Raw genomic sequence first — 72,089 nt, forward strand, 5'->3', positions numbered from 1 at the left:
CTCACCGGTGGAGGAGGAAGTCACCACCTCAAGTCAATAAGGGAGAGTTCCCAATATGCGCGATTTATGGGACCCCGGAGCAGCGCGATGAAGGCCTAAGTGGCCCATAGATGCATTTATTTGTCTCTGGGTTTCGTCCGTTGACGAAAACCAGAGATACGGAAATTCGAAACTGAACATACCCGAGTATGCTTCGCGACGGCATAATGGTTCGCACAGCAAATGCGGCAGAGGATTTACGACCCCTTGGCCGCCGCTTGTAGTTGGCCACAAGGCCCGCTGTGTCCGAATCCGGGACCCTCAAGTACCTCGCGGACGGTATACGGAGTGAGGGCCGCACGGATTGACTTATGGCCACTTTTCCAATGCCATCAGCTCGAACCCTCGAGTGCCCCGCGTGCGGCAACCCGAGAATTAGCATTCTTCGTGATTAGTCGAAGGACGGACAAAAATCGGAAAAAGGCTTTCGTTACGCATGTGTTTTTAGGGCGAAAGAGCATGCTCCGTGCAGCTGTAACATCCTCGCTTGCGTTACAGGCGGAAATGCGAGGACTCACAGTACTTATGTCTGCGAGGGATCGAACATGCTCCCCCCGTTGAATGGCACTGTCATTCAATAGCGAAACTATGCGCGATTCCAAATTATAATTGCAGAAACGGAATTGCCTGGTAAAAATAAGCGCGAAATAATCGAAACGTAATATACTAGGACTATATATGTAAAGGAAGGAACACACACAAAAACGTAACGAAGTATATGAAAAGACAGAAAAACGCAATAGAAGTCAACGCGAATATAACTATATCGATAGTAACAACAAATATAACTTACGCAAATTAACTATATAAAGAGTAGAACGCGATAATGTGACATAATTAGGTCTCGATGGGAAGAGGCGCGAGTTTCTTAACATTACGTTTGTACAGCCGTTTACTGTCTTAACGGTAACTGCGCGAATGATGTCGTCTTGGCCCGGATGAACCTCCACGATGCGTCCGAGACTCCAATGGGATGGTGGAAGGTGATCGTCCTTCAAGATGACGATGGTTCCCTTGTTCATCTCGTGGGATCCTTTGGTCCATTTTGCGCGTACATTCAGGTGGTTTATGTATTCCTTGGACCACCTGATCCAGAAGTCGTGTTTCACCTTCTGGATGTGTTGCCATTTGGACAACCGATTGCTGGAGGTCTCGGTGAAACCGACCTCGGGTAAGCTTGTCATCGCGGAACGAATCAAAAAATAGCCGGGGGTGAGAGCTTGTGGATCGTTGGGATCGGACGAGAGTGGAGTCAACGGGCGGGAATTAAGGATTGCCTCGATTTCCGTTACAAATGTTGCGAATTGCTCGTAGGTGAAAAGTTTATCACCGACCACGCGTTTCAGATGATGTTTGAATGACTTGACCGCAGCCTCCCAGAGCCCGCCGAAATGTGGCGACAAAGCCGGCATGAAGTGCCACGAGATCTCTTTGTCCTCAAGAAATCGACGAACTCTTTTATCCTCGTGCAGGACTCTGGGGAGCTCGGTCAAGTCATTATTGGCACCGACGAAATTGGTGCCATTGTCGGAATATATGTTTTTGCATATTCCGCGGCGCGCGATAAAACGTTTCAATGCAGCGAGGAAAGCTTCGGTGGTCATATCGCTAACCACCTCAAGGTGTATGGCCTTAGTGGAGAAACAAATAAAAACGGCAACGTAGACCTTTATTTTAGCGCGATTACGGAATTTGCGTTCCTTAATAAAAAATGGGCCGCAATAATCCACCCCGATGTTGGTGAATGGTCGAGTTTCGGTGCCTCTGTCTGCTGGTAAATTACTCATTGTGTACCTTGTCGTAGGTGGATTAACGCGGAAACACTTCACGCAATTTCGCAATATTTTGCGTGTTGTGTTTTTTCCATCGATCGGCCAATATTGTTGTCTGACATTGTACAATGTGGATGTCAGACTCGAATGATGATATTCGATGTGTGCGTTATGAATAATGAGATTAATGACGCTATTGTTTTTCGGCAAGAGTATCTGATGTTTTGTCTGGTATGAAAATTCGGAATTTTGGAGACGACCTCCAACGCATAGTATTTCTTTCTTATCGAGAAAAGGACTCAAACAAAGCAATTTGCTTTTGGATGGTAATTCGCTTCCAGTTTTCAGTGCGTGTATTTCCTCCGAAAATGAATGTTGTTGAATTAACGTGAGAATTCTTTCTGTTAGGAATAATCGTGGAAACTTTACCGGAGGAATTATTAATGTTTGACTGAGGTTTTGTAAACGTATATATATATACGTATATCAATGAGAACACTTTTACAGAAAGCTATGTAATACCTTTTTGTTTCGCAGTATATCACGAGAGAGAGAGAGAGAGAGAGAGAGAGAGAGCCCGAGGGTCTCTTACACGCTTTAAATACACCGCACAGATGTCGTTGTCATCTGTGAGCCTCGACTCGTAAAACGCGCGCATTAAAATTTGTATAATACATAGTATAACTTCAACACTCCCTCCTTAATGTGTGCGTTTTCAAAGTATTACATCTAATTACAAGTTTGATTTCTTTAGACCTAATCCTAACATACATGAATTATGCTTAATTCTATTCAGTCCTTTCGTTAACACATCAGCAAGCATTTTATCAGTCGGAACATATTCTAGTGTAAGCCTGTTTTCTCTCAATGCTTCGCGAACGAAATGATATCTTATGTCGATGTGTTTAGATCGACTGTGATAGATCGCGTTATTCGCAAGTAAGTTTGCGCCTTGATTGTCGCTGAATAATAATACTTCACATACAAATCCTAATTCTTGTAGGTACCTGCCGAGGTACATGGCCTCCTTCGTAGCTTCAGCTATTGCCATATACTCTGCTTCGGTTGATGACAATGCTACCGTCTTCTGCTTCTGTGACTTCCACCTTATGACGGTTCCACTCATGATAAACGCGTACCCCGTGTACGATTTTCTGTCAATTATGCATGAGCCCCAGTCTGCATCGGTGTAGCCCATCAACGATAGACTGTCCTTCTCGTATGTCAGCTCTACATTACATCCTCCCCTCAGGTACCTTAGGACCCGCTTCGCAGCTACCCAGTGGAATCGCTTGTGACAATTTGAGAATTGAGACAGACCTGCTACCGTTCTCATTATATCGGGTCTAGTCGCGACCGCCAAGTATATTAATGCTCCAACCAGTTCCCGATAAGGCTCATTTCTGGGCATGCCATCCTCATCATCGTCATCGTTATTTTGAAGCTTGACATTTACATCTATTGGAGTGTCAATCGTTTTGGCATTCTCCATGCCAAATCGTTTCAGAATCTCTTCTGTATACTTCCTCTGCGACAGAGTAAGGGTCTCTGTATACTTGCCGGAGCCGGCGTTAGTATGAATACTACCGCGTTTTCCTGCTTCATATTAGCCGGGACCGTCGCTGGCAACCTGAGAAGGCGCTCGAGATGCTCGCAACAAAAGCTAAGACCCGCACACAGCGGGGGTTCGCTACCTAACTCTCGAACAGTTTACTCCCCTCTACACCCCGGGGATGCCTATGCATCCGCTGAGAGCTGGGCAAGCCGTTGGGCATCCGTTTTCGGCCGCCCGACACGGGTCGCCGGCACCGGCGGCCGCCAACTGGCAGAGGCCGCGTGGCATCGGCCGCCGGTGCCACCACAGCATCCGCCTCACAATCCATGTTCGAAGTAGAGAAAAGAATATTGTTCATCTGAGTTGTAATGTTAAGAAGTAATGGTTCAAACTATAATCTAATTTAACGATGGAACGATGAAAATCAGCTTCACAAATCAATTTTAGCATAGTTAAATTATATCTTATATCTTATAAGTGATTATATAAGTCAAAACTCCGGAGAACAAGTTTAAAATGATTTGGTTTGCAAGGTGTGTTCGAAAGCTGGTGGAAATAGTGGAAAATTGGAAAAGTGGAAATATACGTATAACATTTGGTTCGCAAGCATCTACGGTTGTAAATCTTAGTACGCTAACGGTGTACAAGGTTCCGCATGTGCTGCATTCGGCTGGCTTAAAAATTACGAAAGTGCTGGGTACAATCGGAAGGATTTTTGATTTATGACGTCCATGGTCGGTAGGTCGTCGACAGGGATTTTCATACCTGGCCTTGGTCGCGTGCTTGTCGCGTCGTACGTAAGGTCTTACGACGCAACCCAAAAAAAACCATTTTAATGTCGCCATTCTTTCAGTGCCACCATTTTTGGGGAGTCTATCGTTAGATCTGCCTATGCTCATCTCCGCCGCGCCCACAGACCCAGTAGCTTGGCTTCGACGTCACACGCTACATAGTATATGTGACCGCTGTAGCCAATATCTCGACTATAGCCGAAAGTACGTGTGAAACGAGGCCTGTCCCTTGCACTCTGATCCAATCGGCCGCGCATTCGTACCTATGCTCTGACCAACGAGACCGAGGCAATGAAGCACCCAGCGTGCGTCCTTTGCTAATTGTCTTGCAAGGGTAACTTCAACTCTGTCGCACTCGAGCGCCTATGTTAACGTCTACTGTCTCGTCTCATTGGACAAGATATAGATACGCCATCGCATTCCTGCCCGGGAACCTTGCATCTAATCATCTGTAGGTCATTATGGACAACAATTCAGAAGTTTTCCATATACATTTTTTCGTGTCGTAAGACAAAACGATGCAATTTATGTGGAATTAATTCTTCTTATTCTACAAATTATCATGTGATTGAGTCCTGAGGATTTCTTCCACTTTCACTTGGACCACAACATATTTCAATGTCATCAAAATTCGAGACATAGTCCCCCAAAAATGATCGAATTCACAAGGCATGATCCCCTTCCTAACGTGGATACTTCCTTAAAAAAAAACAACTATTCTCGTTTTTACAATATATGTACAATTTAGGTTAATATATAAGGATGTGTGATGCTGTTTCACGAAGAGGCAGGTACGGTTCCTATTTCCATAATGTTGTAGAGGAGGGATACCGATAGTTTACCTAAGGAGCTGTAGAGCCCCGAGAAACCTTTTTTTTTTTTTTGTGCCACGCACAGCAGGGAACTGTCAACGCGGTCTCGAAAGGCCATCTGGTAATGATCAGCCGCTTGCTCGGCCGACGGGCAACGGCGGCCGGTGGGATCGCTCTAACGCCGGGACGGCGGCGCCCGTTTTACGACAGATAATCGGTAACACGGCATTTGGACCTATAGTCCCCACGTAAAACCCTCCGGTCCCGGCAAGTATACAGAGACCCTAAGGGTCTCTGTATACTTGCCGGAGCCGGCGTTAGTATGAATACTACCGCGTTTTCCTGCTTCATGTTAGCCGGGACCGTCGCTGGCAACCTGAGAAGGCGCTCGAGATGCTCGCAACAAAAGCTAAGACCCGCACACAGCGGGGGTTCGCTACCTAACTCCCGAACAGTTTACTCCCCTCTACACCCCGGGGATGCCTATGCATCCGCTGAGAGCTGGGCAAGCCGTTGGGCATCCGTTTTCGGCCGCCCGACACGGGTCGCCGGCACCGGCGGCCGCCAACTGGCAGAGGCCGCGTGGCATCGGCCGCCGGTGCCACCACAGCATCCGCCTCACAATCCATGTTCGAAGTAGAGAAAAGAATATTGTTCATCTGAGTTGTAATGTTAAGAAGTAATGGTTCAAACTATAATCTAATTTAACGATGGAACGATGAAAATCAGCTTCACAAATCAATTTTAGCATAGTTAAATTATATCTTATATCTTATAAGTGATTATATAAGTCAAAACTCCGGAGAACAAGTTTAAAATGATTAGAATTCATTGGTTTGCAAGGTGTGTTCGAAAGCTGGTGGAAATAGTGGAAAATTGGAAAAGTGGAAATATACGTATAACATTTGGTTCGCAAGCATCCACGGTTGTAAATCTTAGTACGCTAACGGTGTACAAGGTTCCGCATGTGCTGCATTCGGCTGGCTTAAAAATTACGAAAGTGCTGGGTACAATCGGAAGGATTTTTGATTTATGACGTCCATGGTCGGTAGGTCGTCGACAGGGATTTTCATACCTGGCCTTGGTCGCGTGCTTGTCGCGTCGTACGTAAGGTCTTACGACGCAACCCAAAAAAAACCATTTTAATGTCGCCATTCTTTCAGTGCCACCATTTTTGGGGAGTCTATCGTTAGATCTGCCTATGCTCATCTCCGCCGCGCCCGCAGACCCAGTAGCTTGGCTTCGACGTCACACGCTACATAGTATATGTGACCGCTGTAGCCAATATCTCGACTATAGCCGAAAGTACGTGTGAAACGAGGCCTGTCCCTTGCACTCTGATCCAATCGGCCGCGCATTCGTACCTATGCTCTGACCAACGAGACCGAGGCAATGAAGCACCCAGCGTGCGTCCTTTGCTAATTGTCTTGCAAGGGTAACTTCAACTCTGTCGCACTCGAGCGCCTATGTTAACGTCTACTGTCTCGTCTCATTGGACAAGATATAGATACGCCATCGCATTCCTGCCCGGGAACCTTGCATCTAATCATCTTTAAGTCATTATGGACAAGAATTCAGAAGTTTTCCATGTACATTTGTTCGTGTCGTAAGACAAAACGATGCAATTTATGTGGAATTAATTCTTCTTATTCTACAAATTATCATGTGATTGAGTCCTGAGGATTTCTTCCACTTTCACTTGGACCACAACATATTTCAATGTCATCAAAATTCGAGACATAGTCCCCCAAAAATGATCGAATTCACAAGGCATGATCCCCTTCCTAACGTGGATACTTCCTTAAAAGAAAACAACTATTCTCGTTTTTACAATATATGTACAATTTAGGTTAATATATAAGGATGTGTGATGCTGTTTCACGAAGAGGCAGGTACGGTTCCTATTTCCATAATGTTGTAGAGGAGGGATACCGATAGTTTACCTAAGGAGCTGTAGAGCCCCGAGAAACCTTTTTTTTTTGTGCCACGCACAGCAGGGAACTGTCAACGCGGTCTCGAAAGGCCATCTGGTAATGATCAGCCGCTTGCTCGGCCGACGGGCAACGGCGGCCGGTGGGATCGCTCTAACGCCGGGACGGCGGCGCCCGTTTTACGACAGATAATCGGTAACACGGCATTTGGACCTATAGTCCCTACGTAAAACCCTCCGGTCCCGGCAAGTATACAGAGACCCTAACTCGTCCATTTTTCTGTGCAATTTCTATCCCCAGGCAATACCTTGCTTTACCTAAATCTCTAACTTCAAATATATTCATTAAATACAGTTTAAACATATTTATAGATTCTTTACTATTTGACGCAATTAGAATATCATCGACATATATCAAAACAATTATCGAGGATTCTGCAATTCTTTTAAAATAGACACACGGATCGCTAGCTATTGGTTTCAATCCAAAATCTTTTAACTTACGGTCTAATTTAATGTTCCATTGCCTTCCAACTGGTTTCAACCCGTATATTGCCCGATTTAATCGGCACACCTTGTTCCCTTTGTTTATTTCTTGGAACATATTTTTTGCTAACTTACCAAAATGCTCTCTTTCTCCCTCCTGGAGTACAATTCTTTCAAGAAATTTATTTACATACTCTGGAACCTCCATGAACACCTCCTCCTCTAAATCTCCGTTTAAGAAGGCTGCAGTTACATCCAATTGGTGTATCTCCATCTCGTATCGAGCAGATAAAGCAGAAATTATTCTCACGGAGTCGAGTCTGGCAACGGGTACGAAGGTTTGCTTATAGTCAATGCCTACACGTTGGCTGTAACCTTTCGCTACTAGTCGAGCTTTCCTTCTCTTCAAGCTTCCGTCCGCATTTGTTTTATTGGTCAATACAATTTTGCATCCGACAACATTCTTATTTTCCGGTCGATCGACAATGCGCCATGTTCTGTTCTTTATTAATTGTTTAAATTCCAGTGTTATGGCATCTTCCCATTCAGCTTTTTTTTTTGCAATTTATGGCTTCCTCCAGGTTGACTTCAATGAATCCTGCAGCGTCTTGGAATACCTCATCTTCAAATTCCATACTCTCCAAATCCCGCTCTACACTGTTTTTCATTATTATTCTGTGCGTTTGAGTTTAATGTCCGATACGACTTCCTTGGCCGTCCAGGTTTACCAGACCTGATTGTTTTCGGTCTATCGGGTAATCGCTTGTCAGTAGCATTCCCTTCTTTTTCGGCATTTATGTTACTTTCATCTCCATTTTCTTCTTCATTTTCTGTTCGATAATTTCCGATCACAGTTTCTTGCTTCTCATGTATTTGTAAGTCATTACCATCTTGTTTCTCTGAATAGACATCTCCTACTTCCTGCTTATCACCTTTCTCATCAATGAATTTTACATCTCTTGAGATGACTACCTTTTGGTCTTTGATTAACCAGATTCGATATCCTTTGACTTCGTCTGAGTATCCTATGAACACTCCTTCCTTTGATCTTTCCTCAAACTTTCCTTTGTTTGTGGTTTTGTCTAATGCATATGTCTTTGTTCCGAATACTCGCATATATCTTAAATTCGGCATCCTTCCCATCCAGATTTCAAATGGAATTCTTCCTTTAAGTGCCTTCGTTGGACATAAAGGAAGAATTCCATTTGAAATCTGGATGGGAAGGATGCCGAATCTGGATGGGAAGTGCCTTCGTTGGACATCTATTTTTTATGTGATTTGCTGTCATCACTGCTTCTCCCCAAAATGACAATGGTAATCCCGACTGTATGAGCATGCATCTGGCTGCTTCGACTACTGTTCGATTTCTCCTTTCAGCTACACCATTTTGCTCAGGTGTATACAGGGTGGCCCACATAACTCTGAACAGCTCAATAACTCGAAAACTATGCCATCGATTTTAAAGTTCTTAGTCTTAAATTGCATGGAACTGAAGGGCCTTTCTGACTACATAAACGTGAAGTGGCCTCCCTTCCTCTTTAACGGGGGAGGGGAGGTACCTTTGTAATTTTAAATGGAACCCCCTATAAAATGTTACATATTTAGATTCTACCGGAAAAAACAAGTCAATTTTGTCTGAAACATTTTTTTGTCAGATACTTCCATGATGAGATATAACAGTTTGAAGTTTCGAGTTGTAGGTACTTGAAGCGCTCGGAAATAGCGTTATGGAATTATACGCGCTTGAGTCCTTTGCTTATTCGTGAAGAAATAAAATGTACTTTAAATGAAATGTTCAAAATGTCCACCACGGGCTTGTAAACATTTATTTACTCGAAACATCAAAGTTGTTCTAACATTTTTTAACATTTCGGGAGTCACTGAAGCGCAAGCGTCACGTATTCTTTGTTTCATATCCTCTTTTGTCGTCGGTGGTTCAAACATAACTTTGTCCTTTACATATCCCCGCTTGTAACCGTTCTTTCCTACCGTTGCTTCCTATTCGCATACGCTGTTACTCGTATCTCTACTTCGCGTCTCGAGACTATCCCTAACCGTCTCGCAGGGCCGGTTACTACCCTAATTTCTCGAAGCCTGCACGTTCGCGAGCAGGAATGGATTCGTGCCTCCAGGCACTGGAAAGCGGCGAGGTATGGACGAGTTAAATGAGATATTCGTAGACCAGATAAGGTAACAAAAGATGATATATTCTCGTAAGAACCGTTGTGTGTGTTTGGATACAGTTAATTCCAGGTACCGTGTGGAACAATAGGTCGGCCTCCCGTGCCGACGGCTCGCGACACATAAACAAAGTATTATGAACGCGTGAAAACCGCTCGCAGTACGCTCGCTCGACTCTACGCCCGGTTTTCGGAATCGGTTTAGAAAATCACTCAGCACGGATCGCGCCCCGCGACAAGCAGTTCGTGACCCGTCTGACCGTCCCTACACTCGGCCTGATAATCGTACGAGTGATCGGGATGGAGACACACACGAAATCGCCGTCACTCCACGCTTCCAATGATTCTGCTCTTCGGCACGTAATCGTGGCCTTTAAGCAGTCTCGGGCGAGGCGGCGGCAGAGTGTCCGTGACCGTGCAAAGTCCGATCGCTCCTATCTGACCCGAAATCCGCGATCGAACGACGTCGTACCCGTCAGACCATCCAGGCACCTGGACGATGTTCGGACAAGTGGCCTGGGTGGAGACGCACACTAAACCTTGGTCACTCCACGGAACGCATGAGTCTACCCTTTGGCATGATACATGGCCTCGGAGTATTCTCGGATATTGGTCACGGCAGAGTGTCCACGATCGTGCAAGGCCCGATCGTCTCGATTCAGTAGAGACGTGCACTAAACCTCGATCATTCCACGGGACCTATAAGTTCACCCTTTGGCACGATACGTGGCCTCGGAGTGATCTCGGACAAAGGTCACGACAGAATACTCGGGATCGTGCGATGCTCTTTCGTACCGATTCGGGGGAGACTCGCACTAAACCTCGGTCGCTCGACGGGACCCAGGAGTCTACCCTTCGGCACGATACGTGGCCTCGGAGCAAGCTCTGATAAGGTCACGACAGAGTAGCCGCGATCGTACGAAGTATCGCCTCGAATCTGGTCGAGACCCACACCAAACCTCGGTAATTCCACGGGACCCAGAAGAGTACCCTCTGGCACGGTGCGTGGCCTCGGAGTACCCTCGATTAAGGTCACGGCAGAAGAACCCTGATTGTGCGAAGTGAAATCGTCTCGATCCAGACGAGACTCACAGAAAACCTCGGCAGTCCCTCGGAACCCAGGAGTTTACCCTTTGGTACGTTTCGTAGCCTCAGAGTACGCTCTGTTGAGGTTTCGGAAGAACCACCGCGATCATGCGATGATTGACTGTCTCGCTTCGACCCGTATAGTACGTACCGTATCTTTGAAACGATACTTATACGTACCCTATACTAATATTTATATTTGAAGGACGAAGTGAATCTACTGTGTCTGTTCGACGCGATAATCGCACGCTTCACGACGCGTTTCTATCTCTGCGCGACGCAGTTCTCTAAATTTTATAAAATCGTGTCGTACCGACACACGGCGCCTTCCACTCGCCGTCGCTCCTAAATCGTACTCGCGACTTGCTCGCTGCAAGTGATCTACACTGACACTAGTAATGCTTCACTTCGGAATTGATAATTAAACATCTCTCGATTAATCTTTAGGCGAGTGAAAACTATATAATTTCGTTTGACTACTACGCGGTCACGTCCGAGAGTCACGGAGCTTTATATAAAATGTTTCGACAGTGCCACGGCGCGGTTTGCGCTCGTGACTCCTCGGTTTGAGGCGCGTACGCGTTGAGAGCAGGAAGGACGGTTTGCCTTGCTCTGCCGAGTCGGTTTGACTCCTCGAACGGGTACCGTGTTTCGTCGAACAGACACAATTCTTGAACGCGTGTTTCTCGGACCGCTTCCAGACGTAGAGTGCTCGATCGCTGGCTCGCATCGACCTCCTTCGATCATTATCGAGTGGGGATCGATGCGTGCGCAACTCGACAAGGATCGCGATATCTCGCGATCCCTCACTATCTCCGGACTCGCGAACAACGTAGTATGGTACGGTGGTGGGGTCGTATCACCGACCGATACGTGCGGTATATGTGTATGTAACCGACACGGTTACATATTACCCCCACCTCCACTTTCGAGATTACCCGTGCAACACGCAGTATCGATGCATGGTAATCTCGAACACTACCGAATCGAGTACGGAGAAAAAACAAACGAAAACGTTAAACTAAATGCAGTCTTTTCGTTAACTTAAACGCAGTCCTTTTTCAAAATTAAACGCATGTTAAACTAAAACGCAGTAACGAGAAGAAGAAGAAAAAAAAAAATATATAAAATCAGTCTTTTATCACTTGACGGAAATCATAACGCAGAAAAACAAAAATTTTTGCACTTAACGCAGTAATACTATAACGAGAACAAGAAAAAAATAAAATCAGTCTTTTTGTATTATATAACGGAAATAAACGTTTGTTTGTTTTTATGTTAATCGTTAACGCAGTAACGACCACAAAACAAAAAAATATATATAGTACTTCTTCTTTTATAAAATAAACACTTGTTTAATTGTTTGACAAAATTAACCGCACGCCATAGATGAGAGAGAAGAAAAAAAAAATTTCGCACTGAGTCGCATTTTTATAACGCAAATAATGAGAAGAATCAAATAATTAATCACTTGTTTGAACCGAACGTAATCTTTCGTCTTAACTCGAGTGCCACCTTTTGTGTTATGACGTGAACACACTAAATTAACCAACAAGGGAAACCATTTGGACACTTTTTTTTTTTTTTGTTGAGCACGTTACTTGTGGCCCTTCGGCGACTCCAGGAGCTCCTCGATGAGGCTCTCCGTCATCCCCAGGAGACCTAATGGGTCCCGTTGATTCACGTGCGGCACCGGGAGCCGCGGGTCCGGGTCGAGGTCGCATGAGTCCCAGGAGAGGTCCGGGCTCTCGGCTTCCTGCTGCTGTGGCTGCCGCCGTACCTCTGTGTCCTGTGGGATGACCTCCCAGGACATTTCTAACTCGGCTGGTGTCGGGGCCCTCGTCGGCGGTTCACCTGGTCGTGTTTCACCGGCTGGCTGCGTTTTCTCCGAGTGTCTTGCCCCTGGTACGTCGGGCTGTGTGGTTTTGGGTGCCGACATGTCTTCGGCTTGTGTAGTGCCTCGTCCGAGGCCTCCCCAGCTCCTGCGAGCCCGCTCAGGTCCCCCTTTCGGTGTCTGAGTCTGAGCTATGGCCCGGTTGACCCTGGCTTCAGTTGCAACGCCGTGGGCGTAGCGTCGCTTCCGCCAGCGTCCGGTCTTCCACGTCCCTGGGGTTATCGTGGTTAGCACGTGAGGTGGTGGTTGGTGGTATATGATATCCACCCCAGTCTGGGTGGGTCGGCTAACCATCGCCCATGCCGCGTAGGCTTGGTTGCCGGCGTCGGAGCTTGGACGTCTCGTTTCTGCTGTCTTCATGTCGCTTACAGACTTGCGAATGGACTACTCGCCGGCGTTGTCCGTCAGGTTTATATTGGGCTGGTTTCGGGGGTTTCCTGGAATTCCCCACTCGGCTCGACCCTGATGAGATGTACGACGGATCTTTTGTTGACATCTCGGTCCTCGTCCGGTGGCTGTCCTTGTTGATGGTAGTGTCGTAAACACGAAGCGTGTTAGGGGTTTCCAGCATGTACGTCGAAGGTCCCTTTTTTCGTACTATCTTGTACGGACCTTCGTACAAATGGAAGAACTTGGCTATCTCTCGGTCGGCGGCATTTGATACCGGGTTGGTCTTTACCAATACCTGGTCACCCAGTTCGTATTCTATGTGTGTTTTTCCGGTGTTAGCTCGCTCGCACCGCTTCCGTGCTTTGTTTGTCATGTGCCGGAACGCGAGCTGTAGCTTGGCGTGATACGGCTCGTCACCTGTCGTTTCAGGCTCGGTGGAGTGCTGGACCCACCGTGCCCATGGTCGCATCGGTTTTTTATTCAGCAGGAGTTCGGTTGGCGTGAACCCTGTGCCGTCGTGCACCACTTCGTTGCAGCAGGTTTCGATGACGTCTACCCACTTGGCCCAGGAGGCGTGTGCATGGGCTGCCACCGTGCGGATGATCCGTCCGATCTCGCGGTTAACCCTTTCTACCGGGTTGCTCTGGGGGTGTCGGATGGAGGAGAGCACGTGGTGGATGCCTTCCCTCTGGAGAGCCTCCGTCCACTTCCTTGAGGTGAATTGCGTCCCGTGGTCGGTAATGATCTTCTTGGGTTTCCCGTACGTTGGGATGTACCGCGTAAAAATTCGCGCGAGCGTTACGCAGGTAGTCGCGTTTCGCATGGGATACAGTTTAACAAATTTTGTGAACAGTTCCTCCACTACGAGAATATACCTGACTCCCCCCCTTGAAATCGGCAACGGGCCGTAGAAATCGATAGACAACACGTCGAGCGGACACTTCGGTATGATACTCTGCATATCGGCATGGGTCGCGTGTGTAGGAATTTTGACTCGTTGGCATGTATCGCACGTGGATACCAGTTTTTGCACATGTCGATGTAGTTTCTGTACGTAAAAGGATTCAGATATGAGTCTTACGGTTTTATCTCCACCAACGTGTGCGTAAACTTCGTGTATCTCACGTATGAGATTGTCGCGTAAAGCTGCGGGGATGACCGCTCGTTCCCCACCACTTTTGTTCACGTGATACAACGTGCTATTATAGAGACGATACCTAGATTTTTCGTTAGTGCCTTGTTTTACGCACTCTTCACGAATGTGACGCAATTTATCGTCCTTCTGCTGCCATTCAGGTAGCCGTTTCAGGGCCGTCGCTAGGGACGGTGATATTGCTCGGGCAAGTGCTGTCATAATTGGTATACAAGTCTGTCGATCTGCCCTCTCTCCACTGGGCATGTTATGCAATCGACTCATGGTATCTGCCGGGATGTTTTCTTTCCCTGGGCGGAACTGTATTTCTAGATGGTAGTCTTGTATCGACAATATCCACCGAGTAAGGCGTTGGTTTAACAGCTTGCTATTCATGAGGAACGTAATGGCTTTGTGATCGGTGAAAAGTACGATCGTAGCCCCGTACAAGTACGTCCTAAGCTTCCCTAGCGCCCATACTATTGCCAGGAGCTCTTTCTCGGTGGTAAAATATGCCAATTCCGGCCCTTTTAGTGTTCGGCTCGCGAAGGTGATTGGTCTTAGTTCGCCGTTCGCGTTATCTTGCTCAATTACTGCTCCGATTGCTGACGAACTCGCATCCGTGGATAGGAAGAACGGTTTACGCGTATCCGCGTATTGTAATCCCACCTCGGTACAAAAAGTGTTCTTTATTTTGTCGAACGTCGCTTGCAACGTGTCGTTCCATGTCCAGCGTTGTCCCTTTCTCAGCAGGGCGAGCAGCGGTGCCGTGGTCTCGGCATGCTTATCGGTGAATTTGCTATAATAGTTCACAAGCCCGAGGAAACCTAGTAGGATTTCTGGGTAAGAATCTGCTTATTTCTGCTTCTAAATAATTTGAAAATCGAATAGGCCTGATAGGTTTGTTCTTTAATACCAGTGTTCCATGTGTTTCGGCATGCACGAGACTTCGAGCTGCCTGAGGCCGGGACCGCTCAGAATTGAACGCTGAGGAAGGTGGTGTAGACAGGAGGCGATAAACGGGAACTCCGATTGTTGTTTCAACACACTTTATTTGGCACACGAGGCCAAACCGTCGAAAATGTATAAAGAGCTGGACATTATGCAATGAACGCGATATAAAATAAGCGACGACGCCGCGAGGAAACACTATGAGTTTCGAGTATGTGACGAAGTCACGAGATAGACAACTAATAATTTGATATTAAGTGAAGAGAGAAAGCAAGCGAGCGCTGCGAAGTTAGAACGACGTCTGATCGTGCGTTCGCGCACGGTAACGCACGAGACGTCGGGAGAACCGTTGATTGTAGGGTTTTCCATAGGTGAATTCGGTTCACCTTTGATCGTGAGGTGAAATTCAAACAAAGGTGTTTGTCGCCGGTGACACGGCTGTTTACGCGACCGAGACAACGGCTGCTCGGTTTCGCGCTCACAACACGAAAACAAGTACGAACCGGCCACCAACGGTCGAAACCCCCTTCGTTTGAATCTCACAATTTTAGGCTAATCCTGAACATACCGCCCGCCTTGAAACGATAGTTTCGAAACGCACGCACACTGCTCTGTGGACGGAAGATGCCGAATCGGAAGACGCGAGAATCTCGAGCCGCCCGCCATGATGAGACGGGGGAATGAATTTAACGCAAGCACACGCAACCTTAATTTTAAACAAGAGAAAGCTTAGTCTAACGATCGCATAATTAATCTAACGCACGCAACTTACATCTAGGGAGCGCGACTTCCATCTATAACGCACGGAGGAAGTACCTTATTATTCCGCTGGGTTTTGACAAGAAACCGGCAGCGGGCACAGTTTAACGATGGGCCGCTTGAGCTCGGCGGTGCTTGTTTTAACGGTCACCACGCGCGTAGATCCGTCTTCGCCCGGATGTAGTTGCGTTACTCGACCGAGCTCCCACTTACAGGGAGGAAGATTCGGAAGGCGCAGAAGGACGAGCTGCCCGATCGCTAGTGAAGGTCGTTCGCGACGCCATTTACTGCGCTGCTGGAGAGTGTTGACGTAATCGTCTCTCCAGAGTTTCCAGAATCGCTCGGTCATGTGCCGAATAAGTTGCCAGCGCGAGAGGCGATTTTCGGCAAGGGTTAGCGTCGATGGCTGAGGGGGCACCGTGAGCGCCGAACCGATTAAAAGGTGGCCGGGAGTCAATGACTCGAAATCATCGTAGGAGTCGGATAGCGGAGATATCGGACGAGAATTGAGACAGGCTTCGATTGCACAGAGAAGGGTGGTAAACTCTTCAAATGTGAGAGTGCGATCTTTTAAAACACGACGCATATGATGCTTCATGCTTTTCACGCCGGCCTCCCATAGGCCTCCGAAGTGCGGGGCCGAAGGGGGTATGAAGTGCCATGAAACACCGTCGGTGGCAGTTTTATTTAAAAACTCGGGATCGTTAAGAGTTGCGCGATGCGCGAGATGGAGTTCGCGATTAGCTCCGATGAACGTGGTACCGTTATCTGAATACATTGCTTCTGGAATTCCTCGGCGAGAGCAAAATCGACAGTAGGCGTTGAGAAACGCGGGTGTTGAATAATCCGCAACCAGCTCGAGATGGATCGCCTTGGTTGCTAGGCATATGAACAACGCGATGTAAGCTTTGCGAGAGGTGATGCCCCGACCTGCGGATGCTCGAATCTGGACGGGGCCAGCGTAATCAAGACCGCAGTGAGCAAAGCATTTCGCGGGAGGAGAGACCCGAGGTTCCGGAAGCTGGCCCATGATTTGTGCGGGAATTGCAGCTCGCTCTCGAACGCAGGTGACGCAGGTGTGAATCACCGATTTCGCAAGAGTTCGCGCTCGTAAAATCCAGAAATTCTGGCGGAGGGTGCTCAGGGTGAGCTGGAGCCCACCGTGCAGCGAACGAAGATGCGCGTGTTCGATGATTAGTCGAACGAGGGGATGCGACGCGAGAATGATCGGATGTTTCGAATGATACGGTAAGGGAGCACGGTGTAGCCGACCTCCCACGCGTAGGATCCCTTGGTTATCGAGGAAAGGATTAAGAGCACTCAGAGGGTTCTTCGACGGCAGCGGTTGGTTCTGTAGGAGAGTCTTGCGTTCCGACGTAAATAGAGTGGATTGGATCCGGCGGATCCACCAGAACTTCGCGTTACTGCATTCGTCAGCCGAAAGCGCGAGACCATAACCGCGAGACGGAGCTCGACCTGTCTCCGGGTTACGGCGTCGACACGCGTACACGAAACGGAAGAGGTACGCTGTGACGCGAATGAGTTTTGGCCATGAAGAGAACCTTGTTTCCAGTTCCCAAGGTTGAGATAGGACGGCGGAATGAGCCGGTATGACCTTTGCCTCTAACGGATTGGTGTCGTCGATCCGAATCTGAAGCGGTGGCCATTCGGAGCGATCGCGGGTCAACCAGGCGGGACCTTGCCACCAGAGGGATGACCGAAGAAGGTCGTCGCTTAGGAGACCGCGAGAGGCGCAATCGGCAGGATTGTCTTCTGTACAGACGTGTCGCCATTCCGCGAGCGGGAGCCGGGCTTGAATCTTGGAAACCCGGTTGGCCACAAACGTCTTCCAGCGCGAGGGATGCTGTTGGACCCAATTCAGGACCACGGTCGAATCGGTCCAGCACACGCAGGAGAGATTTCGCGTGCCGAGGGTCGACTGGACAAATTCCATGAGACGCGAGAGAAGAAGGGCCCCTTGCAATTCCAGTCGAGGAATTGTCAAGGGATTCAGAGGTGCTACTTTCGATTTTCCAGCGAGGAGAGAAATCGTGACCTCGCCGGAGGGCGAGGTGCATTTGGCATACACGACGGCGGCGTAAGCGACTGTCGAGGCATCGGCGAAGCCGTGAAGTTCGATGCTAGGAGACCGTATAGAGGAGCCGATCCACCTAGGAAGGGTGACCGAGTCGAGGAGAGATAGGCGCTCGCAGATCGGTCGCCATTTGTCGAGAAGTGCCTCCGGTAGTTTTCCGTCCCAACTAATGCGGATTCGCCAGAGATCCTGAAGGAAGATCTTCGCAAGCACGGTTGCTGGAGTGACCCAGCCTAACGGGTCGTAGAGTTTGGCTATCGTGGAAAGAATCGACCTCTTCGTCGACGGCAATGGGTCAGCCACGATGGTTCGAAGTTGAAAGGCGTCAAGGGTTGGACTCCAGCTGACTCCAAGGACCTTGAGCTGGTCGTCAGGGGCGAGAAGCTTCGTGTACGCGAGACCGTGATCCGCTGGATCGAGATCGGTCAGCAACTCGGACGAATTGCTTGCCCACTTCCGGAGCCTAAAGTTCCCGCAGTCGAGGAGCGCGGTCAGCTGGTTACGAGACTGGCGAAGGGATTCGAGGTCATCGTCCCCGAACAATACGTCGTCCACATAGATGTGGTTTTGAAGAATGTGCTGCGCGAGAGGGAAACGATGCCCGTCGTCCTCATTAAGCCGTTGAAGGACGCGAAGGGCAAGATATGGAGCGCACGTCATCCCGTATGTGACGGTGAGAAGCTGATATTCTCGGCACGAGGCGGAAAGTGCTGGCTGCCACAGAATTCTCTGGTAATCGACGTCCCGTTCGTCAATGAGAATTTGGCGATACATTTTCGCGATATCGGCTGTATAGACGAACCGGAATTTTCGCCATCGGAGAATAACTGCGGCGAGATCATTTTGCAGTTTCGGACCGGCGAAAAGGTGGTCGTTTAAGGAAGAGCCGTTGGTTGTGAGGCTGGAGGCGTTGAACACGACGCGAAGGTGGGTCGTAGCGCTGTCAGCTCGAAAGACAGGATGATGCGGGATGAAAACGCATTGCCGAGACGATGCAGTCGAATTTTGAGCTAGCCGCATGTGACCTAGACGCTCGTATTCGTCCAGAAACTCGCTATACTCTTTTGAGATCGCGGAACTCGTCTTTAGACGGCGCGATAGAGAGTGCATCATTTTCTCTGCGACCCGACGCGATTGCCCGATCTCTATGGGGGGTCCTGATCGGAACGGCAGACGAACGATGTACCGTCCGTCGGGAGCGCGAGACGTGTTGTCGCAGAAGTGACGCTCGCACGCTTCTTCGTCCGGTGTAAGGAGAGACTGGAGAGGGATTTCTTCTACTTCCCAAAATCGTTGCATTTCTGAAGTCAACTGTTGGTCAGCGAGACAGTGATGCGTGACAACGAAAGTCGACGGATCGCTCGGGCGCGACGAATTCGCGACCACGGGGCCCGAGATTATCCATCCGAAAATGGAATTTTGGGCAATAGGTTTCCCCGGCTCGCCCCTTCGTATTCCGTCAAGGATTATATGCGGATAGATGTCTGCTCCTAGAATCATTTGAATTGAGTCGGGACTCGAAGGATCCGCGTCAGCCCAGTTCAAATCCGAGAGATGCTCGAAATTACATGAATCCGTTACGCGCCGCGGTGTGTACGTGGACAGAGACGGTAACACGAGCGCGGTTGTTGTGACCGTTGGAGAGCGAGAAGAGCGCGGGGAGAGACGCAAACGTATCGCATGCCGAGCGGTGCCTGTGCGTACCCCACCAACTCCCGAAATCGTCGTCGCGACACGTTGACGCTTCGCCTGTAACAGCTGAGCAACAGCCTCGGTTACGAAGCTTGTTTCCGATCCTTGGTCGATTAACGCACGAACTGTTATGTTGCGGCCGGATTCGACGCTTGCATGCACCCATGCAGTGGCTAGTAAAATTGTCTTAGACGAGGTAGATATCGCGGACGCGAGATGCGACTGTACTTCGGCGGTCGGGCACGTGCTATCGATTGATTCGGCCGAAGTTGTCGAATCGGGAGCGTGTCTCTCGTCATGCAACAACGTATGATGCCGCTGATGGCATACGCGACACGAATATTTACTCGTGCAATCTTGAGCGGCGTGCGATTGGCTCAAGCAATTTGAGCACCGAGATAATCGCTTAACGATTTCGCTACGACGGGCAGCGCTTTTCGCTAGAAACGATGGGCACGCGTTCATATAGTGACGCGAGCGACAGATCGGACACGCTACCGGAGATGACCCTTTTACCGCCGCGGTATGAACACGAGTGGACTCGTGTTGGAATTTACTCGCCGGAATTCCGCCTTTGAGACGTGCGGGAGATTTCGGACGCGAAACGGGAGGACTCGCACAACCTCCCTTGAAGTCCTCGAGAGCTCGTACACGGGAATCGATAAACGCTCGCAAAGTATCGAACGACGGCGGCGTCACGTCATCGCTGGTTTTTATGTTCCACGCTTTCCTCGTGGTGGAATCGAGCTTCTGCGATATTAAATGAACGAGAATATCGTTCCAGAGTTCGTCGGAACTTCGACCCAGGTTTTTGAGCGACGAAACGGCCATGCATACCCGATCGCGTAGGTCCTGCAGGTCCGACGCAGACTCGCGATTTAGTGCGGGCAACTGTAGTAACGCTGAGAGATGAACGGTCAGGAGGCGGCGCGGATTATCGTAACGTGCCTTAAGCGCATCCCACGCAATTTTGAAATTCGCCGCGGTGACCGGGATATTGCTCACACAATCAAGAGCGCGGCCTTTTAGCGATGAGACTAAATAATGCATGCGCGCAACATCCGTGAGGGACCGGTTGGAAATTATGAGCGCGTTGAATCGGTCGCGAAACGCCTCCCAGGTCTCGCAATGACCTTCGAATTGTGGGAGGTTGATTCGCGGGAGCTGCGCGGGTGGTTCCATCGAGAGATGGGAATCGGCCGAAACGGAATTAGCAGCACTTACATCCTCCTGTTTCTGCTGCTCGAGGACGTCCGTCATGAAGGCGAGGCTGTCCAAGTAAACCTCCTCCGTGGCTGCAAACTGGTCCTCGGTGAAGTACGGGTGGTTCATCTGCTCCTTCGATGAAAGGGCAGCTGCGACCTTTCCATGACCAGCCTCGCACTTCCTCCACTGATCCTTGATGTGGACGATCCGGGTCTGGACCACGCTCTTCGTCCACTTCTCCTTTCCCAGTTTTTTAAAATTCGATACAGCTCGTTCGATGGCCCGTTGTAGATTGAGCTGGTGCTCCAGATGTTCGGCCATGGTCGTATGTTGAACCGTGAAAGTCTACTTCCTCAGATCCGGCTCGAAGGACCAAAATGTTTCGGCATGCACGAGACTTCGAGCTGCCTGAGGCCGGGACCGCTCAGAATTGAACGCTGAGGAAGGTGGTGTAGACAGGAGGCGATAAACGGGAACTCCGATTGTTGTTTCAACACACTTTATTTGGCACACGAGGCCAAACCGTCGAAAATGTATAAAGAGCTGGACATTATGCAATGAACGCGATATAAAATAAGCGACGACGCCGCGAGGAAACACTATGAGTTTCGAGTATGTGACGAAGTCACGAGATAGACAACTAATAATTTGATATTAAGTGAAGAGAGAAAGCAAGCGAGCGCTGCGAAGTTAGAACGACGTCTGATCGTGCGTTCGCGCACGGTAACGCACGAGACGTCGGGAGAACCGTTGATTGTAGGGTTTTCCATAGGTGAATTCGGTTCACCTTTGATCGTGAGGTGAAATTCAAACAAAGGTGTTTGTCGCCGGTGACACGGCTGTTTACGCGACCGAGACAACGGCTGCTCGGTTTCGCGCTCACAACACGAAAACAAGTACGAACCGGCCACCAACGGTCGAAACCCCCTTCGTTTGAATCTCACAATTTTAGGCTAATCCTGAACACCATGGTAATAGGAAATCTCAGCCTGTTCTTGTTTTAGGAATGGGCTTCCGATTAGTCCATCTGCTTCTATGGCAAGGTGTTTTACTACGTAAAATATTGCTGGGGCTTCATGGATATGAAGAATTGTCGTCCCTACGGTGAAAATCGGGGTTGTGGTGAGTCCAGTTATTTCGATTTCCTCTCGAGAAATCTCTGCTGTTCTTTCTAGAGCATCGAGGACTACCAAATTTACGGACGCTCCACCGTCAATTAAAAATTCTCCCGTTCCTGATTCCAGTTCTGGGATCGTAATTTTTATCCGTGGTGCAGGTGCTTCCTTGATGAGGGTTTCTCTTCGAAGCGGACGGATCTTGGGCGATCTTCTTTCTTTTCGCTCATCGTGTCGCCTGTACGGTGAGCGCGATCGTAGTTTAAAAATTTCTTTGAATCCACGGACGAATCTCGCGAATCTCGCGAATCTCGTCGGAATCGCGGGCTACGGGGACGATTCCTGCAGAATTTCCCGTCGTTACCGGAAGTTCCGCAATGCCAACAATACATGTTTGACATGCGATTTTTATCGGTACCCTTTAGAATCGTATACCGTTTTTCTCCGTCATCTCCCATTGATGACTCAGAGCGATTAGAGGGGGAGTGTGAGGGGCTCCTGTGACGCAAGGTCCAGGCAGAAGCGCGTTCTTCTCTTTCCTCCTCAAAACCAGATGGTCTCGTGCGTCGATCTCTGTGTCGATCATATCTGCTCGGAGATAGAGGATACGACACTTCACGTTCGCGATAACGAGGATCTTGGTCAAAAGAATCTCGGCGGGACCACCTTGATGGTGATTCATTCCGAGGCGATTGTCTTCGATTTCTTAGTTTTTTATCTATTTGCAGCACAGCGTCGTAAGCTTCCTCCAGATTTTCTGTATCTTTTAGGAGAGCCGACACCTTCAAGGCAATACGATCCGGTAATCGTCCTTCTCCATTTCCTTGATGAATTCTTCAGCGTGGACCTCGTATTTTTCCTTAATGGCTCCGCGCGTACAATAGACTAGGTGGCTTGTCCTATCGATGTATTGTCGTAGGCTCTCACCTTCGCGGATGCGTAACTTCGCGATTTCCACTTGGAAATATGACAAACTTTTGCCAGGCGCGAATCTTTTCTTTAAGTGCTGAATTAATGCTTTTGCGGTCGTAAACTTGTGCTCTAATGTGCTTCTACGTGCTGGCCCGACGAGTTTAGTAAGAACAATTGCTAGATACTCGGTTTCCGTACCCTCAGGAATCAACGTTAACCCGTCCTCTATAGTCTGCGCGAAACGAGACAAGGGTGGGTCTTCCCCATTAAAAGTCGGAATTGTCGAAGTAACGTTTTGTAAACATGTCCTTTGCGTCAACAGCGACATAGAATTTGCAAGTGACACCGTCAAGTTCATTATGTCAGCGTTAGAAGTATTTGCTATTCCGTTCAGCATTTTTTAAAACGTAACTAGCGAAAACTAGTATATAATTTTTTAATAAAAGCGTAACTAGCGAAAACTAGTATATTGCTTATAATATTACGACGTGACTAGCGAAAACTAGTATATTGTCGATACTCAGTTACGAGTAATTTAACTTGTAAAAAACCAAAAATTAAAGCGATCCTAAAATAATTGAATGTATCCCACCGCTGTCACCAGTTTTGTTACGAGCCAGGGCTGCGAGCAACGCGAGAGGCCGGCGAGGGGTTGTTACCCCAGGAATATGGTTTCAATTTGTGACGGGTATCCGTCGGTGTGGAGGGAGTGCCGACTCAGCCGGCTGCCAGGGGTCGGTAGCGCCTCGAGGAGGAATAACTGGTAGAGTCGTCTTCGGGTAAAATATTCGTTTATTGTCCGTCTGTTCTCTATTTACAGTGGCTCGATTGCGGCGGTATCGTGGTGTTATCGCGACGGATCGGTAGCGCGGCGGATCGGTAGCGCGGCGGATCGGTAGCGCGGCGGCGCGGTATCGCCTCGGCGTCGGGGAATCGGTCAGGGGTTTGTAGGACGGTCCCGCGGGCTTGCGCCCCTCGGGGGAGGGATTCCGGCCCGTTTGCACGGTGCCGGCTCGGACGAGTTTCCCGTAGGCTTGCGCCCCTCGGGGGAGGGATTCCGGCCCGTTTGCACGGTGCCGGCTCGGATGAAGTTCCCGTAGGCTTGCGCCCCTCGGGGGAGGGATTCCGGCCCGTTTGCACGGTGCCGGCTCGGATGAATTTCCCGCAGGCTTGCGCCCCTCGGGGGAGGGATTCCTGCCCGTTTGCACGGTGCAGGCTCGGATACGGGAACGAGGGTGTTCGGCGGAAACGGTGGTTACGGCAGGAACGGGGTACGGTCGGGTTGGAGGTACAGCGGAGGGCTTACTCGGCGGTCGCTTTCGGTCTCGCATGCCTGGCCTCAACTGCCCCGATTCCTACTTCTCGCGGCCTACTTATCCTTCCCACCGCTCACTTCCACTCGCGAGCAGCCGGCTCGTCGCGGCGGCCACCTCGCGGCCGCGACGGGAGGCTGTGCTCGGCCGCGGTCTCGGCGCTCTCGCTGGGAGTGGGGCGGTGGGAGGCGCGGTGTTAGGCGGGGAAGTCGCGGGCCTTCTATATACCCGTTACATCCCCCTCCTACTTCGGGGCGCGAGACTTCCTCGCCGGTACTATTTACATTTTTATTTCTCTTTTTTTTTCGGTTTCCAAGCTAACGGTTATTGGCTTATATACTAACGGCTTATATCCTAACGGTTGTCGGCTTACATACTAACGGCTTATATCCTAACGGTTGTCGGCTTACATACTAACGGTTGTCGGTTTACCTACTAACGGCTTATATCCTACTGCTTATATTCTAATTGTACAACTTATCTCTACGGTTACAACTTATACCTATCGCTATGTACAACCTATACTCTACAACTTATACCTATCGCTATGTACAACCTATACTCTACAACTTATACCTATCGCTATGTACAACCTATACTCTACAACTTATACCTATCGCTATGTACGCTCTACGACTTATACCTACGGTTCCCGGTCTACGTGCGACCTATGGGGTGGGTCCGGGAGGCTGGTTGGCTGGCCATTTGAAGGTCATATTCAATATCCCTCCGCGGGATAGACGGAGGTAGACCCACCCTCCTGGGATCGGCAGGCGGTGACGCTCTCCCGGCGGTAGCTGGTCCAGGCGGATATTAAAACTATTTGGCCGGCCCGCGTCCTCCATGACCGAGGCTGGCAGTCGTCGGCCCTCTGGTCGGTCGCCTTCGGTTGGCCGCACTCCTTGTATTCCCTGCTGGGCCGTCGTTCCCCACTGCTCGGCTGGTGGTCTGCCTGGCTGTTCTCTTACTGGCCCGGCCGGTGGGGCTGTTGTCCCCGTGGTGACTGGTGGGGCCTACTGCCTGGCCCACCGCTGGTGGTGGCCCTCCGGGCGTTGTGGCCGTTGTTTCTTTCGGCCCGGGTCGGCTGCTCCCTGGGGCCGCCTCGGAGGTACTGGTTGTCTGGTGTCCCGGGTCCGTTCTTTTTTCGGCTATGGCCATCACCTCGCCCGGTGTTCTTGGCGGCGGCCTCATCCGCGGCGGTGGTCCTCGCCGTACCGGTGGCCCTGCAGCTGGTGTTCGTCGGTTTGACGGGTTCGGCCATGTTACCGTCCCGTCTCTCAACCTTTGCCGGATTCGGGCTTCCGTTGGCCGGCTTCGTAAATCGCTTCGTTTTTTCTTAGCGCGTATATCCACCCGGTCGGTTGGCTCATCTGCCTTTTCCTCTACTCGGTCCTTCCTCGAGGTTCCTCCTTATCTCGACTGTTCGGGCGCCATTTGTGACGGGTATCCGTCGGTGTGGAGGGAGTGCCGACTCAGCCGGCTGCCAGGGGTCGGTAGCGCCTCGAGGAGGAATAACTGGTAGAGTCGTCTTCGGGTAAAATATTCGTTTATTGTCCGTCTGTTCTCTATTTACAGTGGCTCGATTGCGGCGGTATCGTGGTGTTATCGCGACGGATCGGTAGCGCGGCGGATCGGTAGCGCGGCGGATCGGTAGCGCGGCGGCGCGGTATCGCCTCGGCGCGGTATCGCCTCGGCGTCGGGGAATCGGTCAGGGGTTTGTAGGACGGTCCCGCGGGCTTGCGCCCCTCGGGGGAGGGATTCCGGCCCGTTTGCACGGTGCCGGCTCGGACGAGTTTCCCGTAGGCTTGCGCCCCTCGGGGGAGGGATTCCTGCCCGTTTGCACGGTGCAGGCTCGGATACGGGAACGAGGGTGTTCGGCGGAAACGGTGGTTACGGCAGGAACGGGGTACGGTCGGGTTGGAGGTACAGCGGAGGGCTTACTCGGCGGTCGCTTTCGGTCTCGCATGCCTGGCCTCAACTGCCCCGATTCCTACTTCTCGCGGCCTACTTATCCTTCCCACCGCTCACTTCCACTCGCGAGCAGCCGGCTCGTCGCGGCGGCCACCTCGCGGCCGCGACGGGAGGCTGTGCTCGGCCGCGGTCTCGGCGCTCTCGCTGGGAGTGGGGCGGTGGGAGGCGCGGTGTTAGGCGGGGAAGTCGCGGGCCTTCTATATACCCGTTACAAATTTGTTAGTTAAGTACGCGGACGCACCCAATGCGAGATCGAGGAGCCGCTAGGATAGTTGACGTCGAGGACGCACCTGATGCGAAATCAGGGAACCTCTGGGAGGTTGGAGTCAAACGCAGACGCACCCGATGCGAAACCGAGGAGCTACTAGGAGGATGAAACTTCGTGAACGCACCCAATGCGGAATCGGGGAGTCACTAGGAGAGACACGCGGCGAACCCGATTTAAAGGAAGGTGGATAACTCACAGACGCACCTGATGCGAGACCAGGGAGCTGCTAGGATACGGAAGAACCCAATGCGAAATCAGGGTTCCGCTAGGATGGTATAATTTTCGTGGACGCACCCAATGCGAAACCGGGGAGCCACTAGGTTGGAGAAATCTTCGTTGAATTGAATCTAAGATTAGTCAGCCTCGTAACTTATATATAATTTAATGGATACAATCCGAGCGGTAAGATTGTATCCTGTGGGAACGTTCAATTATTAGATTAGGATATCAGGCAATAATTAAAGGTTGTAGATTACGCGAGTTAACAAACAAGACAAATATATTCTGATTTGGAATAGTTACAAGCGTGATTGTTTGTGTCGCGAGTGGATGTAGTAAGTGTACAATTAGAGAAATTGTTACCTAATGATGCACGGTGTTGACGCACTGGCAATGCGGGGTTAGATAGCGATTGTTGAATGCCAAATAGAATATATACCGAACTGACGGAATCTATAAGGTTACGTTTTGATTCGAAAGGGACTTTAACCCGATCTCACTAGACTTGACACGACGTGACTGCACGAGTACTGAACCGCGTCTGAATCTTGACTGAACCGCTTCTCGACTAACCAAAGAGGATGAAAATGCATGGGTTTATATACCCTAAAAATGAGAGGGGAATGTATCTGTTTTATTTTACGGTCGCATACTCGTATTTGTCGTTTCTAGTGAGTTTAAGGTTTGCAGCTGGATCTTTGTTTATAGGGGTAAACGAAGGGTTAGCCAGGATGTTTCCTATCAAAGACTATCTTGACAAAACATTCCAGAAGGGGATGTTTTGAAGATTTCCATATTAGGAAATCGTACGGTGCTGTTACTGAATCATGCTTCGTGCCAGCTGCGTCCAGCCGGAGTACAATCATTAGACAAGGGGCCTGTTGGGACGCTTTTCGTTCTCAGAAAAGAGATTAGAACTTCTAATCGAAATGAACGTGGAGACACGTCTCCATACGTAACAGTATTAATAGTAGTTTATAATAAAGTATTATGTGTTATTTATCCTTATAATATAACGTGACTCAATTAGCTTACATCCCAAACCCTAACAAAATTTTTAATATACCACGTTTTTAAAACGGACTATAAAGTATAGAAACCATTTTTCCCAGCTCCATGTAGATTCCTAACCCCATACAGATAGTCCTGAAAATGTGTGATTATGAATTTTTAATAACTATGAAAATACTTGTAAGATTTAAAACGACAATCTTGGGGCGCATTCGATAGATAATACTGTCCAACAAAATTAAACTTGTAACGGTGGCGTCTCGCTTGCGTGGAGGCGCGAGCGAGGCGCGCGGTCCCTCCCCTGGATTCGCTCAGCGACCAGGGTTCGTCGGGGAGGGAGAAGGAAATGGTCTAATAAAGCAGACTGCGTTGGTGGCAAACAAACTAATTTATTATTTAAGGAAACGTTAATTAATGCAAAAAAAGAATAAAGATAACAAACTAATTTATTATTTAAGGAAACGTTAATTAATGCAAAAAAAAAAGAATAAAGATTAGGTATAGAAAAACGCGGAGCGGTCCGTTGGCTATCCGCCCTGATTTCCCGACGGTCCGGCGATGGGCTGGTGGTGGCCGGTTGCCTCTCCCCTGGCCTATTAACAGTTTAATGACCGGAAATCAATGGACCGTAACGGTGGAGTCTGAACGCGGGTAGCTTATCTCTAATTATTCTACTTAGCCTACGCGAAAAATAACCTATGGTAACCGCGGGACGCCGGCACGGTTTTCGATATCGATAGTGTACGCGGGAAATACGCGACGCGGGCGAGCCGTGCTCGCTGGAACGGTCCTTCCGTCGGACGCCCTCGGCGCGGTTCGGGTACGGTCGCGGCGCGTGTAGAGAACGCGGTGTGCGGGGAGCGCGGGCGAGCCGTGCTCGCTAACGCGTTCCTGAATCGGGCGCTCTCGGCGCGATCCCGAGCTCTCCCGATCCTCGAGATGGTATTTCCACCGCGGCCCAGCGAACGATAGTGAATCGACTTTGGTTTCCTGGTGGCTGGGCACGCGGGGCGCGGAGAGGAGAGGGTAAGGAATCCGCGGAACCCCCCACCCGTCGTCCCCGCCCGACCGCGGCTCGAGCACGTAGGCACAGACGTAAACCTAATGCCTACGGCCCGAAACCGGCGAGGGCGCTCGTCTCCGGTAGTATACCGAGAGGCGAGCTCCACACGCTGCTGCGGCCGATCGACGACTAACGTGCGGAGCGCGACGCTGGATCCCTGAGGGGAGAGCGGGACGCGGGAACAGGTCCGGGTGGTAGGGATGACGGTCCGGAGGGTCGTATCCTCGGTGCTCTGACAAGAGCAAGCCGGTGATCGACTGCCTCCCAGAATCCTGGTCGCGGTCTCGGTTTCGCGTAGGGGACGTAAACCCACTTACGCTCTGCCGATTCCAGCGCCTCGTCGTGTTCGCCCGATAGTATACCGCGGCTAGCACGAGTTGGCGCGGCTGCGAGAGGATCTGGGCCCGGGTGTTCACCCGAGAGCTGCTCCAGACCAACTCCGGCTTCGGCTGGTTCCGTCGCGATCTTTATAGCCCGAACGCGGACCTCGTGTGCTCGTTCGCGAATCTTCGGTACACGGCGATTGGTCCGCGCTCGGGCTGGATTCCGCGGATTGGCGCGCGGCTATCCCGCACCGGTGATTGGTGCGGGTTAAGGTACAGAACGACTCGCAACGAGACACATACGTCTCGTTGCAAACTTTTTTCGAGTTTTCCAATACCTGTTGGGTGATTCTTATACACTTTGTCATCCTAAAACCGAATCTGCAAGTAGAATTGCTCTATCACGCAACGTTTTCGAAAAATTTTGGTTTTTGTAAAAATGCCCGATTTTGATACGAAACGACGTGTTACGCAAAAACTAAACACGCGAGAAAGTTCAAATTTGAGTCAAGAGATAGAGGGGGCTCTCCTCTACATATTCATATAGTCAATTATATTTTTATGTACTTCCTAATAGTTGTAAATGGTTGTTAAAGTTTGAAAATGTGCCCACGCGGGTACTTTGTACGCTCTATTTTTGTATTTATGTGAAAAATCCTTTATCTAGCAGGAATTTACTATACAGGAATGCATTCTACAGACATTTCTGGTAAAGAAACCATTCACGAAAAGTATTTGGTTCCCTTAATGTACGAGAAGGATCAGAAAATGTTAACTGACAGCGTGTGCGCGACGCGTTCGCGCCAGACGGCCATTGCAGTCTTTTCGCGACTCGCCAGGGCCGTCGCTATGCGTAGTCGACGTTGGTACCACTCAAGTATGTCTTTGCTTAGTATGCTTAATTAAATACATTTTTTTTTTGTCTTTTTGGGTGCCAATCATTACAAAAGATTATAAAAATACGAGTTATATTCACATTTCATTGTGGAAATGCTTAATAAAGAAAATTGAATACAAAAACTTACCTATTTCTGATGTAAACAAATTAAAAATGTTTCCGCCTTGCTTGACGTTTGTTCCTGGTATCCCGATTTTCAATAATGAGTGTCCAGCAGTAATCAGCAAGCATCCGCACATAAGTCTTTTCCTTTGTAAAGTTTTTCCATTGCTGAAATATCTTGATGAAAGATTAATGCTGGAATTGTATTCCTTGTTTTGATTTTAAAATAATTTCGTCGTGAATATAACAAAAACAGTCCGGCTGATTTATACACTTCCGCGAGATTTTATCGATTCAATATAGAGCGATCTATGTCTTAATTATGTACTTCGATCAATAAAATCGATAAAAATAGTCCCATTTACATAGTGTTTGGACTTATTTTAATCGGAAGAATCTTGAATGTCCATTGGTATTACAATTATAAAGATGAGACAACAATTACTGAAAATAAAATTTTCCAGTCACCGTATTGCTGCGGTCAATTTTCTTTATTAAGCATTTCCACAATGAAATGTGAATATAACTCGTATTTTTATAATCTTTTGTAATGATTGGCACCCAAAAAGACAAAAAAAAATGTATTTAATTAAGCATACTAAGCAAAGACATACTTGAGTGGTACCAACGTCGACTACGCATAGCGACGGCCCTGGCGAGTCGCGAAAAGACTGCAATGGCCGTCTGGCGCGAACGCGTCGCGCACACGCTGTCAGTTAACATTTTCTGATCCTTCTCGTACATTAAGGGAACCAAATACTTTTCGTGAATGGTTTCTTTACCAGAAATGTCTGTAGAATGCATTCCTGTATAGTAAATTCCTGCTAGATAAAGGATTTTTCACATAAATACAAAAATAGAGCGTACAAAGTACCCGCGTGGGCACATTTTCAAACTTTAACAACCATTTACAACTATTAGGAAGTACATAAAAATATAATTGACTATATGAATATGTAGAGGAGAGCCCCCTCTATCTCTTGACTCAAATTTGAACTTTCTCGCGTGTTTAGTTTTTGCGTAACACGTCGTTTCGTATCAAAATCGGGCATTTTTACAAAAACCAAAATTTTTCGAAAACGTTGCGTGATAGAGCAATTCTACTTGCAGATTCGGTTTTAGGATGACAAAGTGTATAAGAATCACCCAACAGGTATTGCAAAATTTTTTGGTGTTGGACAGTGTAATTGATGCATGAATAGTTCATCTAAGTCACTAACAATTTTATTGCACTGCAAATGATATGAACTGTTGTGTGAGTTTTCTCAACAGCAACTGATCTCTAAACTCCTTACTATTATCTTGCGCCCTACGTTATTCGTTTTAAATCTTACAAGTATTTTCATAGCTATTAAAAATTCCCAATCACAAATTTTCAGGGCTATCTGTATGGGGCTAGGAAGAATTATTTCTATACTTTTTAGTCCGTCTTAAAAACGTGGTATATTAAAAATTTTATTATTAAATTTGTATTATTTCTGTTCTAGCCATGAATCATCGGAACTACAGTCGATGTACAAAATATTCGTACAATCCTTAAAAACAAATCATTTGTTTAGAATTTTTTAGAGTTGTTAGAAGTATTAATTTACTACGTAATGCATAAACATTTTTTAAAAAAGTTGCTACTGATCTTAATTGCGAAGAAAAAAGTAGAAGTCACGATTTTTAAGTTTTTTAACTGTGTCTGTAATGAAAATTTAATAGGTACCTTTTGTAGATATAACTGATTCATATACATGCACCAAGTTTCGTAGAAATCGATCGAGATTGCTAGGAAATATAATTGATTACAAAATAGAAAAAATTGTAAGAAACTGTGATATAAACCCCAAATTCAAAAACGTTTACATCTTGCAATACATACTTGCGATTACAATGAAACTTTGTGTATGCATGTAACTTACTTACATCTACAAAAGGGACCTTTTGAACTTTCATTACAGAGACAGACAAAAAACTCCAAAATCGCAATAGCAACATTTTTAAAAACTATTTATGCATTACTTAGTGAATTAATACTGCTAACAAGTCCAAAAAATTCAAGCCGTTCGGTCCAATTCTAAAAAAGTTTTTAAAGAGTGTACGAATATTCTGTACATCGACTGTTGTTCCGATGATTCGTGGCTAAAACACAAACAGCACAAAAATTAACAAAATACGAAAAAATTTGGATGTGCATGAAAATATAAAAAGTAGAACTTCACTCCCCTGAATACATTGCCAGCTGATTCTTATTCTCCGTGTCGCCCTTCATCGTCTCGACGACCAAATAGCTCGCAGGATTCGTGGCTGTAACAGATCTAAAAGGGCAACAAATAAATGTGAAAATATAAAAGGTAGTGCAACGCTCGCATCAATAGATTTCCACATCACCCATGAGGTACTATTGCCGATGCGTTTTTTTTTTGTCAGTGGTATCCCCTGTTGGCCTATTCTACTGTGTCGCACATTGCGAAAGTTCTGCACACTTATTTGCAAGTGTGCAGCTCAATGTCGGTCATTTACAACTTTATTATGATATTTTGATATTTTTTTTTAATTACTGATGGAATCAGCGATTCTGCACATTTATTTGCAAGTGTGCAGCTCGACATCGGTCAGTTGCAACTGTATGATGATATTTTAATCTGGATTATGTTATTATAATTATAATTAAAAACAATTATATAATTAACAATTATAATGTTCATGTTTCCGTGTATTTTATATTTGCCTTTAAGATAACTCTTTTCTCAAAGAGTTTCGCCGATGTCCTACTTCTTTTTGGACAATTTGTCATCGTCGCATATGAAAATAATCTTTCCACGGGTGCGGAAGACGGAACGGGAGTATTATATTTGAAGATGATTTTCTTTACATGTACATACTTATCTAAAATTGTCATATCTCTGCGTAAATCTTCGAAGAATTGCAGCAACTGAAACAAAAATAAAAAATAAAAAATTAGAGTTTCACATTATCCATCGGTATCTTTATGCCTTCAAACCAGAGTTGGCCATTATTTAGATAAAAAATTATATAAATAACGATTTGAATAAAGGGTACTTTATCTTTATTCGTTATTCAAAGGTTCGAATAAAAGATGATAAAATTATTCGAAGTTCGAATAAACCTGCTTCGAATAAAGAAATTATCTTTATTCATCGAATAAGTTCTTGTCGAATAAAGATACTTTTTTATTCGAACCTTCGAATAACGAATAAAAAATTTTGAATTTTTTATTCGTAATTTGAAATTTTTATTTAAATAATTATTTTGCTCAACTCTGCTTGAAACCAGTAATATATTAAGGTATAGCAAATTAACCAACCTCTAAAGCAGCTTTCACATTATAATCCATGTCTTCTTGTCCTGCGTCAGTGCTGTCCCCAAAATCAAAAAAATCATCCGGCGATTTTGATGAATTTACATCTGCTGCAATTTGTACATTTTCGTTCCGCATTTCTTCTATGATTACATTCTTCGCTAACTTTGTTATCCATTCTGCTTGTGTACGGTCTACACATGAACACCACCGATTCTTGAAGTTGGGGTGACTCATGGCGGCTATTGCTGCATGTTCAGATTCTTTCGACGAAAACGTGAATATATGGTTAAATCGTTTTTCCACACTCCTTAGTACCTTGCTAAATCTCCATTCGTTGGAATCTATGGTGCGTAGTTTCCTTCGCAAGGAGAATAAGCAAGGCACAAGCGTTCCATAGAATATATTTGTATCACCTTGCAATATGTCAATTGCTTGTGCAATAGCTGCAGTGCATTCCAAATGCTCTTCGATGTATACCATATCAGTTTCTGTTAATATTTTTTTTATCCCTAAAGCTTTGCCAATTTCGACCATTTTTGGCTTTAACTCTACAATCTGTTGTAGAGCATCGTACAGGGAGTTCCATCGGGTGTCCCCCGGCCTTTTCAGCATGTGGCCCGTTACATTCTTAAATATTTCTGACGACTTCGGTCGATTGCAACTTTTCCATGAGAGATTGCACTTTTGCATGATCTCTGTGTGCAATAGTGCCACTTGTTCGGTACTTTTTATTGTTTGCGCCAGGTCGCTTGTGACGCACAAGTGCAACGTATGCACAGCACACCGAATGTGCCGAGGTAGTACATTTTCAAGAATTACTTCTTGTTCTTCTTCTACCTCTTCTTCTACTTCTTCTTCTTCTACCTCATCTTCTTCTTCATCTTCCATTTCTATTTCTGTGTCTTCTTCTTCTTCTTCGGCTTCGCCGTGAAGAAGAGTATCATTGTCGTCTGACACAATACAATTTAGTTGTATACCAAATGTGGCAAAGGCTTTAACAAAATTGCTGGCGTTGTCGGTGACAGTAGCGACAATTTTTTCTGCGTCCAGATTAAACTCGCAATGTATATCATGCAGCAAGCTTTTCAATCTATCATAGGAATGAATCCCGCAGAATTGCCGACAGCCTGAAGCTGCAGATCTTCTCTCATAGCTTTCGGTGATCCAATGGGCAGTTACGCCCAGAAAACTACGGTGTCTGCTACTCCAAATATCTGCAGTTGTGCATATGAATTGTATAGCTGATAGATCTGCTTTTACTCTGTCCGTTGCTAGTACATATAGTCTATCGATGCGGCGACCTGCTGTCCGTCGACTGATATTTTTGACTTTATTAGTCACGTTGAGATTTTCGAATATGCGCCTAAAATGCACATTCTCAACGACTCGGAGGGGAATCATCGCATCGATGACGAGCCGCGCCACGTCCATTTCAAATCTTTCTTGAATCCTTGCAGCATTGGTGTCATTATTTCTCCGTTTGATTCTTGCCACCTCCTCTGTATATTCCATATATTCCTCAGGGTGCTTCCTTTTCAGGTGCGCAACGAAATTGGAGGTGGAAGACCATTGGCCTTTAATTTCGTGCTCAGCGATGCATAAATTGCAGCGTGCAGTCGCGCTGGTTCCACTGCATCTTGCAGGCAATATACGGTAGTATCTTGACTTCAAAATAATAGGAAGTGTAGAAGGTGTCGCTAAGAGTTGTTGCGCCGCTTCTTCTTCACTCGTGAATGAGCTGCCTCCTATATCGAACACACTTGTTCCACTTGCAGTCATGATTAATTACTAAGTGTACTAAGTATAGTAATAACACTAGTAATAATACACTATATCACAGAACAATATAGTATCCTAACTATCCTACACTGTACTTACTATCCTAATACAACGTACGATATTACGTAGGTTTACTATTTGTACCGTGAAAACTCTAACAAGCTTTTCGATACTATACGCGCGAATGCTTGCTAGAAACTAATTCGACGTTCTCGACGAAGCGGCTCAACGCAACAAGGAAACAAATGCCAAGCGCGACTCCATGACAAAAGCAAATTGCGACGCGAGAGCAACGTTTGAAAGAAAGAACGTGACGACCAAGGGCAGAGATCCCCATTGCACGTATATCTAAAATCTAAAAACACGTGCACACGTGTAGTAAATGAAATGTATTTTTTAATATTCGTGTATTTTTGTTTCACGGGGCACGTTAAACGATACCGCGTTGATCGGCACGGCGCGATGCGCGACTGCGCGTTGGTTGGCGCGACGCGGCGCGCGGCTGCGCACAGTGGGCCAACTGACAAAGTGACGAAGTTTGTATAAAAATCAAAGAACTTTTCATAGAAATGCGGTAGAGCGATGATTATGTTTTAAAATAGAGGGATTATGGTACAAACGTTTTTTAACTTTGGAAATCTATGTTAAGCTTTGAATATTTCAACATAATTGTGATTTATCCAATACGATGCACGATTAGATTTTTCTCTGGACATGTTATACATCATTTCCCGTACATTTTATCACGCTGATTTCAAATCCAGGCGCAAAATTTGCCTACTAAATAAAAATAATGAAATACTTGAACGTTTCAAGTTGCTTACAAATCATGAAACACTTCACATCTCGTGATTACTTGACGTATTGCTGTCATTGTCGCTGGCACACTCTGTAGGTCGTGTATGGCTGTAATGTTATTTAAATTAGGTATCTATTTTCCATAATTATATTTTCATTTACACAGGAAGTAAGGAAAGTATTTAATCTATTTAATTTACTTCTCAGCAACGAATTTTTTAATTTCTGGTGATACATGATTTTCTTTGTACAAATGTAATATCGATTTTTTTATTAATATTGTGGTGTCGGATGTCCGGCATGGGGATCGTGTCGAAACGTCGAGACGAAAACGACACCCTGTCGAGTGATTTGGGCGCCGTCGAGGACCGATACTCTTCGACTGTTTAGATTAAGATACAGCATTGGACTGTTTAGGTTAAGATACAGCATTGGACTGTTTAGGTTAAGATAGAGCATTAGACTGTTTAGCTTTAAGGAACTGTATGTGTGTGTTTGTGTGTATGTGCGTGTGTGCGTAGAGTGCGAGCTTGACGCGTTTTCTTTTAACGAAGACGACGCACTCGAGAGAAAAGCGCACGTGAGAGAACTTCGGCCTGCGAGTTGCGGTCAGAGTTAAGAGAACAGAGTATTGCGTTGAGTTTTGACCTGCGAGGTGCGGTCAATCGCGTTGTGTACGATTGTTTTGTCTCTTTTCTATTTTCAAATATACTGTATATACTGTTTTATTCATTTTCCCGCACGTAGTCAGTCATATTTTTATCCCACAATATCATTGAAATTTTCGGGTCAGTTAAGTATATGCTCGATTAAAAACGTCTAAAATTCTACTTTTTCCAGTATTTTGTCGTGAATGAAGAATCACAGTTCCAATTACTGGTAGCTTACTATTCTGCATATACAAATAAACCGTTGAATGAAGTGTACAGGAAAAATATCATACTGCATTCACGACGAAATAGCCGAAAGAATTGACCCATCCGAAAATTTCAATGATATTAATAAAAAAATCGATATTAAATTTGTACAAAGAAAATCATGTATCACCAAAAATTAAAAAATTCGTTGCTGAGAAATAAGTTAAACAGATTAAATACTTACCTTACTTCCTGTGTAAATGAAAATATAACAAATAAAATATAAATTACATTACAGCCATGCACATCCCACACAGAGTGTAAGCAACAATGGCAGCGATATGTCAAGTGATCACGAGAAGTGAAGTGTTTCATGATTTGTAAGTAACTTGAAACGTTGTAACGGTACACGCCTCGTGCGGGGAGCGCTGCGAGGCGTGCGAGCCCTCCCCGGATTGGCTCAGCGGCCAGGGTTCTTTGGGGAGGGAGGATAAGGTAACTAAATAAGAAACGCTAATTTAGAGTGACAGAAACTAAAATGCTTTATTTATTTACTCCGGTCGCCTGGGTTCCCGGACGGTCCGGCGACGGGTTCACGGTGGGAACCTGTCTCTCCACCTGCCTGGTTATATAAGAACAAAAGAAAACAGAATCGTGAGCGTGGACGTCCGGTAAAGAACAACTAAAATTAATGCAACTATTCCCTAACGACGCGAACTTAGCCTAATTGATACGCGGGGCCTCGGTATCCCCGGACGCGAATCGAACGAACGCAGTGAACTTAACCTAATTTACTCGCGGAGCGTCGGTATCTCCGGTCTCGGTACGGTTCGCGGTGGTCCGGAGTGTCACGGTGAGGAACCGGAGTTTTCCTCGGTACAGTACGCGGCGCGGTACGCGTGAAGCGCGGGGCGAGCCGTGCTCGCTGGCGTGGTGCTCTGTTTGGGCGCTCTCGGCGCGGTCCCGAACTCTCCCGACTCTCGCTGCGCGATCGCCTCGGCGAGGTGTTTGTTACTGCCGCGGCCCAGCGAGTTGTAGTGAATTGACGTGGGTTTCCCCCGTCGGCTGGGCGCGCGGGGCGCGGAGAGGAGAGGAACGGGATTCGCAGAACGCCCCGTCCGCCGTCCCCGCACAACCGCGGCTCGAGCACGTAGGCACAGACGTAAACCTAATGCCTACGACTCGAAACCGGCGAGGTCGCTCGTCTCCGGTAGTATACCGAGAGGCGAGCTCCACACGCTGCTGCGGTCGATCGGAGACTGAACGTCTGGAGCGCGACGCGGAATCCCGGAGGGGAGCGCGGGACGCGGGAACGGGTCCGAGTGGTGGGGATGACGGTCCGGAGTGTCGCAGCTACGGTGCTCTGAAAAGAGCAGGCCGTTGATCGACTGCCTCCCAAAACCTGATCGCGGTCTCGGTCTCGACGTATGGGACGTAAACCCACGTACGCTTCGGCCGATCCCAGCGCTTCGGCGTGTTCGCCCGATAGTATACCGAGGCTAGCACGATTCAGCGCGGCTGCGAGAGGATCTGGGCTCGGGTGTTCGCCCGAGAGCTGCTCCAGACCAACTCCGGTCTCGGATGGTTCCGTCGTGATCTTTATAGCCCGAACGCGGACCTCGTGTGCTCGTTCGCGAATCTTCGGCACACGCCGATTGGTCCGCGCCCGGGCTGGATTCGCGGATTGGCGCGCGGCTGGCCCGCGCCGGTGATTGGTGCGGGCTAAGGTACAACTCGACTCGCAACGAGACACATGCGTCTCGTTGCAACGTTCAAATATTTCATTATTTTTATTTTGATTGTGTTCTATATATAGGGATACGAAATACCTTCAGAGTTGGGCAAAATATTGATCTAAATAAAAATTTCGAAAAACGAATAAAAGATAAAAATATTTTCATTCGTTGTTCGAAGGTTACAATAAACAAAGTATCTTTATTCGACGATTATCGAATAAATGATTTTATTCGACGAGAATCTATCCGACGAATAAAGATAATGTTTCTTATTCGAAGCGGATTATTCGAACATCGAATAATTTTATCATCTTCTATCTGCATCATTTATTCAAGAACCTCGAATAAGTCTTCAAGTAACTGTTGCCAGTTCGAATAAACGGCGACGAGGTCCGACGAGCGCCGAACATCAAAGACCCAGCGACTGACAAACGACATACAATGTAAGCAGATAGGGAATCACGCACGAATGAAAGTCGAAACTTTTAGATTTTTCGATGCACCTTCATAAAATTGTGACGAGTGAATTGAGGTGCCGTTCCTGATGAAAATGAGAATAAACTCGAGTGTGATCGAACAATTTTATTGATACGTAATGTTATGATAAAACTTTTAATCTTATTGAAGGTAGTCCAAATGATGTATTTCGCATCATTTTCATCAGGAAAAGCTGTACAACTTATTCGTATTAATAACATTATCCGTATTCAAAATATAAAACTTTAAATTGTTGATAATGCTCGATTCTCCATCTGCTTACATTGTACACTAAAGAAGTGTTGTAATTGGATTGGTAGTTTTTTCCCACCGATATCTCGCGACTCTTCGAGCTCGGAACTTCAAAAACCAGCGACCGACCAACAGCATACAATGTAATTTTTTTATATTTTGAATACGGATAATGTTGTAACGGTAGACGTCTCGTTGCGGGAAGCGCGGCGAGGCGTACGAGCCCTCCCCGGATTGGCTCAGCGGCCAGGTTTCTTTGGGGAGGGGTTAAGGTGGTAATAAAAGAAATTACGCAACGGTAACGAGGAAAATAAATGAATGTTTTTATTGCAATTTCATAACTCCGGATTCCCGGTCGGTCCGGCGAGAGCGACGGTGCTCCTACTCGCGGAACGAGACAGGGGCGGAATCCCGACGGAGCGTTGTCCACCGGTGGACCACGGAGTGAAAAAAAAAACGGAGCGGTACGCGGTTCGGTCGCGGGTAGCGTCAAGCGGTAACGCCTTAAAACTCTGGTTCGTGGAGCGCGGGACGAGCGGGGCTAGTCTTGTGACGGCGGGAGAGCTCATTCTATTAGTTTTGACATGCTGAACACGAAATGTACGTGTCATTTTTTGCGCAAATGAATAGTTTTCGAGATATTCGTGAAAATCTACCGCTACTACTACATACATGGATCCTGCGTATACCTATGCATCCGTGATCGCACGCCGCAACGTGTATACAGCTTAGGTCCCCAACTTTTCTACTCTTCAGTGAAGCGGTGAGCAAGTAACGTACACTGGCACACGAAAGTGTTCGAACGCCCTTTAAAACAGTATAACTTTTTTCAAATTGGACCAAACGACCAGATTTTTCTTTTAGCAATTAGAAGAATTGGTTTACCTTATGACGTGCAAAAAAGATTTTAAAAAATTGCAATTGCTAGGAATTATGAGAGCAAATAAAAAAGGCTCTTTCAAAAATTGTCCTTTTTGAACGATTTTGAAAAAACAACTACATTTCGTGTTCAGCATATGAAAACGAATAGAGGGACGTAGGTCATGTGTCGAAAAGGGTGCCAGGGGGTGAGGGGTTTCCCAAGTCTTACAGTTTTATCATAATATTACGTATCAAGAAAAATTGTTCGTATACACTCGAGTTTGGACTCATTTTCATAAGGAAAAGCACCTCAATTCACTCGTCACAATTTCATGAAGGTATATTGACAAAAAAAGTTAAACTTTCGTTCGTGCATGATTTCCCATCTGCTTACATTGTATGCCGTTTATCAGTCGCTAGGTCTTTGACGCTCGACGCTCGTCGGGCCTCGTCGGAGCTCGTCGTCTTTTATTCGAGCTGGCAAAAGTTATTCGATGCCTTCGAATAAATGATACAGATTATTCGAATAACGAATAAAGATAAAGTATCTTTTATTCGAATCGATATTTAAATCATTTTTTGTCAAAGTAATGCCCAACTCTGCTTGGAAGACATTTGAGCAAAGACGCGTCGCGCAGTGAGATTGGCGGCTTTGAACATTAATCATTTCTGTGGTGGGACGAGGAGGGAAATGATTCTTGGACAATTACGTAAGGAAAAACATGCTTAAACCGTTCCAATTTAAAGAAAGCTTGCAAAATTGAAAATTGAATAATTGCTTGAAAAATGCTTGAAAAATTTTGCCAAATACTTTACGTCGTTGAATACATAGTAATTTTTTAACATAATGTGAACGATAGCATTTGTTGTTGGTGTTCACATTTAACACAAAAGAGTGGATTCGTCAGGGGATCTCAAAAAAGAGAAGCAATTTTTTTATGAAAAGTGCTATCTTTAAAATGTCTGACGGTAATGTTGATGGTCATTTAGGAAGCAATACAAATTTACGAATTTCTCGTCCTAACCCACTGTGCGCCGTGGTCGCGACCAAGCTCGACTGAGCTCGCCGCAAATTCTTCAAGAGCACGAGCGCGAAAGTCGACGAAATTCGACTGCGTTTCAAACGATACACGGTGGTTCGAAACCGTGAAACATGAACTGAAGTCAAATTTTCAATGTCGTTGAAATTTTAACTATTCTATTCTCTAAGTGACACAGAATTTTTTCTAGACTGCTATAAAGAACGAAAAAAGAAGGATGAAGCTGAAATGGGCGTAGTTGGCCTCACTATATTTTGTGATGGATTAGAAATAGTTAAAATCTACTCATTTAGTATTACGGCGTCGCTGGTCAGCTCATCGAGAAGCGACATCATGAAAGACGGAGTGTAAACGTAGACCCTCCTCCTTGGTCCACGGAAAAGTACGGGATCTTCGTCCTGCCTGTCGGAGGGATGGTGGCGAAGAGTCGGGCGTATCCGGCCTCGATGGGTGGATTTGGTCCACTTGCTCTTCCCCATCTTCACTTTAATTCATTCACTTGATATTTTCTAAGTTGCGCGGTTTCTGCCGTCGGATCGCGACGGAAATCTTGAGCAGCACCGAAACGGGGGCCGCCGCGAACGGAGATCTTCGACGCGTTCGACGGAGATCTTGACGCGGGCAGAGGCACGAAATCGCGACGCGGCAAGAAACTTCAACGAGAAGAAAGTACGGAACCGGACAATACAATTAATTTGTAGGAACGCGAAGCGACGGAGCGTGGCACGTATGCAGAAGAGGATCTCTCCGCCAGGGAAGGGCCCTTAAATAGTCGTCAAACGGCAGACGTGGTCTAACGTGATTGGATTAGGATCGATCACATGATCCTAGGAAAGACGCACTTAGGGATTCATACTGTGGATATTTACTGGTAATTAGCACGAACAAGTACTCCGCGGCGACAACAACGTATGATCTCAACGTGACTCTAAACACGAGAGAAAAAACCGTAGAGGACAGCGTGCGACGTTTGACGCAGCGGCCAGCAAATTCCACAGTTTGAATCCTGAACATAACGTTTCATCCATTTGGGGCACGTTTTCCCGTTAATTTTTGACAAAAGTAAATCAAAGCCACCCTAGGGTACACGCCCAGTTAGCCAAACTTATAGATTTCGTTCTCCTGTTCACGAATATATGTATACCATTATAGGGGCAGATACCCAATACTTTTAGAGATATTGACGATTAAAGTTTCATTATTACCCTATGTAATGCCGAAATTTTTCCAGCCTATAGCAGGAGTCGGTGTGGCGTGACGGTAGCGTGTCAAGTTTTCAGACAAACGACCAGAGTTCAAATCCTGCCGACTAAACGCATTTTTTTTCATTTGTTTTATCATTGCATAATTCGAACTCTTTTGATTGCGAATATATGTTCCATCGAAAATCAGTGCCAATTGATTATCAACATTATACAATTTTTTAGCGACATTAGAAGTTTCATTTTCAATTACATGCTCACGGGAAAACGTTCTAATACCAAAATGAAGAGGAAGAATATCCTTTAAAAACAATTCATGACTGTATGACAAAAATCAGAAACTTGTTGGTCGCGCTCAAGTCGACGCGCTTATTCCATGTAAAAAATGTTAACTAGATAAGTAGTACAGCCCGTAAATGACTGAAGGCCGAAAGTACTCCAAAAATATTTTTCCAAAAAATTATTAAAACATAGTTCAACCATAGTTAAAAAATGTTTTTACAATGACGTAATAACAATCATAAGGTTAGGAATTGAAAAAAGAACTAATTAACGAAAAAAAGCATTGGCACGGGGCGGGATTCGAACCTGGCCCAAAAAGTCTTCAACGGTTACGCAGTCAGAAACCTTTTTTTTTTTCAACAAAGCGTTTATTGTGCCAGATAACAAAACAAACAAACATATATACATATTTACAATGCGGAACAATAAACTTAAACGCTAAAAAAAAGTATAACGGAATAATAACTTAAAAGACTAAACAAAAGGACCGGCAGTCCGGTCACGCGCTGTTTGCGGGGTTGGCATGCTTTTTTTTTTTGCACTTATTGCACGAATGATGCGTATTTCTAAGGTGTAAATCTTCTTAAGAGCTAGCGGGGATGCTTATGTACAGCGGGCACGGGTGAATAGACTGTACATACATCTTTGGTGTGTGTGGATTTCGATGATTTAGGGTCATGAATTACACTTTGCTGTGTAATTTCTAATTTGTTTAACGCTTTTTGGTGTTAAACCTGAGCCAGGTTCGAACTTACTTTTAACTTAATCTTACGCTTACAGTTACTGCTAATACTGCTTGGGTTTCTTAATCTATGGGGCTTTGGCGTCACTATTGCACTAATTATGGTGGTTCGTCAAGCCACCAGTATTTTTTTGTGTCTTCTTTGTGGTCGTCTTCTGTATCGTATTTTGTGAGTTTGTGTCGGAAACGCATGTTTGTGTCGTTTATACTGCAGTTGTTGTTGTATGTTAATGTTTTGTTGTAGGTTTTTCTGTTGTAGTGATATATTATTGGGTGTCCGTGTATGTTTTGTATGAGTCCTGTGCTGTCTAGGTGTAAGAATGCTTCTGGTGGTATGTAGCCTGTGTGTCTCGTGTATTCGTGGTATAGTGGGTTGGGGTATGTGGAACTGAATATTAAGCTGTTATTGTGTATTTTACGTGTGTTGGCCCAGTGGTTTCTGGCTAGTTTTAACAAATGTATGTCTATCCTGGGTATTTGGGCTTTGAGCAGAAGTTTGTGATTACTTATATATTTCGTAAAGTTGGATTCGGGCGTTCTATAAGTGTTTAGGCATGCTCTAAGGCACTTTCTCTCCATGAGTCTGATTTTCTCCATAGTGCTGGCGCTTATATTAAACCAGATGGGGAAGCCGTAGAAGATTATAGGTTTTATTAACGTTTTATAGCATAAGATTTTGACAGTTGCGTCGAGCTCTTTTGAGTAGAATAATCTTTTATTAGCTGCGAAGGCTTTTTGCGCCTTGATAATTTGCGTGTTGACGTGATCGATGTAGTTTAGCTTAAAATCTAGGTGTACGCCTAAATAACGAACAACCTTTTTGTGTGGGATTTGGATGTTAGCGTCTCTGTTGTCCCGTAGGTGAAAATGTCTGGCGTTCTTTCGTACGTCTCCGTTTGCGTCTGAGTTTGTTGAAATGTACGGTCTGAAAAGGATTGTCTCGCATTTGTTGGTGTTAATTTTTAATTTCCAGGAATCGAAGTAGTTCTGTATTTTGTCGAATAGGTCTTGTAGTTTAGTCTGTAATATGGAGGGTTTATTGTCGCTAATGTATATTAGAAGGTCGTCTGCGTAAGCTATTGCCCCTCTTTTGTTGTCGTCATTTAGGTCGTACAAGTTTAGCAGGTCGCTTATATACAGGCTGAACAGGATGGGGGAATTGACCGCGCCTTGTTGTAGTCCGTTGCGGACTTTGAATTTACTAGGTGAGGTGTTTGTTCCTTCCACTACCTGAAAATTCTTATTGTGGACCATGTTCCAGAGAATTTTTATGAGGTGTGGAGGGAAGTTTTTCTTTAACAGCTTGAAGAAGAGACCATCCAGCCAAACCGTGTCGAAAGCTTTTTCGAGGTCAATAAACACTGCACCTACGCATTCACCCGCGTTTCTTGCCCAGCAGATGTCCGAGGTAAATTTCGAAATTGCATGTACCGTTGAGTGACCTCTTCTAAAACCAAATTGTGTGTTCGGGATCAGTTTTTTTTCTGCGCAAACTGCTTCTAATGCAATGTTTATTGTGATTTCAAAAATTTTGCTGATATTTGGCAGGAGACTTATTGGGCGATAGCTGGCGGGGTTGCTATCGTCTTTGTCTTTTTTTTTAAGCAGATTGTTTTGGCTGTTTTCCAGGCAGCCGGGAAATGTGCTCTGTTAAGGCAGTTATTAAAAATTATGGCGTAGTTGTAGATGAACCGTGGGGGTAGGTGTTTTAAAATGATGTTCGGGATATTGTCAAAGCTTGATGATTTTTTGTTGTTCAGTTTTTTAAGAATGATGCTGAGTTCGTATGTTGAGGTGAAGAAGTCTGTCGGCGTATCGTCTGAGTTTGGGTTGTCCGCTTTGTTTGTGTCTGAGAAGGTGCATACTGTTAAGTCGTTTCGTCTGTCCTCGTTTATTTCTGCTTTTAGTGTGTTTATTTTTTGAGTTATTAAGTCCGTCAGCTCGGGTTTACCCATGCTGTTGTTCTGTGTGTGCGCGCTCTCGAAGTGCGCCCCTAATACGTTCAGTTTGTCGTTTATGTCCGTGATTAGTAGGTTGCCTGAGTCGTCTGTTTGTGTGTTTATGCTGTCTATGTTTGCGTTTGTTATCAAATCTGTGTTGCTGTTGTGTATTTTTAGCGTGTTAATGGTGTTCTGTTCTTTTGCTCGGAATATTTTGTTTATTGACGGGAATAAGTCTTTAGAGTTGTGTGTAGAGATGTTTTCTATTTTCTTTCTCCAGTGATCACTTACTGATCTTTGGAATGCTTTTTTTATTTCTTTTTTAATTATTTTTAGTGTGTATTTGGTTAGTGCTATTGGTGTGTCGTTCGCTGTGGTGTAGTTGGTGATTGCTGTCATTCTATTTAATCTGGTTATTAGTGTGCTTTTTAGTTTTTTTAATTTTTTTATGGTCGGTGTGATGTATCTGTCTGTAGAGTTGTAGTCGTTTGAGATGCGCGGTATTGTGTTGTCTATGGCGGAGATGATGCTCGTGTTCAGTTTTTCTATGTAATTGTCGATTTCGTCTATTGTTAAGTTTCTTGTGTTTGGAATTATTGTGTTGTCTGAGTTTAATAGATTTTCTTGAAAGTCTTGCCAGTTGGTTTTGTTATAATTGTATTTCGCGCTATGGGTTTGTTCGTCTATTATTAGTGGTTCGTTTGAGTCTAATGTGATTGTCATTTCGGTCGCCCTGTGGTCACTGTCATATTCATGTGTGTTAAGTCTTCCGGGTGCGGGTAGTCTGAGGAATTTAATTCTGTTATCTGCCAGGCAGATATCTATAAATGATCCGCTGTTAGGGAAGGATGGTAGAAGGGTGTTAAGTAGAGTCACTTTGTACTGTATTTCGTTGTGTTGTAGCCATTTCCTTAGGGTGACGCCTCTATTGTTGTTCGATATGTTATGCCAGTCCGTGTGTTTTGCGTTTAAGTCTCCTGCCAGTATATAAAAGTTGTCTATTTTATGTAATTCTAATTTTTCGAAGATTGTGATCAGGTCTGATGTGAATTCTTTTTTGTTACTGCTGGGGGCGTATGCTGCAATTAGGTACAGGTTTTTTTGCCTGATTTTGATTTTTACTGCTGTTGCCTCGAGCGACGAGGAGTGGTTGTTAGTTAGCTGGATGGTCTTGACATTGAGATTCCGTTTTATTAGGATTGCTGTCCCCCCACCCTGTTTCGAGTTGGGCCTGTCGTTTCTTATTATTGTGTAATTCTTAAAATTAAGTCGGTGCTTATGGTTTAGTTTTGTTTCGCATAGGAGGACCGCATCCGGATCATGTGTGCAAAGGAAGTCGGTTAGTGCTGCTCTTTTTTCGTTTGAAATGAGGGAGTTTACATTTATTTCTATTATTTTTAATTCGTGAAGTGTGGTGGTGTTTGTGGTTGATGCTGTGGCTGTGGTGTTGTGTGCAGTGTTATGGGCCATTTAGGGTTCCAGGTCTAGAGCTTGAGCTATTGTGTTAATTTTGTTGCTGTTGTCCTGGATTAGTGTGCGTAAGTGAGCTGTTTGTGTGTTGACTGCGGCGTCAATTATGGATTTAATTTGTTCGAGTAAGTTGTTCTGGGGTTGATTGGTGGGTGTGGAGTCTGTGTTGTGTGTTCGAACTATGTGCGCCTGGGTGGGTGGTTTTTTTGTGATGGTATTGGCTGTTACGGAGCTGTATGCTACTCCAGTTTTTACGAAGTTGGATTTTATTTGTTTTTTTGTTTCGCTTATTGTTTTATGTGTATCTTTTTTGGCCGCGATTGCCTCCCTCATTTCTTTGAGTTTGGGGCAGCCTCTGTATGAGGCAGGGTGTCCATGGCTTTTGCAGTTAGTGCAGTATGGGGGTGTCTCTGCTTTTTCTGTGGGGGACGCTAAGGATCTTTTACACTCGCCCGGGTTGTGTTGTTGGTCGCATTTAACGCATCTATAATCCAAATTACAGTTTGAGGCCGCATGTCCAATGCGCTGGCATCTTTTGCATTGGATGCGGTCCTTCTTTATTAGTTTTTCCCATTTTACGCAGGTGTGTAAAATGGTTTTGACCTGGCTCAGGTTATTAACCGCGCTGTCCGCTGACATTTGCACTAAGAATAATGGAAGGGCTCTGCCCTCTACTATAGCTCGCTTTGTGGTGAAGCGTTTTACGGCGAGGAATGTAACCCCAGGTACGCTTTTGTTCTGTAAGGCTTCTAGTATTTCCGCGGGTTCGAAGTTTCCTTCTATGTTTTTTAACAAGACTGTGATGTTTTTGTCTGATTTTGGGGTGTATGTGAAAAATTGTATGTTGTTCAGTTTTAAAATTTCACAAGCTGTTTTGTGGTTGTCTAGTGTGAGTGTGTTTAGGATGTGTTTATTGTTGTTAATTCTTTTTAGAGAGAAGTCAGCTATTTTTTGTTTCAGTATGTTGATTAATGGTTTGACTGAATTTATGTGTAGTGTGATTGGGGGCGGTTTGGAGGTGCGAGAGTTTGCATTGTGTGTTGTGTTTATAAGTGCGGGCGTGATTTGCGTGAAGCTACCTGGTTTAATATTTGAGTGGGGTGGACTGGGGTCTGCTGATCCTAATGTTGGCGGCTGCTGACCTGGGTACTTTGGCTGCGTTTGTGTCGTTAGGGCCTGGTTGGTGCTGGTGCTGGTCCCTGCTGTTGTTGCCTTAATGGGTGTCCTTGATGCCTCCGAAGTTTGTAGCGGTCCGTTGGATTGTTTCTCTGGTGTAGGTTGTAGGTCCCTTTCCGCTTTTTTTGCTGCTTTTGGGAGGTCGGTGCTTGGCCAAGGTCTTTTTTGGCCGGCTACGGTTCCGTCCTTTTGTCTGAAGGGGACGTTTTTTTCAGGTATGACCGGAAATGTTTCCTGATCGGTGTCCGGGTCCAGGACTGCAAATTTATTTGTGTCAGCAAACTTGCTTTGGATTCCTGTTTTGTTTTTACTCCGCTCTATTTCTAATTGTTTGGAGAGGTTTTCTATCGTTGCGTTTAAGTTTGCTATGAGTTTTAGCAGGCCATCCAACTTGTTGCTGGAATTCATTGCTTTCTCGTCGGTGTTCGAAGGCAGTGTGGAGGTGGGCGGCTTTTTTGTTTTGCCCATCTCTTGGTTTGCTGGTGAAGAGATGGGATGAGTTGTCCTCCTTTTTGGGAAGTTGGGCGTGGGGTTGAGCCTCCTCGTTATTTTATTGTTCTTGAGTAGTTGACGTAAGAGTCCGGATGATTGCGGATCTTCTAGAATGCTTGCTGGGAAGCTGCATTTCTTTAATAATGGTTGTGTCGATTCCTGGAGCTCAATCTTGTGCGATTCTTGTATGCTGCTCGCATTTGTTGACGTGCTTGTTTCCGCAGTCACAGGCTCGGTGCCCTCCACATTTGAAGGGGCTACCGCCCTAGCGTTGTCCTGATACTCACGCTCTATTGTGAGGCTTGTATGCTGTTTTAACACTCACTGCCGCGTTGCACTGTGATTTTGGGTGTGATCTTATGATGCACTTGGGTATTACCCCCCTGGGGGTCACTCACTTTTGTGAAGGCACTGCACTATGTGGCACAGGCTTTGCACGCTGCGATGTCACTATGGTCACTTTTTGGAACTCGTTACCGCGCGGGTGCCTGAGACGGAGGGCTGCACAAGGGCACGTCTTACCTCTTCGAGGGTTCGAGGAGCTCTGGTGCAGTCAGAAACCTTAGCCACTACACCAATCGACACCGTTGAAATTATCTTCGAAATATTCGAATATACCTGCATAGTATAACTTTTGTTTTTGTACTACGGAATTTTTTAAGTCTAGACGATGCTTCTCTGAACGTAGTAATGTTTAATATTACATAATATATTTCTACGATAATTATAACTTACTTTCTCACGGAAAAAACGCCGAAAAAATGGTTTTTATTTTTTCCTACTATAGGCTATAGCCTTTATAACCAAAAAATAAAATAAACAAACAAAAAAATAAATAAAAAACAATTCTAAATATTATTATCGGACAATAAAATTTAAACGATTAATTTAAAATTATAAGGGGAACACAAAGGAAAACGAAGGAAATTAAATTAGAGAAATTACATATATATTTTTTTTTATTGAAATGTAAATTGATAAGTATGGCCCCCTCGCTTAAAGATACGACCGCCGTTCCATCGGCCGCTCCTTCGTCTGCTCCCTCGACCCCTTCCTCGACCGCTTCCTCGTCCAGCCCCCCCTCTTCTGCCTCGTCGGCCACTGCCATCCAAGCGCTTAAGGGGAGGGAACCGAACCTGACCAGGGCATGCTCCGAATGCCCCGACACAATAATGATCGTCACGCTATGAAAGAACGAACGGCCGCTAGAGGAAGCTAAATAGTAAAATTTCTGTCCAGTAGGGGAGCTAGGAACGTTTTCCAAAGTTCAGTATCGAGCAACACAATGTATTGGTAAAACAGAGGAAGAGAGAATGTACGGACGTACGACAACGTGGATGGCGCTGTCGTAGCTTCGTTCGAATAGCCGTGCCGCGGCACACTCACACACCGCCTGATGAGCGTGTACGTGTGCCGACGGCGATCGCAAGGGTCCGGGATGCCTGGAAATATTTCCTAATAATGCAGTCACGGGACTTGTCAATGGTGAAAAGAACTAGATGAAAGTTATATCTAGGGTGGAAAGGTCCTCAGAAGTCGTACTTTTGCATCATCGAGAAATGGTTAGGAATATTCGGCAGCACGTCGTTTCTCAGGGAGGCTATGGGAACTGACATGGCGGCACACTCAAACACCGCCTGGTCGCCGTGTACGTGTGCCTACTAGGGCTGGAAGGGTCTGGAATTCCGCAACCCATTTCTCTATAATACAGGGATGTGAATTTTCAGTAATGGTTCGCACTAGATAAAAGGATCAACCTAACATGCTGAATCCCTCGAAAATCCGTAAAAATTATTGTTTGCGAAATGTAACAAAAAGTTTGACAAACTATATTTAAATAATTGATTCTTTTCTAGTTTTTATCTCTAGATACAAGTGAACGCATTCTAAATATTTTCAGTAAAAATTTGCTTTCTATAACTCCGTGCCGTGACATTGACACTGGAGGGTGTCATAAATTAGCCCTCCCACGACACTGTCTCGCCGAAGACGAAAGAACTTTCCTGTAACCTCGGTGCAAAACACAGTCATTCTCTAAAGTCTGAAACATCGCCGCTTCGCACGAATGTACGATTGCCTAGTGAATATGATCCAAATTATATCATGTTTGGTGTCAATTTTATCAGGAAAATGACACGAATGTGTTGAGAGAAGTTTTATGAATATATTATGAAAAACAAAAGAATTGGGACATTGCATTAGTATTGTCTCACCGATATACCTGACCCCGCATAATGTTACACTCTTCGGCGGTCTAGCTTCTGGCCCCTTCGAAAGGTAGACACTTGGGGGCGTCATAAATTACCCCTTCTCCGATAGTGTCCTGCCGAAGACGAAAGAGCTGGCATGCAGCCTCGGTGCGAAACACAGTCATTCTCTGAAATCTGAAACATCGTCGCTTCGAACAAATGTACGAATGCGTAGTAAATATGATACAAATTATACCATGTTTGGTGTCATTTTTATCAGAAACATTCCACAAATGTGTTGAGAGAGGTTTCCGCCGCGGTTTCCGATTGAAGACGCGAAGCTTAGAAACTAGATTAATGAATTTTAATATTAAGAATGTTAAACAGGACCGTAATGATGGACATATACAATCAGACAATCGAGGAAGTAATAGATACTACAAAGCTATTTTTGTATGTATTTTAGTTAAAAAAGTTACCTAAATATTTTTAAAACATTAAAAAAATATTGTTAAAATCACATGAATAAACCATATAAGAAATTGAAAAAATAAAGATGATGTATGGAAAAAAAACTTTTCCAACGACGGGATTCGAACCCCAGCGTATCCGCTCCGTAGTCCGACGCCTAAACCGATGTCCCAACCTGCGATGTTGTAAACGCTATGAACATTCTGGTATATATCGCACAAAATATAATCCATTTTTTCTCTTAAAACATTTCTTAGGTCAAACACTTACTTGTTTCAATGTAATAATGTTTAAAATGACTTAATATATACCTGCGGTAAAACCAACAAGTGTAACTTTCCTCCTAATAGCAGAAAGGGTGAAAAAATTCGGTTTTTCTTGTTTTTGACAAGGACTTCCCACAACAAAAAATCTAAAAAAAATTGACGACACTGCCTGATATGGTAATTTATCGGGGCACTAAACAGCAAAATAGCATGTTTTCATATTTTTGAGAAATGTACATTTTTCCGATTTTTTTGAGGTTTTTCATTTTTTACGACCACAGTTTGCAAGAAAAAAATCTGAAAAAATTCTCAAAAATCTGTCTTAGGATCCAAAATATACCACATTTTTTTCAGAATTTTAGGAAGCATCAGAGGTGGGAAATGCGCGGAAAAGCGCGGAATTTAATTTACCCTGTAACTACCCTCACGGGCAAGATAGGGGGTTGAAATTTTGCTCAGAGGGGTTTTTCTGGGTCAGCTTTCGAATGGTTCATTAATCATTGAAAAACCTCTAAGGGCAGTTTTGACCATCTTAATCGGCTAGGCCCTTTCTAGCAACTTTTGCTAGAGTTGGAAACCGTGTGGCATTTTGTCTCCACCACTCCAATATACATGATTCCGGCGAAATAAGTTTTTCTGTTGTATAGCTTTCCACTTGCTGTTGCAATAGACTGTTGGAGTCGCCTTCTTGCTGTACAACATTTTTAAAAAAACTAAAAAGGCTTTGAGGTGGTTGTAATGACGTCGAAGATGATGCTCCTGCAAAAAAATGTTATTAGAAAATCTGACGTACTATATTAGACACAATCTCGTATAATTTTTTAATTCTTTCACACTCACCTATGTTTCCATCTGCAACACTTGCATGCAATAATTCGATTGCTTCTTCGATCGATTTGCTTGATGGCATCTTTGATAACTAATTTAAAAAAAAGTTGTTACATTTAGGCGTTAAAACGTATTGTTCATTGAGATCATTTCTACTTCGTTAAATAATTACTTATTAACATGTTTTTACCTGTAAAGTATGAGCGAAACATGGAATTCGCTGCCATGTAGGGCTTAATCGTACAGCCTTCACGATGTTCGCAGCATTGTCTGTCACAAAATATTGTGACGGGTATCCGTCGGGGTGGAGGTAATGCCGACTCAGCCGGCTGCCAGGGGTCGGTAGCGCCTCGAGGAGCAAAGAATTGTCGTCGGTTTTCTGGGTGAATACTGGTCTTTATTCTCCATGTCCTTCTATTTACAACGGTCACCCACAGGTGGCGTGATTACGACGGTATCGCGGCGGTAGCTGATATCGCGGCGGTTTGGTAGCGCGGCGGCGCGGTATCGCGGCGGCGGTTCGGTATCGCGGCAGTCCGGTATCGCCTCGGAATCGGGGTGTCGCTGAGCAGGAAGGTCCCGTAGGCTTGCGCCCCTCGGGGGAGGGATTCCTGCCCGTTTGCACGGTGCAGGCTCGGATGCGGGAACGATGGTTGTTCGAGAATGGCGCGCGAACGCCATATTGCCTTCGCGACACCGCGCGATCCCGTCAAACACGCGATCCCGCCAAACAGGCATCGCGATGCGAGCGATACACCGGCCAATACGCGGCTCGCGGAAATTGCGTGCGTATCGATGTGCGAGCGCAATTGGCCGAATTCCTTCTCGATCCTTCTGGAACGGTTGCGAATGTCAAACCGGAAATGTCTACGCACATAGAACGTTCCAGAGGGAGGATCGAGTCAATAAAAGAAAGAGACAACGGCGCGGCGGCTCGCTCTCTTTTCGCCTCAATCAACGCATAAATCAATTCAGTTTTCGAATCGTCTCTCTTTATTTCCTTTCGTTACATTGTACAATCTTTAGACAATCTTGAGATTTATTCAAGTGCCAATAAAACTATTTATCGCAGATTCAATATTCTATATCCATTCATTCCATTACATTCCTTTAAATTTTCCCGTTTTCCATTCTCTCTCTCCCATTCTGTCTCTCCCTCTCTCTCTTTCCCTCTCTCTCTCCCTCTCTCTCTCCTCTCTCTCTCTCTCTCTCTCTCTCTCTCTCTCTCTCTCTCTCTCTCTCTCTCTCTCTCACGCAACCATCCGAACTCTACCATTCATTTCCCGATTTCTAATACAAATTTCTGGTCGACCAAGACCGCTCCCATTACAGTGGTGTTTGGCGAGAACGGTGGTATCGGCGGGAACGGTGTCCGGTCGGTCGGATTTACGGTCGAGGCCTTATGTGGCGGTGGCAGTACTCTGCTGAGATTGACTCTATGCGGAGTGGCGGATGCCTTGCCTCGACTGCCCCGTTTCGCTGTTCTGGTGGCCTATTTATTCCTCCCACCGCCCACTTTCACTCGTGAGCAGCCGCTTCGTCGCGGTGGCCACCTCGCGGCCGCGACGGGAGGCTGCGTTCGGCCGCGAGCAGGAGTAGGGCAGTGATAGGCGCGGTGTTAGGCGGGGAAGTCGCGGGCCTTCGGTATACCCGTTACAATATGTTTGAAATTTAGCGTTGTCCAAATTCCACTCTGCCAGCGTGTTCTTTAGAAATGAATTTATGTGTTTGCTGGTGTGCGCTTCGGTGACGTTACATATTTTTAACGTAAAATTTTGGATGTTGAAGGTTCCATTCAAATAATGCACCGTAACGGACAGATAATTTTCATGCGATCTCGAAGTCCACCCATCCGTCGTGAAAGCAATGGATTCCGTCTAAAAAAATTAAAAAGATTAGTTACAGATTTAAAAAAAAAAGCATATTTCACTATTATCATTCAATCAAAATATTTTTACTTACATTTTCCATATCTTTTTTTAGTTGCGTCTCCAACCTTTGGCTGACAATCGGAGATCATCATCTCGGCAATAGCTGTCGTAACTTCTTTCGCCCTTGGAGAATTACTTTGCAGCATTACTATTTGTTCCTTGACTTGTTCCTGATCGTCAAGTCTTTCATCTCTGTCCGTAAAATATGCATCACTATGCTGGCATTCCATGTTCCGTTTCAGTGATGTCGTACTTGATCTTTTGCATTTGAATATCGTCTTGCAAAGATTGCAAACGCACTCCTCTTTACAAGTTTTGGTAAACCATTTCCAAACGGTACTTCTGCGAATATTGTTCACTTCCACCGGAGGAGAATTCTCATTACACGCAACGACTGCACCTATCTCTACGTTGCCTACTTCCATTGTGTTTAGTTTGCTGGTTGTGAACTGTCGACCGTACCGGGCCAATGCTCGCGAGCGAATGAATGATCGAACTGTGACACCCTAATCTCAACCAGAACCTATACTTCATATAGGAACACTTGGTCGTAAGATTAGGAAGACCACCCGCTTTTCCTCTGAAACTATTTCTATATGCGATAAGGAAAAGCGCCCCTTTTTCCTCCGATAAGATAAGAACACTCAGTTCTATCTTAAAAACTATTTTTTAGATATAATAAGATAAAGAACACTCCGCTTTCTCCGACGCGATAAGATAAGAAAACCCGGTTCTATCTTAAAACTATTTTTTAGACATAATAAGATAAGAAAACCCCGCTTTCTCCGACGCGATAAAATAAGAACGCCCGGTTCTTCCCCATTCGTCAAGTCATGAGAAAGAACCCCCACTTTCGCCCAAAATCCACATATATAAGCACCCTCAAATAAAGCTATAACCAGTTGTCGTACTAAAAATCTCTCAGAACGCATTAAGTCTATCCTGAGTCCTCCTAGAATAAGACACGTCTTATTCTAACAAATTCCGAAGTCTCAGTAGTGTTCGCGTTACCACCGCGCACCGTCACACTTTGGCGATCCTGCCATGATAAACGCGTTGTTCGGTATTTGGTGAATCTGCAAACTTGAAGAACTCTATCTACGGAAGGGCCATCCTCAAGTGCCACGGCCAGAAGATTTCCACCACGGACAACGATTTAAGGTATTCCTTCATTCACTACAGAAACCCTGTTCCTTTCTACCGAACCGAATCAGACTCTGACAGTGACACAAGAATATCCAGCATGACAACTCCAACTACAACAACAGCGCTTCAAGCCATCATGGAAAAGCTGACAAGTCTCGAGACTACGGTCCGGACTTTGCAGAAGACCAACGAGGTTTTACAGAAAAATACTGAGATTCTGGAGAAGGAAAACCTCAACAGAAACAAAGAATTAAAGGATCTAGCTAGTAAATTACAGCTGGAATTCCAAACTTCGAGGACTGAAGCGTCTACCCGGGGATTCTAGGTATGCCAACCCGCATCATCCAGACGACGTACTCACCGACAACGACTCAGAAATACAAGAACGTGACAACTGTAGGGTAAGACCAAACGATTCCTCTTTGCTTCCCGCTACAGAAATTATTCGAACGATTAAAACGTTGACCGGAAAACACGACAACGGAATCGAAGATTTTATTACGGACGTAAAACAAGCCAGAAATTCATGCTCCAATCGCGACTTTCTGCTTAAATTAATACTCTCCGTCCCCATGGGTCGTCACGGAGGGTGAGCAGGAGCTCATCCCAGGCCTTGTCCTTAGCAGCGGCTATCGCACGCTTGAGGGCCACGGCCGCCGATCTGTACTCCCTGTACAGCTCGGCGACCCTCGGCTCCGCGTCGCCGCCCAGAAAATGGCGGCGGCGGGCGCGAGTGTACCGGCGGCGGGCTTGGCCGGCCGAGCTGCGTAAGGGTCTCTTCATACTTGCCGGGACCGAAGGGTTTTACGTACGGACTATAGGTCCAAATGCGAGACTTCCGTTTCCGGTCGCATGAGTAATTGAGGTGCGAAAAAGAGTGTACGGAAACTTAGGGTGAAAGTGTTGAGAGAAAGAGGTGTGTGGGGAGAAAGTGTGCGGAGAAGGGTGTCTGGAGGTTAGGGTCAGGTGTTAGAGAAAGGGATAAGGGCGGGATAGTGAGATAGAGAGCATTGGTGGAAGGATAAAGTGAGTGAAAGAGAGGTTAGGTCCGGGTGACGGCAGAGGGGAGTGCGCAGGATTACATCTGGAAGGAGTGGAAGGTAGCGCGATCTAGCGGGAGAAGAATAACTCAAGGAGGCGGGAAATTTGAAAAGAGAGACAATTACAAAGTAGGAAAGGGCAGAAGAAATGAGTGAGAGAGGGGATGAAGAAAAGGGGGTGGGGAAAATAGAGGAGGGGGCGGGAAAAGGAAGAGTAGGAAGGATGATGAAGGATGAGAGGTTAGAACGGTGGTTTAGTCTAGATAATTTGGGGAATGTGGAAAGTATGGGGAAAAAGAGGAGCAGAGAGGAATTGTTAGGAGAGGGGAGGGACGAAAGAGGAATGTTTAAAAGAAGTGACAAAACAAAAAGATCGCCAGAGAAGGGAAAGGAGGAGGCGGGGACAGAAGTTAGGAAGATAGAGGAAGTAATAAGAGGGCTAATAGGGGAAGTCGAGAGGATGAAGGAAAGGTTGAGGGAGGAAGGGGAAAGGTGGATGGAGGAGTGGAGGAATGAAAGGGAGAGATGGAGGGAAGAAAGGAAGGAAGAGAGAAAGGAGGAGGAAAAAAGATGGGAAAGGATAGAAAAATGGGTAGAAAGAATAGAAGGAAGGGTAGAGGAGATAGAAAGAAGGGAAGAGGAAGAGGAAGAGAGGAATAAAGAGGGAGAAGGAGGGATAGGGAGGGAAATGTTAGAGGAAAATAAGAGAAGAATTAGGAGAATAGAGGTATTACAAGATAGGAAGGAAAGGGAAGAGAAGCGGAAGAACATTATAATAAAAAAGATACAGTTAGAGGGAAAGGATGTGAAGGAGGAAGTAAAAAGGGTGTGGGAATTAGTGGGGGTGAAGGAAGAGGGGATAGAAGAAGTAAGGAAGATAGGGAAAGAAGGAAAAGATGGGTGTGGGATGGTGCTAGTTAAAATGGCGAATTTAGAACAGAAAAGGATAGTAATGGACAGAAGGAGGTTACTCAAGGGAAGGAAAGAATGGCTGGATGATGATTTAACAGAGGAAGAAAGGAGAGCAAAATGGAAAATAGAAAGGGAAGCGGAGAAGGAAAGAGAGAGGGGAATGCATGTACAGGTAGGGTACATGAGAATGTGGGTAAATGGAAGAATGAAGAGATGGAATGAGATAGAGGAAGTGTGGTATGGAGAACAGGGAAACGGGAAGAGGGAGAAGGGAGAGGAGGGGGAAAGAGGGGGAAAGCAAGGTACAAAATAACCTTCTGGAATGTGGCAGGATTAAGGAATAAGGACACGGAATTCTGGAAAGGGTTAGAGGGGTGGGACATAATAGTATTAATGGAAACGTGGATCGAGGAAAGGGGGTGGAGCGGGGTAAGGAGAAGGCTACCAAAGGGGTACATATGGGAAACGCAGTGGGCAAGAAGAGTAGAAAAAAGGGGAAGGGCAATGGGGGGCATGATAATAGGAGTAAGGAAAGAGATCGAGAGGGAAAGGGAGGAGGGAGGAGATGAAGAAGGTATGATGACGGTAAGGGTGAAGATAGGCGAGAAATGGTGGAGGGTGGTAGGGGTTTACGTAAACGGAGATCTGGAAAGAAAGTTGGAAAAAATGGGGCAATGGACAGAAGAAAGAGGGATCCGGGAAAGAGTAATTATAGGGGGGGACTTCAATGCTAGGACGGGAAAAGAAGGGGGGGGGGGAAGTGGGAGAGGAGGAAGAGGGGGAAAGAGGGGAAGGGAGTAGAAAGTCGAAGGATGAGAAAATAAACGTAGAAGGGAGGAGGCTGATCAGATATCTAGGAGAGAGAGGATGGGGGATATTAAACGGTAGCACTAAAGGAGACGAGGCGGGAGAGTGGACATATGTAGGGGGGAAGGGGAACTCAGTAATAGATTATATTATAGGGAATGAGCAAACAAGGGAAGAGGTGGAAAGGATGGAAATAGGGGAACAGATTGATTCGGATCACATGCCAGTGACGGTTTGGATAGAAGGAGTGAATAGAGGGGATCTTAAAAAGGAGGAAAAAGGGAAAGGAAGGGGGAATAAGGGGGGTCGCTGGTCAGAGGAAGAAATAAAGGGCTTCAAAGAAAGATTTGGGGCCTTTAGGGGAGGAGAGGAAGGAGTGGAGGAAGAGTGGAAAAGATTGAAGAAAAGAATAGGAGAGGCGTTGGAGACGATGGGGAAGAAAGAGAGAAAAAAGAGGGGCGGATGGTGGGACGAGGAGTGTAGGGAAGGGAAAAGGAAAGTGAGAGAGGAACTAAGGGGATGGAGGAAGAAGGGAGGGGAGGGTAAGAAATTTAAGGAAGAGAAGAGAAGATATAAGGAGTTATGCGAAGAGAAGAAGAAGGTAGAGAGAGAGAGATGGGAAAGGATGGTGGAAGGACTAAAAAATGAGAGTCAGATATGGAAAGTGGTGAATATGGAAAGGAAGGGGGGAGCGAGGATAGACGAAAGGATAAAGATGAAACAGTGGGACGAATATTTTAAAAAAGTATTAGGAGGAGTAGATAGGTGGGAAGGAAAGGAAGGGGGGGGGTAGAAGTGAGAGGGATGGGGAGAGGAAGCTAGATAAGTCGGAGGTTAGTAGGGTGATTAGGGGTTTGAAGGAAGGGAAAGCTGCCGGGGGGGACGGTATACCGAATGAAGTATGGAAATATGGAGGGAATGAGATGGAAGAATGGTTATGGAGAGTCTGTGACAAGGTTTGGAGGGGGGAGGGATGGCCGGAAGACTGGAAGGAAGGGATAGTGGTGCCAATAGCCAAAAAGGGAGACAATAGTAAGGTGGAGAACTATAGAGGTATAACGCTCACACAGACAGCGTATAAAATATATGCTGCGGTATTGGCGGAGAGGATGAGAGAGGAGATAGAGAGAAAAGGGTTACTACCAGACAGTCAGGCAGGTTTTAGGAAGGGGATGGGGTGTATAGACAATGTGTATGTGTTAAATTATTTGATAAATAGACAGGTTAGAAGGAAAACAAAAAAGTTGATCATTATGTTCATAGATTTAAAAGCGGCCTTCGACTCGGTAGACAGAGAAGTGCTAATGAGGGCAATGAGGAGGAGGGGGGTAAGGGAGGGGCTAGTGGAGAGGTGCGAGGAGCTGATGAAGGAGACGAAAAGTAAAGTCAGAGTGGGGGAGGAAGAAAGTAATTGCTTCTGGACGGTAAGGGGAGTGAGGCAAGGGTGTCCACTAAGCCCACTACTATTTACATTATTAATGGCAGATGTAGATGAAGAGTTGGAGAGGGGCGGATGGGGGGGGGTAAAAGTAGGAGGGAAGAAAATTTATACGCTAGCATACGCTGATGACATAGCGATGCTGGCGGAGGATGAGGAGGGGATGAGAGGGATGATGGGGAAGATGGAGAGGTACCTGGATGAGAAAAAGCTGCAGTTAAATGCGGAGAAATCTAAAATAATGAGATGTAGGAAGGGCGGGGGGAGATGGAAAAAGATGAAGTGGAGGTGGAAGGACAGGGAAATTGAGGAAGTAAGGGAGTACAAGTACCTGGGATACGTGATAGCAAGGAATGGTGGACAGGAAGCGCAAGTGGAGGAAAGAGTGAGGAAAGGAGCAGCAATAATGGGGAAAGTGTGGGGGATAGGAAAAAGGAGGTTCGGCAAAGATTGGGGTAGGAGAGTATGGCTTTTTGACAAATTGGTATGGTCGGTAATAAGTTATGGGGTGGAAATCTGGGGATGGAAAGAGAGGGAAGGCATGGAAAGGCTACAGGAGAGATATTTAAGGTGGGTCCTGGGAGTGGAAAGGACAACGCCGGGATACATGGTGAGGGAGGAAATGCAAAGGGAATTATTGAGGGAAAGGCAGGACTGAGGGCATGGGGATACGAGAAAAAATTAGCGGAAGGGAAAGGGGGAAAGCTGGCACGATTATGTTGGGAAGAAATAAGAAGAAGGGATAGGGTGGGAGGGGTAAGAGATGGGTGGGAAAAGGAGAGGTGGGAGTTCTTTAAGGAGAGGGGATGGTCGGGAGAGATAATAAATGAAATGATTGAGGAAGGAAGGGAGAAAATGAGCGAGGAAATAATTAAAAAGGAAAAGGAAAGACAAACAAAGGAAAGAAGGGGTAAGATAGAGGAGTCAAAGTCAAACAAGTGGTATGGGATGGTGAAAGGGGAGGGACTGCCGGGGTACCTTAAGAAAGGATGGGGGGAAAGTAGATGGAAAAGAGTGGCGAGATTTAGGTTAGGATGCGAGATGAGAGGAGAGTGGTACTGGATGAATGAAGAGTGGAAAGCGTGTAGAGTGTGCGGATGGGAGAATGAGACGTGGGAGCATGTGTGGGAAGTATGCATGAGGTTGGATGAGGAAAAAGGGTGGCAGGAGAGAATGTGGGAGGTGTTGGAAGATGAGGGAGGAGGTGAGGAATGGATGAGAAGAGTGGAAGAGTGGAGAGAGGGGAGAAAGGAAAAGAGAGGAGTGGGAGATGAGCGAACGGAGGGGGAGGTCCAAAGGGTAGGGGGGTAAATATAAGATTAGCAAATAAGGTCTTTTGTATATACAATTTTCTCTCTCTGTCTCTCTACATAGCATTATATACGTCATAAGCATAGATAAGTTATGTATAAGCTAGGTTAAGATATAAATATAAGGTCTATTGTAAATAAACTCTCTTTTCTAGCTATATAGTATATAAGTTTAGGTTATGCTAAGTATAAGTATAAGTTAGGTTAAGTTAGATTAAGATAGATAAGGTATAAGTTAGGATAAGCGAAGATGGAAGGGCGGCGATAGAAGGAGATGGTGTAAAGGAAAAAGAATTGTAACCCTTAGGGGAGGCAAAATAAAAGTATATACTATAGGTCCAAATGCCATGTTACCGATATTCTGTCGAAGCTCGAGCGCCTTCGTTCCGGCCATTGGATTATTCCCAGAGACCGCCGTTGTCCGGCGGCAGAACAAGCGGCTGATCATTACCACATGGCCTTTCGAGACCGCGTTGACAGTTCCCTGCTGTGCGTGACACAAAAAAAAAAAGGTTTCTCGGGGCTCTACAGGTCCTTAGGTAAACTATCGGTATCTCTCCTCTAGAACATTATGGAAATAGGAATCGTTCCTACCTCTTCGTGAAACAGCATCACACATCCTTATATATTAACGTAAATTATACATATATTGTAAAAACGAGAATAGTTGTTTTTTTTTATAGGAAGTATTCACGTTAGGAAGGGGATCATGCCTTGTGAATTCGATCATTTCTTGTGAATTCGATCATTTTTGGGGGACTATGTCTCGACTTTTGATGACATTGAAATGTGTTGTGGTCCAAGTGAAACTGGAAGAAATCCGAAACAATACACCCAAAAGTGTCCGATATCGTGTGTAATGACTCAATCACATGGTAACTTGTAGAATAAGAAGAATTAATTCCACATAAAAATTGCATCGTTTTGCCTTACGACACGAAAAAATGTACATGGAAACTTCTGAATTCTTGTCCATAATGACCTAAAAATGATTAGATGGAAGGTACCCTGGCAGGAATGCGATGGCGTATCTATATCTTGTCCAATGAGACGAGACAGTAGACGTAAACATAGGCGCTCGAGTGCGACAGAGTTGAAGTTACCCTTGCAAGACAATTAGCAAAGGACGCACGCTGGGTGCTTCACTGCCTCGGTCTCGTTGGTCAGAGCATAGGTACGAATGCGCGGCCGATTGGATCAGAGTGCAAGGGACAGGCCTCGTTTCACACGTACTTTCGGCTATAGTCGAGATATTGGCTACAGCGGTCACATATACTATGTAGCGTGTGACGTCGAAGCCAAGATACTGGGTCTGCGGGCGCGGCGGAGATGAAAAAATGGTGGCACTGAAAGAATGGCGACATTAAAATGGTTTTTTTTTGGGTTGCGTCGTAAGACCTTACGTACGACGCGACAAGCACGCGACCAAGGCCAGGTACAAAAATCGCTATCGACGACCTACCGACCATGGACGTCATAAATTAAAAATCCTTCCGATTGTACCCAGCACTTTCGTAATTTTTAAGCCAGCCGAATGCAGCACATGCGGAACCTTGTACACCGTTAGCGTACTAAGATTTACAACCGTAGATGCTTGCGAACCAAATGTTATACGTATATTTCCACTTTTCCAATTTTCCACTATTTCCACCAGCTTTCGAACACACCTTGCAACCAATGAATTCTAATCATTTTAAACTTGTTCTCCGGAGTTTTGACTTATAATCACTTATAAGATATAAGATATAATTTAACTATGCTAAAATTGATTTGTGAAGCTGATTTTCATCGTTCCATCGTTAAATTAGATTATAGTTTCAACCATTACTTCTTAACATTACAACTCAGATGAACAATATTCTTTTCTCTACTTCGAACATGGATTGTGTGCGGATGCTGTCGTGGCACCGGCGGCCGATGCCACGCGGCCTCTGCCAGGTGGCGGCCGCCGGTGCCAGGCGATCTGTGCCAGGCGGCCGAAAACGGATGCCCAACGGCTTGCCCAGCTCTCAGCGGATGCATAGGCATCCCCGGGGTGTAGAGGGGAGTAAACTGTTCGGGAGTTAGGTAGCGAACCCCCGCTGTGTGCGGGTCTTAGCTTTTGTTGCGAGCATCTCGAGCGCCTTCTCAGGTTGCTTTTTATGGTTCCGGTGCGTATCGATTAGAAAATCGTGGTAGTATCCATACTAATGTTCGCCTCCGGCAAGTATGAAGAGACCCTAATTCGGCCAGCTCCCCCGACCACCAGTAGACTGACTTTCTCGGGGGCTGAGCTCGGACTCGGGGCATCGTCACGTCGCAAATCATTTGCAACGTGTCCCGGATCCAAGCCGCCCCCTCTTCTGCCCCACGCTCTTTGGCCGAAGGGGCGTGTCCACCGGCAAGTCCGAGGCCACCGCCACGTCCATCAGGACGTAGCAGTGGTCCGACAACGTTTCACCATCCCAGACCCGCCAGTTGGACACACGGCGAGAGGCGGCGGCGGTCGCGAGCGAAACGTTCACTATCGACCAGCCGTTCCACCTCACGCACGTAGGCACGGAGCCCCGGTTTAATAACCGGAGCTCCATTCCCTCGGCCCAGTCTTCTAGGACTCCGCCTCGGGCGCTGGTCCCGGTATTTCCCCAGGTGATTGACCTGGCATTCGGGTCCCCCAGGACCAGCACCGGACCGGCTATATACAGGGCTATCATAAGCCCCAGCCGGTCCAGGATCCCACGACCAGAAGTCTTCCCCACTTTACCATCACCATCTCCCTGCCCCGTTTGACCATGGAGCAGGGGGGCACTGTCGCTGAGTGGCGACGCCACCATACCGCCACGGAGCCGTCAGCGTCACCGCACCAGTGCGGATGGTCCGGGACGCTGTACGGCTCCGCGGCGACGGCCAGGCCAACCCTCCACTCCTCCAGGCACTGGACCTTTTCAAGGACGCCTTGTGGCCCGCCGGCCTCCCCAAGGCCGCGCAGATCACGCACTGGGGCGGAGCCTTACACTCCATCGCCCGGTGGCTCACATCACCGCAGCGGTAACAATGCCCGCTGCGGTCGTCCTCCGCAGTGCACCGCTGCCGAACATGCCCTAAGCACTGCAGCGGCCGAGCCGCCAGCACCACCACCTGGGCGGTGGACCACCCCACGCGCAACTTGCCGGCCTTCTCTATGGCCAGGGCCGCCACGGCCGGGCACTGCACCCAAATGGTGCCGAGTCCGCTGGGCGCAGCCTTCAGCTCCTGACTCAGCCCTAACGGACTCGGCGGTGCAGCCCCCGGTTTTCGCCACAGCCTCCACCACCTCCTGGGGGGTTACGGAAACCTTCAGGCCCGTGAGGCGGAACTCCGCCTTTTTCACGGGCCTGGAAACTTTTATCTCCGCCCCCCCCCCCCCAGGACGGCTGCCATCTTTGCCGCCAGGGCGTCGGCCTTGGTGCCCCCATCGGTACCGGGGACCTCAATAATTTGGCACCCGGTGACCGCCCTCTTCCAATGTAGGGCACCGATGCCAACGGCGTCGAGGTCGACGCCCTGGCGAGCCCTCCTGACCGCCTCCTCATAGGAGGTCTTACCCCCCTCCGAGATCGTAATAGTCACCGTGGCTGATCGAGGGGGAGCCCTTTGGACTTACTCGCCTTTGGTTTGGCCCGGGCGGCCGCAGCTTTGGCCGCGGCCTTGGCCGCAACCTTTGTCCGTCTACTCACGACGTCAGCTCAGGTTTTCCCATTTAGGGTACCCGGCGTCGGTTCTGGGGGCGGTGCCGGGCGGGGGACTGTGGGCTGGGTGGGAGTTACCGCAGAGGTGTTCTCTACCGCGACATTCTCCGCCTTCTTTTTCTTCTTCTTCTTCGCCGCCCCTCCCGCCACCGGGGCAGTGGCAGGGGCCGGCGCAGGCGCTGAAGCGGGTATCGGGGGCGCCGGAGGTACGCGAGGCGGTGGTTTGGGGGCCCTATGCGTGCCCGAGGCTGAGGCAACGGTCACGACCGCTCGCCGCAGCTCCACGCGCATCTCGTCGCGGATGGAGCTCGGTGCCGCCTCCAGGAGCGCCCGCATTTGCGCCATCGCGCCCATCGCCGTGGTGTCCCTGACGGTGTTGGGGGCAGGGATTTCCGGCTGGGAGGGAGCGTCGCACAGCCGCTTCATGGCCATCAGCTCCCCCCTGATGGCCACCAGCGTCTCACGGGTCTCCCTCAGCTCCCTCTCGAGGGCCGCGCACCTCTTCCATAGCGAGGCATTAGCGGGGTCGGAGGGGCGGAGCCGGCTGCGGGGTGTCCCCCTGGATGCTCCTCAGCTCCAGCTACCGCACAGACTCCACGATGATGCGGGAGGAGTCCTTGAAGGCCTTTTGATAGGTACCCTTCAGGTTCCCGCATCTGCCCGCCATATCCCCGATCTCGAGGCCATGCTCCGCGATCAGGGCGGACAACTCCCCCGGGAGGAGGCTTCGGATCTCCGGCCGGGGCTGATGTACGGGTCGTGGCCGTTTATCCACCGACGGGGTCGATGAGGTGTCCTCCCCGAAGTCGGGGTCAGTGGGCGTTTTGCGCCCGCGCCGCTGGAGGAGGGGGGAGCCAACTTGGTCGACTTCACCGAGGCTCTGTCCCCCTCCAGGTCGGGCTTATCACCTCCCGGCGTTCCCTTCCTAGGCCGGAGCTTAGGTCGGTCAACTGGGGCCGGGAGTGGTCCCATCTTCGATGGTACTGTGGCACCACCAATCTCTCCACGACCACTTCCGGTCGTGGTAACCCCTCCACAACCTCTTCAAGATTTGTCCGAGGCGCAACGCTTAAACAATCCATTTTTCCATAAGCGGGCCTGGTTACTACGCCCCCATTTCTGGGGGCGCCTCACTCGATACCCTAAATACAACAAGCGGAAATGGGTGTCCACCGGGGCAGAGCCGCTTTCCCCGGTAAGCCTAGATACAAAGGGAGGTCGGCAGGCGTCCCGAGGTTGTACAACGCTTAAGAGCTGGAGCATCCACCGCCCACCCCCGGCGCCTACTCCGGGAGTTTCCCATCGCCACGTTACGATAGCTTGGGATAGAGACTTTTTTATAGAGGTTTATCCTCCTCGCAGGCCGGCCGATTAAGGCAAGCCCCCCGTTCCGGTAAAACACGACCACCGGTTTACGGTATGATCTACATATGACTATCAAAGAACTACAACTGTCAGCATCTAAAAATCTGAACGCTACCAAAGCAAAATCAAAATATTACTATGATCAGAAAATCAATCCACAAAACTTCAAGGTAACGGATCTCGTATATTTATTGAAGGAACCGGTCAAGGGCAAATTCAGCGATCAGTATACCGGACCTCACAAGGTTATAGAAATACTACCCAACCAGAATATAAAAATTCTAATGAAAGGAAACCCTCGCACAGTCCACATAAATAAGTTAAAATTAGCACACCGTAGACACGACTAACGATACGATACGACAGAAGGTAACAGGACAGACAACGACAGACGGATCCAACTAACCAGGACCTAAATTCACACGTTACGAAATACCGTTCCTTAGACCAATAATTCCAATTCCGAGACCGAGCTTCAGCCCGGAGAATGAGGAGCTAGAAGGATACTACGGACCGATAGACGGGGTGGTGCCCACGGACTACCCCGACGCATATGAGAGCCTTCTGTGTCTCTACTGCGTGGTAGTATCACTCCAGCCATCCTCGTACGTGTACCACCCCCATCGACTGTGCCAGGCGTGCTATAACCGCCTGACACACGAAGAGCAGTGACATTATAAACAGGGAGGCTAGCACGTTGTGTGCCGCTTAGACGCCGCCAGGCCATGGGCGAAGTGCCGAGACTGCGGCCTCCAACTAGGAACAATCCAACCAGCACATGAGTGCACAGAGTGCATCGAGGAATATTTTGAACTGTCGGCGGAGGGATAGTGGATGGTCCGCGCTGGCTATGTTGTAGAAGTCGTCACCCGGTGGTGACGAACCCAACCATCGCCACATATACATATATGTTATGTTGTATGTGTCTTTTCTGTTTTTGTCGAATAGCTTTTTATTATAGTTGTGGGATTTGATTGTATTTTGTAGCGCTAATTTCTTATCTCTGTTCCAGCTACCCTTATTATTTATTTCTTCTAATTCGTTTGGCCGAATACTTACATCTGTGCCATCTAGTAAGTACTCTGGTGCAAAACCTGTAACTGAGTGCTCTGTTGTATTATATTTTCTTATACATTCTTGCGCTATTGTTGTCCAGGCTTTTTTATTATTTTTTTCATTGACTTTGCATCTTATTTTGTTTACTATGGTCTGATTCAGTCTTTCATTTAATCCATTAGAGAAGGGTGCATTTACCTCGGTGAATATCATTTTTATTCCCTCCTCTTTCAGAAATTCTTTAAATTCTTTTGAATTAATGCCTGGGTATTGATCTGCGAGAATCATATTTATATGGTCTGTCTCTAGTACCTTCTTAGTTAGTTTTATGAAGTCGCTTGCACTTTGTGTCTTGGAAGTTATAATGAAGGCGTACCTTGTGAAGTGGTCTACTAAAAGATGTAAATATCTCTTGGTGGATCTGGATCCTCCAAAACCGTCGATGGTGTCTATTGATACTATTTCAAACGGTTTTGATGCCGGGCCTAAATGTGACATCAAACCGAGTTTTCATTGACCCCTTGATTTATTTTCTATACACACTTTACATTTCTTCCATGCTTCTATTATATTTCTTGTTAAATTCTTTGCTGTGTATACTGGGCTAATTTTTTTGTCATCTGTCTTATACCTATGTGGCACCAATTTTTGTGTACTTTATTTATAATCTTTTTACTAAATTCTTCTAATAATATGATAATATGGAGTTTACTGTTTCTAACAAATCCTCTTCGTTTTCTTCTGGTTCCAAAACCGGGTTCCTGCTCAGACAATCAGCTGCTAGGTTCTCCTTCCCTGGTACATATTTGATTGTAAAATCGTACTGCGATAGGTAATACGTTAGGTCACCTAGTTCTTCGTCCGTTCGTGTTCTTATATTCATATTTTCCAGGGGCTTATGGTCCGAGTATACTGTAAATTGCTTGCCAATAAGCCAGTACTGCCAGTATTTTACTGCTTCTTTTATTGCCACGCATTCCAAGTAGATGGCTTTTTCCGCTTTTGCACTTCGTTTAATTTTCTTGAAAAATATGCTACCGGTCTATCTTTACCATCTAATAGTGTCTGCTTTAGGACTGCCCCGATACCTTCTATTGAAGCATCTGTGTATATTACAATAGGGAGTTCTTGGTCAAATATTTCCAAGACCGGTTGTGAACATAGCAGTTTTTTTATTTTATTAAATGCAATTTCGCATTTTTCAGTCCATATGAATTTTTCATTCTTCCTTGTAACGAGTCCGTTTCCCGGCGGATCTCGTAACAACGGGTTCCTCGCGGCCGGATTTGGCTCGCCGTGCCAGGGTTCACGCAGGATAACGCGAGGGTTTCGGCGGGGCGCGGGCGGTCGGGCAGAACGGTTTAGCGGCACGTTCACGCGAAATGTTCGTCGCGGTCCCGGCTTCGCATTTCGGCGGTCGGCGGTCGCGGTTCGGGACTCGCGTCACGGCGGGTCAAGGCCGTGCGCAGCGGCGCATCCGGACCAGGGCTATTTCGGCGGGCGTAGAGCCCGTGCCCCAGGACGGCCGGCGAGGCGCCGGTCGCGGGTAGTTCGCTCTCCGTGGGTGTGGGGCGGAAGCGGAGGTGTCGGGTTAATAGGATGGAAGGCTACTCACCCTGGGTCCGGTCTCGATCGCTCGGCGGTCGGGTCGGCGCTTCGGGAGGTTCGGCACGCTGCGGCGTGGCCGGTGCTGTGGTCTGCGGACACACGTCGGTGCACTCCCGGGGAGATTATCGACGATATCGGTACGCGGACTACGCGGGTTCAACTCCGGCGGTTTCGGCGTCGCGGCAGGGCGGTTTTCGGCTGGATCCGGCGATTCGCTTCGGTACCGGTTCGCAATCGTAACTCGGACACGTCCGTACTCGCGCGTGGCGGAAAGCCAAAGAGACCGTTTTCCGGCTCGTCTCTCTCGTCTTCTAGGCGAGGGGTGCGGTGCGGTACGGTTCGCGGCCGGCTTTTCCGGCGTCGCCCTGTATCCGGCGCGGCGGTACTTCATCATGGCGGGTTCCGGTTCCCGCCTAGATCGGTTCGGGGGTGCGGGGATCGTAGGGGCGCTCGCGGGTGCCGGCGGATCTCGGTATCCGTCGGCCGTGTTCGGCTTGGAACAGGCCTGGCGCAGCCAGGTCTGTTACATCCTTAATAGTTTATATAGTGGATCTAGAGTTATTGCGCTGTTTAGTAAGTATTCGTGATAAAAATTAATTTTTCCTAGAAATTGTCGGATGTTTTTCTGTGTTATTGGGGTTGGGAAGTTTTGTATTGAAATCTAATTATCTTTGAGTGGTTTTACTGAGTTGTTTTGTATTATGTGTCCAAGATATTTCACTGAACCTGCGGCGAATGTACATTTCTTAAATTTTAATCTAAAACCTTCTTTTGTAATTGCTTCTAAAGTCTGTTCAATGTGTTTTATATGTTCTTCGAACGATGATGAGTGTATTAAAATATCATCGATATAATTTATTGCGAATTCTGTCAGCCCATGTTTTCTTAATATTCCGTTGGAATATTTCTTAACTTCCGTTGGAAGGTCCGGAAAAGAGAGTCGGTCCTGCGCGCCGGTTCCCTATATCCTTTACCGATTTGCTAGGCGAGGGATGCGGCGCGAGGTGGTTCGCGGCGGATTTTCCGGCGGCGTCACGCATCCGGCGGGGCGGTTTTGCATCATGGCGGTTTCCGTTTACCGCCAAGATCGGTTCGGCGAGGCGGGGGTCGCGGAGAACGTTCGCGGGTACCGGCGGATCTCGGTATCCGTCGGTCGTGGTCGGGGTAGTTCGGGTTCGGCGGCGATCGCGGCTAGTAACAGGCCTGGCGCAGCCAGGTCTGTTACAAACCAAATGGTAAACAGGTCCACTGAAAGTGTCCTCCCTGTGTGACGAATCCTGTTTTATTTCTATCTTCGATTCGCAATGGTATGGACCAGAAAGCTGAATTTATATCTAGAGTTGTGAAATATTTGCAATTTCTAGCTCTTATTATTATATCGTCTATTAACGGGAATGGCTGTTCCTGTGGTACTATAATTTTATTGAGGTCTCTAAAATCGATGCAAGTCTTGATTTTTTGTTTTCATCTTTTTTAAACGCTAATGTTACTGGTGCTGCGAACGGGCTATATGATTCTTCAATAAGATTTCTTTGTAAGAGTTTTGCAACTTGTTCTTCTATTTCTTTTTTGTCTTCTATAGAGCATCTGTAAGGTCTTTTACTGTGCCGATATCGTATTTATCTTTCGCAAATATCGTCCTATATTTCTCTATAATTCTTTCTATTGAGCTCTTTTCTCTTGTCCTAAGTGACTTACCTTTATCTGGAAATCTTCATAAGTGTGTTCATTAAAGTTTATTGAGTATGTTTCTGTCTTCTCTTCTCGTGTTTTTCGAATCTTTCTATCGATTGTGCTATTTATCTTTCTTGTGTTCATATCTTTCACTTGTTTGATTTCCAGGTTTTCATCTTGTATTAATTTGAATTTCTTTATCATATCTAGACCTATGAGAAAATCTTCAAAGTCTTCTCTTTCAACAATAAATACGTCTGTCTCTTCTTCAATATCAAAAATTCTTATTCTTATGGTTATTAGACCTTTTGTGCTTTTTACACTGTTTGGCGTCGACCGAAGGTTGGAGTCGCCGGGGGGCCGGGACCACTCAGAAATGAGCGCGCGAGGAGGCAAGGAGAGACGGGAGAATCAAACCTTTCCCTTTTCGGATAAAAATTGCACTTTATTGGTGGGTTCTGGTCGTATGACGCACGAGGTGCGAGGCACTCGCGAGCGCGAGAGAGAACGCGCGAACGAGAGTCGCGAGCCGGCGAACGGACGGAGATCTTGCGCGTGCAAACTTCTGCCGTCGGATCGCGAAGAAGAAATCTTGAGCGGCACGAAACGCGTGCCGCCGCGAGACGGAAATCTTCTACGCGGACGCCGGAAATCTTGACGCGAAGCAGAGTGCACGTAACGCGGCGCGGGAGATCGCGAGAATATTGCTACCGAATAATGCGAAATCGCGAGAGTCTCAGAGCGCGAGAGATGAGAATCTCTACTTGTCGAGACGAGAGCGGACAGACGAGCAAACGTGTAGAGCGATACCTTGTGATTGAATGAGCGTTCAGAACGTTAAGAGAGCGAGAAGGCATACGCAGGTGCCTTAAATAACAAAGACCGTCGAATGTGGAGCACCGTGATTGGAGCTCGCACATCGGACGATCCTTGTTTGTCTCAATTTGAAGGATTCAAGCTGTGAAATTCGGCCAATGAGAATTGAAGCGGTTGCTACGCGGTGTCGAGCAACGGCGACACGCGCTCTTGCCGCGTGTTGACATACGCGACAAAAACCGTATGAAATAGCGGTCGCCAGTTAGACAATAGGCACCGAATTCCACAGCTTGAATCCTGAACATACACCATTAACCGTTTTTAAAAATATTTTGTTCACATCTCCTCTTTCTTCTATAGTCTTGACTAGTTTAGCATTTATAAGAGAAATTTGTGATCCTGAGTCATACGTTCCTTTTACTTCTAGCTTATTCTCCAATAATATTTTTATTTTGATTAATGGTGTAGTTATTCGTTTTTTGTTTCCTTATTTAATTCTACCTCTATTACTGAGTTACTTCCTATAATCCCTGATTTATTGTTTCTTTCTTTCTCTCCTTCTTCCTTCTTAAACCAGCATGATTCTTCTGGGTGATATCTCATGCCCTTATTTAAACTTTCGCAATTTCTGCATGGCTTCCTTTCTTCAAATTTCTTTCTATACTCAACCTTTTCTTCTTTCTTTCTTGAAATGTTGTTTTTATTTGTCCAACTTTCACATTTTCTAATTTCATTGAATAATTCAGTTGAGTCTTTACATTTCTTCTTGTCTATTCTATTTCTTATGAATTCAGGCAAGCCTGCTGCTATAAGTATTACTAAGGTGCTTGGACTTATATCTTTACAAATATCTAATAATAATTTTTCCTTTCTCATGGCGTATTCAATTAGTAAACCCTCCTTATATCTAAATGATATAGCGTATATCCCTGAACTCCATCCTTGGTCTGCAAAAGTCTCTAAAAATCTGGCCTTCCATACCGACCATTCAGCATCCACTGTCAACTTTGTCAGTGTTGCACAGCGCCAGTCTAAATATGCCGTATCTAAAAATAATCTTAATATCTCAATCCTTGTCCTATCTCCCATGATTTCAAACCTTGTACATTCTTTTTCGAATGTTTCTAACCATTGTTCAGCGTTTGA

The 72,089-nt window shown here is 46.5% G+C and overlaps 1 protein-coding gene across 1 annotated transcript in view; it reads left to right on the forward strand.

The window, feature by feature from the left end:
- LOC143363377 (uncharacterized) overlaps positions 1 to 620 on the forward strand; it is a 4,085-nt gene extending 3,465 nt beyond the window's left edge. Inside the window, 1 exon segment of the mRNA XM_076803973.1 lies at positions 538 to 620. Coding sequence (XP_076660088.1) covers positions 538 to 620 — 83 coding nt within the window.
- The last annotated feature ends 71,469 nt before the right edge of the window (positions 621 to 72,089 follow it).

The sequence above is a fragment of the Halictus rubicundus genome, unplaced genomic scaffold (assembly GCF_050948215.1).
Source record: "Halictus rubicundus isolate RS-2024b unplaced genomic scaffold, iyHalRubi1_principal scaffold0045, whole genome shotgun sequence".
Taxonomy (NCBI): domain Eukaryota; kingdom Metazoa; phylum Arthropoda; class Insecta; order Hymenoptera; family Halictidae; genus Halictus; species Halictus rubicundus.